The sequence below is a fragment of the Oncorhynchus mykiss genome, chromosome 2 (assembly GCF_013265735.2).
Source record: "Oncorhynchus mykiss isolate Arlee chromosome 2, USDA_OmykA_1.1, whole genome shotgun sequence".
NCBI lineage: Eukaryota > Metazoa > Chordata > Actinopteri > Salmoniformes > Salmonidae > Oncorhynchus > Oncorhynchus mykiss.
In genome coordinates, this window is record NC_048566.1 from 23,205,348 (window position 1) to 23,260,545 (window position 55,198).

Sequence of the window (55,198 nt, forward strand, 5' to 3'; positions counted from 1 at the left end):
CAAAACAAAGCTGATACCAGATGCCATAGCAGTCTCTTTCTGATGTAAAGCAGAGGGTCACTGAGCATGTGGTGCATTTAGCATAGCGCAACAGTCAAATAATATTACTAAAAAATATTAATATTCATGAAATCACAAGTGCAATATTGCAAAACACAGTTTAGCCTTTTGTTAATCCACCTGTCGTCTCAGATTTTGAAATTATGCTTTACAGCGAAAGCAATCCAAGCGTTTGTGTAAGTTTATCGATAGCCTAGCATAGCACTATGTGTACTTAGCATCAGGAAGCTTGGTCACGAAAATCAGAAAAGCAATCAAATTAACCTTTTCCTTTGATCTTCAGATGTTTTCACCCACGAAACTCCCAGTTACACAACAAATGCTCCTTTTGTTCCATAAAGGTTATTTTTATACCCAAAATACCGACGTTTGTTTGTCACGTTATGTTCAGAAATCCACAGGAAAGAGCGGTCACGACAACGCAGACGGAAATTCCAAATAGTCTTCATAATGTCCACAGAAACATGTCAAACGTTTTTTATAATCATTCCTCAGGTAGTTTTTAAAATATATATTCGATAATATATCAACCGAGTGTGTAGGTTTTTCAATAACAGCGGGAGGAACAATGGCGGCTTTACTCTGTAGCGCAAAAACTCACTCTGAGAGCCCCCACTTACGCAATGTGATCTTTCACGCTCATTTTTCAAAAAGGAATCTGGTTGATATTCCTTTAAATGGAGGATAGGCATGCAAAGGAACAGAAAGGTTTCAAAATAAGAGGCACTTCCTGATTGAGGAAGTAAGAGGCACTTCACCTGCAACATCAGTTCTGTTATACTCATAGACAATATTTTGACAGTTTTGGAAACTTTAGAGTGTTTTCTATCCTAATCTGTCAATTATATGCATATTCTAGCATCTGGTCCTGAAGAATAGGCTGTTTACTTTGGGAATGTTATTTTTCCAAACATAAAAATAGTGCCCCCTAGCTTCAAGAGGTTATAAAACATCAATAATGTTCCAACCGGAGAATTCCTTTGTCTTCAGAGAAGCACTGGAACGAGAGGTAACTCTGTCGGGAGCGCGCGTCATGTGACAAGGCTCTCTGCCAGACCACTGACTCAAAGAGGTCTCATGAGCCCCTCCTTTATAGTAGAATCCTCATTCAAGTTTCAAAAGACGGTTGACATCTAGTGGAAGCCCTAGGACGTGAAACCTCATCCATATCTCAATGTGTATTCGGTAGGCCAAGCTTTAAAAAATTACAAACCTCAGATGTCCCACTTCCTGGTTGGATTTTTCTCAGGTTTCCGCCTGCCTTATGAGTTCTGTTACAGTGCCTTGCGAAAGTATTCGGCCCCCTTGAACTTTGCGACCTTTTGCCACATTTCAGGCTTCAAACATAAAGATATAAAACTGTATTTTTTGTGAAGAATCAACAACTAGTGGGACACAATCATGAAGTGGAACGACATTTAATGGATATTTCAAACTTTTTTAACAAATCAAAAACTGAAAAATTGGGCGTGCAAAATTATTCAGCCCCTTTACTTTCAGTGCAGCAAACTCTCTCCAGAAGTTCAGTGAGGATCTCTGAATGATCCAATGTTGACCTAAATGACTAATGATGATAAATACAATCCACCTGTGTGTAATCAAGTCTCCGTATAAATGCACCTGCACTGTGATAGTCTCAGAGGTCCGTTAAAAGCGCAGAGAGCATCATGAAGAACAAGGAACACACCAGGCAGGTCCGAGATACTGTTGTGAAGAAGTTTAAAGCCGGATTTGGATACAAAAATATTTCCCAAGCTTTAAACATCCCATGGAGCACTGTGCAAGCGATAATATTGAAATGGAAGGAGTATCAGACCACTGCAAATCTACCAAGACCTGGCCGTCCCTCTAAACTTTCAGCTCATACAAGGAGAAGACTGATCAGAGATGCATCCAAGAGGCCCATGATCACTCTGGATGAACTGCAGAGATCTACAGCTGAGCTGGGAGACTCTGTCCATAGTACAACAATCAGTCGTATATTGCACAAATCTGGCCTTTATGGAAGAGTGGCAAGAAGAAAGCCATTTCTTAAAGATATCCATAAAAAGTGTCGTTTAAAGTTTGCCACAAGCCATCTGGGAGACACACCAAACATGTGGAAGAAGGTGCTCTGGTCAGATGAAACCAAAATTGAATTTTTTGGCAACAATGCAAAACGTTATGTTTGGCGTAAAAGCAACACAGCTCATCACCCTGAACACACCATCTCCACTGTCAAACATGGTGGTGGCAGCATCATGGTTTGGGCCTGCTTTTCTTCAGCAGGGACAGGGAAGATGGTTAAAATTGATGGGAAGATGGATGGAGCCAAATACAGGACCATTCTGGAAGAAAACCTGATGTAGTCTGCAAAAGACCTGAGACTGGGACGGAGATTTGTCTTCCAACAAGACAATGATCCAAAACATAAAGCAAAATCTACAATGGAATGGTTAAAAAATAAACATATCCAGGTGTTAGAATGGCCAAGTCAAAGTCCAGACCTGAATCCAATCGAGGTCTGTGGAAAGAACTGAAAACTGCTGTTCACAAATGCTCTCCATCCAACCTCACTGAGCTCGAGCTGTTTTGCAAGGAGGAATGGGAAAAAATGTCAGTCTCTCGATGTGCAAAACTGATAGAGACATACCCCAAGCGACTTACAGCTGTAATCGCAGCAAAAGGTGGCGCTACAAAGTATTAACTTAAGGGGTCTGAATAATTTTGCACGCCCAATTTTTCAGTTTTTGATTTGTTAAAAAAGTTTGAAATATCCAATAAATGTCGTTCCACTTCATGATTGTGTCCCACTTGTTGTTGATTCTTCACAAAAAAATACAGTTTTATATCTTTATGTTTGAAGCCTGAAATGTGTCAAAAGGTCGCAAAGTTCAAGGGGGCCGAATACTTTCGCAAGGCACTGTATACTCACAGACATCATTCAAACAGTTTTAGAAACTTCAGAGTGTTTTCTATCCAATACTAATAATAATATGCATATATTAGCATCTGGGACAGAGTAGGAGGCAGTTCACTTTGGGCATGCTATTCATCCAAATGTGAAAATGCTGCCCCTTATCCCAAAAAGGTTAAGGGATTAGAAATCCATGGCTTAAAAACAGAGGTGTCATTGTAATCTGATGATTCATGTTTTCTTTTAAAACCACAATTATAATCCCTCCACAGCCTCAGAGGATCTAGATACTTTTTCTAACCTCTCTGGATTAAAACCAAATTATGATATTACGAATTGGATCACAAAAAAAATGCAACTGTTACATTACCGTGTAGTTTACCAATAAAATGGTATGACGGGGATGTGGACATACTAGGTATGCATATCCTGAAATAAATAAATGATCTCACTCCAATAAATTTGAATAGCAAGTTAGCATATATAGATAAGATCTTTCTACCATGGAAAGGAAAAATCACCCTGATTAACCCTTTAGTCATATCACAGTTTACCTATTTGCTTATGGTTTTGCCTACATCTAGTGACCTGCTTTGTAAATTATATGAACAAAAAATATTTTATTTTATTTGGAATGGCAAGCCGGACAAAATTAAAAGGGCCTATTTATATAACAACTACGAATTCGGAGGGCAGAAATGATTAAACATTAAAGCATTAGACCTCTCACTAAAGGAATCAGTATTATAAAAGTTATAGTTAAATCCGAAATGGTTCTTTAGTAAATTACTAAGAATGTCTCACCGCATGTTCTAGAATAGCCTTTTTCCCTTTATTCAGATTACAACGGCTGACTTTCGGTTATTTTAAAATGAAATCATCTCCAAAATATAGTTTTTTTTTTAAACAAGCCTTAGAAAGTTGGTGGCAATTTCAGTTTAACTTATTATGGCTGGGGGCAGTATTGAGGAGCTTGGATGAATAAGGTGCCCAGAGGTGCCCAGAGTAAACTGCCTGCTCCTCAGTCCCAGTTGCTAATATATGCATATTACTAGTATATTTGGATAGAAAACACTCTGAAGTTTCTAAAACTGTTTGAATGATGTCTGTGAGTATAACAGAACTCATATGGCAGGCAAAAACCTGAGAATAAATCCAACCAGGAAGTGGGAAATCTGAGGTTGGTCGATTTTCAACTCAGCCCCTATTGAAGATACAGTGGGTTATTGGTCATCTTGCACTTCCTAAGGCTTCCACTAGATGTCATCCATCTTTAGAAACTTGTTTGAGGCTTCTACTGTGAAGTGGGGCTGAATGAGAGGGGAATGAGTCAGAGGTCTGCCAGCAGTCAAGAGCTGGTCACGTGCATTCACATGAGAGGTAGCTCCCGTTCCATTTGCTTTTCTTAAGACAAAGGAATTCTCCGGTTGGAATATTATTGAAGTTTTATGTTAAAAACATCCTAAAGATTGATTCTATACATCGTTTGACATGTTTCTATGGACTGTAACAGAACGTTTTGACATTTTGTCTGCAACTTCTGAACACGCTTCGTGAGTTTTGATTGGTTTACCAAACACGCTAACAAAAGTAGCTATTTGGACATAAATGATGGACATTATTGAACAAATCAAACATTTATTGTAGAACTGGGATTCCTGGGAGTGCATTTTGATGAAGATCATCAAAGGTAAGTTAATATTTATAATGTAATTTTTGACTTCTGTTGACTGCACAATATGGCGGATATCTTTTTGGCTTGTTGGTTCTCTGAGCGCCGTACTCAGATTATTGCATTAAAGAGAAGTTTATCTATATTTCCATGTATAACACTTGTATTTTTATCAAGACTTATAATGAGCATTTCTGTAAATTGATGCTCTCTGCAAAATCACTGGATGTTTTTGGAACTAATGAACATAACACGCCAATGTATACTGAGATTTTTTAATAAATATGAACTTTATCGAACAAAACATACATGTATTGTGTAACATGAAGTCCTATGAGTGTCATCTGATGAAGATCATCAAAGGTTAGTGATAAATTCTCTATCAATTTCTGATTTTTGTGTCTCCACTCTTTGGCTGGAAAAATGGTTGTGTGTTTCTGTGAATAGGTAATGACCTAACGTTTGTGGTGCTTTCGCTGTAAAGCCTATTTGGAATCAAACACTGTGGTGGGATTAACAACATGATTACGTTTAAGATGGTATAAGATACTTGTATGTTTGAGGAATTTTAATTATGAGATTTCTGTTGTTTTGAATTTGGCGCCCTGCACTTTCACTGGCTGTTGTCATATCGATCCCGTTAACGGGATCTCAGCACTAAGAAGTTTCCACCTGAAAAGATAGAACAAATTATACAACAAATATTGTGGTTAAACTCAGGTCTTGGCTTGGTCATCATCGACCTGGCCAAGGCTTTCGACTCAGTCAATCATCGTATTCTTATCGGCAGCATCAACAGTCTTGGTTTCTCAAATGACTGCCTCGCCTGGTTCACCAACTACTTCTCAGATTGAGTTCAGTGTGTCAAATCTGCCTGTTGTCCGGACCTCTGGCAGTCTCTATGGGGGTACCACAGGGTTAAATTCTCGGGCCGACTCTTTGCTCTGTATATATCAATGATGTCGCTCTTGCTGCGGGTTATTCCTTGATCCACCTCTACGCAGACGACACCATTCTGTATACTTCTGGCCCTTTTTTGGACACTGTGTTAATAAACCTCCAAACGAGCTTCAATGCCATACAACACTCCTTCCGTGGCCTCCAACTGCTCTTAAACGCTACTAAAACTAAATGCATGCTCTTCAACCAATCGCTGCGTGCCCCCTACCGCCCGACTAGCATCACTACTCTGGACAGTTCTGACTTAGAATATGTGAGATATACAGTGGGGCAAAAAAGTATTTTGTCAGCCACCAATTGTGCAAGTTCTCCCACTTAAAAAGACGAGAGAGGCCTGTAATTTTCATCATAGGTACACTTAAACTATGACAGACAAAATGAGAAAAAAAATCCAGAAAATCACATTGTAGGATTTTTTATGAATTTATTTGCAAATGATGGTGGAAAATAAGTATTTGGTCAATAACAAAAGTTTATCTCAATACTTTGTTATATACCCTTTGTTGGCAATGACAGAGGTCAAATTTTTTCTGTAAGTCTTCACAAGTTTTTCATACACTGTTGCTGGTATTTTGGCCCATTCCTCCATGCAGATATCCTCTAGAGCAGTGATGTTTTGGGGCTGTTGCTGGGCAACACGGACTTTCAACTCCCTCCAAAGATTTTCTATGGGGTTGAGATCTGGAGACTGGCTAGGCCACTCCAGGACCTTGAAATGCTTCTTACGAAGCCACTCCTTCGTTGCCCGGGCGGTGTGTTTGGGATCATTGTCATGCAGAAAGACACAGCCACGTTTAATCTTCAATGCCCTTGCTGATGGAAGGAGGTTTTAACTCAAAATCTCACGATACATGGCCCCATTAATTCTTTCCTTTACACGGATCAGTCGTCCTGGTCCCTTTGCAGAAAAACAGCCCCAAAGCATGATGTTTCCACCCCCATGCTTCACAGTAGGTATGGTGTTCTTTGGATGCAACTCAGCATTCTGTGTCCTCCAAACACGACGAGTTGAGTTTTTACCAAAAAGTCATATTTTGGTTTCATCTGACCATATGACATTCTCCCAATCTTCTTCTGGATCATCCAAATGCTCTCTAGCAAACTTCAGACGGGCCTGGACATGTATTGGCTTAAGCAGGGGGACACGTCTGGCACTGCAGGATTTGAGTCCCTGGCGGCGTAGTGTGTTACTGATGGTAGGCTTTGTTACTTTGGTCCCAGCTCTCTGCAGGTCATTCACTAGGTCCCCCCGTGTGGTTCTGGGATTTTTGCTCACCGTTTTTGTGATCATTTTGACCCCACGGGGTGAGATCTTGCGTGGAGCCCCAGATCGAGGGAGATTATCAGTGGTCTTGTATGTCTTCCATTTCCTAATAATTGCTCCCTCAGTTGATTTCTTCAAACCAAGCTGCTTACCTATTGCAGATTCAGTCTTCCCAGCCTGGTGCAGGTCTACCATTTTGTTTCTGGTGTCCTTTGACAGCTCTTTGGTCTTGGCCATAGTGGAGATTGGAGTGTGACTGTTTGAGGTTGTGGACAGGTGTCTTTTATACTGATAACAAGTTCAAACAGGTGCCATTAATACAGGTAACGAGTGGAAGACAGAGGAGCCTCTTAAAGAAAAAGTTACAGGTCTGTGAGAGTCAGAAATCTTGCTTGTTTGTAGGTGACCAAATACTTATTTTCCACCATAATTTGCAAATAAATTAATAAAAAATCTTACAATGTGATTTTCTGGATTTATTTTCTCATTTTGTCTGTCATAATTGAACTGTACCTATGATGAAAATTACAGGCCTCTCTCATCTTTTTAAGTTGGAGAACTTGCACAATTGGTGGCTGACTAAATACTTTTTTGCCCCACTGTATATGTTAATATATACACTGCTCAAAAAAATAAAGGGAACACTAAAATCACACATCCTAGATCTGAATGAATGAAATATTATTTTTAAGTACTTTTTCCTTTACATAGTTGAATGTGCTGACAACAAAATCACACAAAAATTATCAATGGAAATCAAATTTATCAACCCATGGAGGTCTGGATTTGGAGTCACACTCAAAATTAAAGTGGAAGACCACACTTCAGGCTGATCCAACTTTGATGTAATGTCCAAGTCAAAATGAGGCTCAGTAGTGTGTGTGGTCTCCACGTGCCTGTATGACCTCCCTACAACGCCTGGGCATGCTCCTGATGAGGTGGCGGATGGTCTCCTGAGGGATCTCCTCCCAGACCTGGACTAAAGCATCCGCCAACTCCTGGACAGTCTGTGGTGCAACGTGGCGTTGGTGGATGGAGCGAGACATGATGTCCCAGATGTGCTCAATTGGATTCAGGTCTGGGGAACAGGCGGGCCAGTCCATAGCATCAATGCCTTCCTCTTGCACCCCCACCTGTGGACGTCGGGCCCTCATACCACCCTCATGGAGTCTGTTTCTGACCGTTTGAGCAGACACATGCACATTTGTGGCCTGCTGGAGGTCATTTTGCAGGGCTCTGGCAGTGCTCCTCCTGCTCCTCCTTGCACAAAGGCGGAGGTAGCGGTCCTGCTGCTGGGTTGTTTCCCTCCTAAGGCCTCCTCCACGTCTCCTGATGTACTGGCCTGTCTCCTGGTAGCGCCTCCATGCTCTGGACACTACGCTGACAGACACAGCAAACCTTCTTGCCACAGCTCTCATTGATGTGCCATCCTGGATGAGCTGCACTACTTGAGCCACTTGTGTGGGTTGTAGACTCCGTCTCATGCTACCACTAGAGTGAAAGCACCGCCAGCATTCAAAAGTGACCAAAACATCAGCCAGGAAGCATAGGAACTGAGAAGTGGTCTGTGGTCACCACCTGCAGAACCACTCCTTTATTGGGGGTGTCTTGCTAATTGCCTATAATTTCCACCTGTTGTCTATTCAATTTGCTCAACAGCATGTGAAATTTATTGTCAATCAGTGTTGCTTCCTAAGTGGACAGTTTGATTTCACGGAAGTGTGATTGACTTGGAGTTACATTGTGTTGTTTAAGTGTTCCCTTTATTTTTTTGAGCAGTGTATATACACCACTTGGATCCTGTTTCAGTAATAATGAAATCAGACCTTCTTATTGCGTGTCTGATAATCTACCATTCATATAGGAGTGGTTTAAACATGCTAATAATGGTCCTCTGAGTATATCAAGAAAAGTTTGGTATACTTCCACTGGTATGCCATCTAGCTCTGGAGTTTTCCCAGACTTAAAGGCTTTAATTGCATCAAGCAGTTCCTCCTCTGTAATTTGGCCTTCACATGGGTCTTTCTGTACTGATGTTAATTTTAAATCAGTTACAGAAAAACAATCCATACAATTAGTTTCGGTAAGTGGAGATGGAGGAAACTGTACTTTACTTCCTCTTTCCAAATATAATTCTGTGAATCATGTGTCACTTCATCATTTGTAACAAGTTTCAATAAAACAATATTGGTAGCATTTCTATGTTGAAGATTGAAAAAGAATTTGGTGCATTTTTCCCCATATTTCATCCAGTTCGCTTTATTTTTTATAATACATTACACTGGATCTTTCTTGATAAATTCCCCCATTTATTTATTTTTTCCCTCTAACTTATTCTGTGCCTCTATGGTAGTTTTTTTTATTGCTATCTAACTGTACTGTTAGTCCTTCAATTTCCTTTAGTTAATATGGACTCTTGATCTAAACTGCTTTTGTTTTATAGATGAGTACTGAATTGCATGGCCTCTAATGGCACATTTAAAAGTGTCCCATACAAGAAGGGGATCTGCTGTACCTATGTTATGTCGGGAAAAAGTCAGTTATAAATTCTTCTGTCATAGTTATACACAAGTTATCATCCAGTGAGCTTTGATTAAATTTCCAATATCCTCGCCCACGTGTAAATTCTGTAAGAGTAATATACATGCCAATTATGTGACGATGCGACCGCATTCTGTCCCCTATCAACACTTTTTTTAAAACTTTTGGTGCCAGAGAGAATGACATAAGAAAGTAATCAAGATGACAGCCTTGATTAGGCCTCTGCCATGTATATCTCACTAGGTCAGGGTATTTAAGTCTCCATATATCCACTAATTCCAATATATCCCTGACATTCATGATTTCCTTAAGTGCACAAGGGTGATAGTTTGTAGTGTGATTTCCTTTACAGTCCATAGAGGTATTTAAAACCATATTAAATCCCCCACCATAATAATCTAGTGTTGAGGCTAGTGTTGCTTGTAGAGTTGATAAATTCTTATATATATTTTCAAAGAAGCTTGGATCATCATTATTTGGACCGTATACGTTAATAAGCCATATCTGCTTATGGTCCAATAACATATTTAAAATAATCCATCTACCTTGATGATCTGTTTGGACAATTTGCACATTTGGATCAAAATTACTGTTAATTAATATCACCTCCCCTTTTGAATTTCTGCCAGGCAGGCCCAGAATCTTGAGGGGGCGGTGCTGCTTTAGTAGGTCTCTGACAGCATGAATCTTTCTGATTTGGCTGTGCATAGGCTACTTACAGTAGGCCCATAAAACAGATAGGGACTTCTCCTTAGTATCTGGGTCGTTCAGGTGGGTGTCTAGGGTTGTGGACCCTTCCATCAATATAAGACCATAAATAAATTAGATATATAATTCATTTAAAAAATGTAGTTCCACCATGATAGGACAATAATTCATTATAAAATGTATATCTCTCATCTGCACAACATTGAAAGCTTTGTCACAACCCCTACTCACAGACATACATTGGTTCTGGGATATGCAACCATTTCCTTTCTCACTCAATGCCACTTTCCCAAAAACAAAAAAACACACACTACACCATCCACACATACTGTGCCTTCTGTTTACTGTGTTTTTATCTCCACCACGTTGAATTAGTGCTTTTGTGTTCCAATTAGTTATATTTGAAGATAGAAAATATGTATATCAATATACCGTTTATCGACCACGAGAGCTACGCGTTTCCTTTTCAATCTATTTTTCTTGAAAATTGGATACAGAACTTTGCGCCATTCTGCAATTTCCTTGGGGAACTGGTCATTCATGCATATTTACTTGTCGGAAAGTATTTTACCCAGGCTTTTAACCATTATTTTATCTTTAATGAAAGCAAATTTGTCAACGTTTGGGCGTTCATACCTCTGTCCTCTGTCTGAAGCTTGATTTGGATTTTGTCGATAGCTTCGAAGGGGATCTGAAGCGCTGGAAGGAGGAATTCTCTAACTACACATCCAGGAACTTCTCCTTCTTTCTCTTGGATACCTGTAAGTACCAGATTCTCTCATGGATCTAGTCTGTATGTCAAGTAAGGCTTCTCTCAGAACAATGTTCTCCTTTTTAAGTTCATTAAGTTTGGTTTCTATCTATTGACTGGCCCTTTTGGCTTGCTTGTGTCTTTCTCCAATGTCGCAGCTTTTTCGTCACTCATCTCGAGGTTTGCCTTCAACTCTTTTATATCCTTACTGACTAGTGTTAAGTATGCCCAGTTTGTCATTTATAGATTTTAACAGCTCGGTTTAGAACTTTACCATTCCCGGTGGTGAAAAGATGAAATCGTCTGTGTATGTACAGTGCCTTGCGAAAGTATTCGGCCCCCTTGAACTTTGCGACCTTTTGCCACATTTCAGGCTTCAAACATAAAGATATAAAACTGTATTTTTTTGTGAAGAATCAACAACAAGTGGGACACAATCATGAAGTGGAACGACATTTATTGGATATTTCAAACTTTTTTAACAAATCAAAAACTGAAAAATTGGGCGTGCAAAATTATTCAGCCCCTTTACTGTCAGTGCAGCAAACTCTCTCCAGAAGTTCAGTGAGGATCTCTGAATGATCCAATGTTGACCTAAATGACTAATGATGATAAATACAATCCACCTGTGTGTAATCAAGTCTCCGTATAAATGCACCTGCACTGTGATAGTCTCAGAGGTCCGTTAAAAGCGCAGAGAGCATCATGAAGAACAAGGAACACACCAGGCAGGTCCGAGATACTGTTGTGAAGAAGTTTAAAGCCGGATTTGGATACAAAAAGATTTCCCAAGCTTTAAACATCCCAAGGAGCACTGTGCAAGCGATAATATTGAAATGGAAGGAGTATCAGACCACTGCAAATCTACCAAGTCCCTCTAAACTTTCAGCTCATACAAGGAGAAGACTGATCAGAGATGCAGCCAAGAGGCCCATAATCACTCTGGATGAACTGCAGAGATCTACAGTTGAGGTGGGAGACTCTGTCCATAGGACAACAATCAGTCGTATATTGCACAAATCTGGCCTTTATGGAAGAGTGGCAAGAAGAAAGCCATTTCTTAAAGATATCCATAAAAAGTGTTGTTTAAAGTTTGCCACAAGCCACCTGGGAGACACACCAAACATGTGGAAGAAGGTGCTCTGGTCAGATGAAACCAAAATGGAACTTTTTGGCAACAATGCAAAACGTTATGTTTGGCGTAAAAGCAACACAGCTGAACACACCATCCCCACTGTCAAACATGGTGGTGGCAGCATCATGGTTTGGGCCTGCTTTTCTTCAGCAGGGACAGGGAAGATGGTTCAAATTGATGGGAAGATGGATGGAGCCAAATACAGGACCATTCTGGAAGAAAACCTGATGGAGTCTGCAAAAGACCTGAGACTGGGACGGAGATTTGTCTTCCAACAAGACAATGATCCAAAACATAAAGCAAAATCTACAATGGAATGGTTCAAAAATAAACATATCCAGGTGTTAGAATGGCCAAGTCAAAGTCCAGACCTGAATCCAATCGAGAATCTGTGGAAAGAACTGAAAACTGCTGTTCACAAATGCTCTCCATCCAACCTCACTGAGCTCGAGCTGTTTTGCAAGGAGGAATGGGAAAAAATGTCAGTCTCTCGATGTGCAAAACTGATAGAGACATACCCCAAGCGACTTACAGCTGTAATCGCAGCAAATGGTGGCGCTACAAAGTATTAACTTAAGGGGTCTGAATAATTTTGCACGCCCAATTTTTCAGTTTTTGATTTGTTAAAAAAGTTTGAAATATCCAATAAATGTCGTTCCACTTCATGATTGTGTCCCACTTGTTGTTGATTCTTCACAAAAAAATACAGTTTTATATCTTTATGTTTGAAGCCTGAAATGTGGCAAAAGGTCGCAAAGTTCAAGGGGGCCAAATACTTTCGCAAGGCACTGTAGATATGGTTAAAGTGACTATGCATATATGATAAACAGAGTTGCAGCAGCGTAAAAGGAGGGGTTGGGGTGGGGGGGCACACAATGCAAATAGTTCGGGTAGACATTTGATTACCTGTTCAGGAATCTTATGGCTTTGGGGTAAAAACTGTTGAGAGCCTTTTGGTCCTAGACTTGGCACTCCGGTACTGCTTGCCATGTGGTAGTAGAGAGAACAGTCTATGACTGGGGTGGCTGGGGTCTTGGACAATTTTTGGGCCTTCCTCTGACACCGCCTGGTGTAGAGGTCCTGGATGGCAGGCAGCTTAGCCCCAGTGATGTACTGGGCCGTACGCACTACCCTCTGTAGTGCCTTGCGGTCAGAGGCCGAGCAGTTATCGTACCAGTGATGCAACCAGTCAGGCTGCTCTCGATGTTACAGCTGTAGAACCTTTTGAGGAGCTGAGGACCCATGCCAAATCTTTTCAGTCTCCTGAGGGGGAATAGGTGTTGTCATGCCCTCTTCACAACTGTCTTGGTGTTCTTGGACCCTGTTTGTTTGTTGTTGATATGGACACCAAGGAACTTGAAGCTCTCAACCTGCTCCACTACAGCCCCGTCGATGAGAATGGGGGAGTACAAAATCTAGAGACTTCCTTAGATTTTGTGCACCAGCTGTTGTTTACAAATATGCACAGACTGCCCCCCCCCCCGTCTTGTGCTGTTCTATCTTGCCTGTGCAGCGTGTATCCCACTATCTGAATATCCATGTCGTCATTCAGCCACGATTCCGTGAAACATAGGATATTACAGTTTTTGATGTCCCGTTGGTAGGATATTCATGTCGTACCTTGTCTAGTTTATTGTCCAATGATTGCGCGTTGGCGGGTAGTATTGACAGGAATTGTGAAAAGCTGAGTTTAAATGTACTTGGCTAAGGTGTTTGTAAACTTCCGACTTCAACTATATATATATATACTGTATATATATAACACTGGACAATTTGATGTAAAAAAAATCAGTCTGTTTTGCCTTTTATGAATGTGTTAATCAATGCCTTTATATGGCCTATAGTAACAAAGGCCAAATTAAATATTTTATATATATATATTGATTAACACATTCATAAAAGGCAAAACAGACAGACTTTTGACTATCATATGGACACGGTTTTGAGTTGAACACATCAAATTGTCCAGAGTTAGATCAACACTGAGTGTTGATTTTGACATTGGTCCAGTGACTATACAGTCCACACATTTGAGTGTTAAATGAACACACTGCTAACGTGTAACACCTTATTTCCATATTTCTAAAGTGCCTTGCCTTTCGAGTGAATTGTAGAGTTACCACCCAAGACTGTATTTGTTAGTGACATACACATGGTGTTTGCGTTCATACATTTTCAATCCTGTGGCCTTCACCAAGTGAGTTCCTATGTGAATGTGTTATCATTAAAATGTAATTATTTTACACAAGGGAGAGATGTGCTTTCACGACTTCCGCCGAAGTTGGTGCCTCTCCTTGTTCGGGTGGCGTTCGGTGGTTGACGTCACCGGCTATCTAGCCGCCACCGATCTATGTTTCCTTTTCCATTTGTTTTGTCTTAATTGTACACACCTGGTTTCCATTACGTTACAATTTATTCCCTATTTAACACTCTGGTTCCCACATGGTTTTGTGCGTGTTTGTTCTTTGTTACGTAGTCGCTCTGTTGTGTCGAGCTGGAGTATTTTTCCCTATATGGAATTTGTTTGTGATTTTCCGAGTAAAGTACGTTGTTACTCAGTTCTGTGTCCTGCGCCTGACTCCGTCCTACCTGCTGCACAATGACACTTGACATGTGCAACCCAGAGGGGGTTTACTAATTTACTGCATTTCTATAAAATAAAACAATTCTCTAAAATGCTATGTGGAGAACAGCGAAAACAAATAGAAATGTTCCCAACCATTATCACCTTGATTGCTGTAGGTTCATTCACCTCAGTCAATCTACAAACCCAGCCTATTAGCTATACAATTAGACGCTACACATTAACTCACATTAATTTAGCGCCGGGATTAAAAACAAAAATGTAACATGGACAGAGGGATCTGTTAAGAATATATTTTTGTGTAGTTGTACAGCTAAATTCTTGCAATTCTACACATTTTGCCATTACTTATGATATCTGGGTGAGAGTGACTAACAAAATCAATGTGGGCCCCTGGAGGACTGGGCCCATGCATGCTCGGTTGGAAATTCAGCCACGAGTATTACAAGTTTAGAAAGCTGGCTTGGCTAACTAGACTAATTAACCGATATTTAATAAATTACTGACATGGGCTGATTGATTGACTGTCAGTGAGTGACATATAACAAGAGGAAAATTGCTGATGCACAACCAATTAAAAAAAATTCACATTGTGTATTTTACTATTCTAACTCTCAACAGAAAGTTGAAACCCAACTGAGTTCCTTCACATTCGGAAATATTACAGAGTTCCGGACCTCTGTGTCCTCTTACGTGTATGTAGCTCCTGCCATGGTTACTGTATTTAGAATTGCTAGTGACTAATGATGTTGTGATGGAAAATGTTTTGCTTTTCTAATAACCAATTTCTGTGTTCTATATTTAGGCTTTTCAAATCACTAATTTCTGTGTTCATGCAAGTGACTGATTGAATGAATCCTCATTATCAGTATCTGCAATTTGGCAGTACACCCAGACCCCTTTTTTGAGAATGAAAGATATCTCAGTTTCAAGGTCTCAGCTGAGAGAGAAGAAGCCTTCTGAGGTATTGGTCTGTCACATGCATGAACCAGTATTGGTCAGTCACATTAATGATGCAAACATTAATTATGAATTAGTTATGAATGATGAATAAACTAAATCAAGCAAATATAACTTGTCTGCGGAATATAATAGAACAAATGGGACTGCCCCGAAAGAGCTCCTGACAGTCATTCACTATGGTGCATCAAGTTTTTTGGAACCTCTCCAGGTAACTGTTAATAAATAATAATTCATTTAAGATTGACTTTGAGTGTCCCGTGTGTAGAATTTCCACGACAACCTTTATCAATGCCAAGCGTCAGATTAGTGAAATATGTATTCCAATTACTAATCAGATCATGATATACTACAGGATGTGAAAGACTTGATCACAAATACATTGTTTGAAGGAAATTGTGAATTGCAATGCATATGACAAAAAGTTTGATTTAATCATGTGGATTTAGCGGTACTGAGTGTGAGTAATAGCCCTGACTAAAGTTAACAAAGGAGAAAGGTACAGTCACAGTCTTATAAGATTCTTATAATCTCAGTATGAAAAAGTATGAAAATGTATGCACTCACTACTGTAAGTTGCTCTGGATATGAGAATCTGCTAAATGACAAAAATATAAATGTAGTTTCAAGTGATTTCACCTTCAGCCTCTGAAAACCTTTAAGTTTGACAACGTGAAAAATTATTGTCAAAGACACTACACTTTAGGTTGTTAACCCTCAAGAGAAGAGCTAACTTCAGTCAGAGACAAAATGCAGGAAATCCAAAAATAAAGAAATTACTTTAGTTGTGAAATAGTAGTGTGAGCAGGATGGTAATATTTCCTTTATATGTTAATGTCCTTAGTCTCTGAAGGAGGGTGGTTATCAGACTACCGCAAGAAAGAGCAAAGTAAGTAAGTAATTGGATTTCAGACATTGAAAGTCTCATTTGTAATGTTACATATTCTATGGAGATGAACTTTTTCCTGTCCTGCAGGTCCAGCACTCAGCAGAAGTGATGGGGATGGAAAAATTACCATGGCATTTTCTTACTCACTGCTTTTGAATTGGATGTATGGTACAGTATATACAGTGGGACAAAAAAGTATTTAGTCAGCCACCAATTGTGCAAGTTCTCCCACTTAAAAAGATGAGAGAGGCCTGTAATTTTTATCATAGGTACACTTCAACTATGACAGACAAAATGAGAAAAAAAATCCAGAATTGTAGGATTTTTAATTAATTAATTTGCAAATTATGCTGGAAAATAAGTATTTGGTCAATAACAAAAGTTTATCTCAACACTTTGTTATACACCCTTTGTTGGCAATGACAGAGGTCAAACGTTTTCTGTAAGTCTTCACAAGGTTTTCACACACTGATGCTGGTATTTTGGCCCATTCCTCCATGCAGATATCTTCTAGAGCAGTGATGTTTTGGGGCTGTTGCTGGGCAACACGGACTTTCAACTCCCTCCAAAGATTTTCTATGGGGTTGAGATCTGGAGACTGGCTAGGCCACTCCAGGACCTTGAAAAACTTCAAAGCATGATGTTTCCACCCCCATGCTTCACAGTAGGTATGGTGTTCTTTGGATGCAACTCAGCATTCTTTGTCCTCCAAATACGACAGTTCTATTTTGGTTTCATCTGACAACATGACATTCTCCCAATCTTCTTCTGGGGCGGCAGGGTAGCCTAGTGGTTAGAGCATTGGACTAGTAACCGGAAGGTTGCAAGTTCAAAACCCCGAGCTGTCGTTCTGCCTCTGAACAGGCAGTTAACCCACTGTTCCTAGGCCATCATTGAAAATAAGAATTTGTTCTTAACTGACTTGCCTAGTTAAATAAAGGTAAAATAAAAATGCTCTCTAGCAAACTTCAGATGGGCCTGGACATGTACTGGCACTGCAGGATTTGAGTCCGTGGCGGTGTGTTACTTTGGTCCCAGCTCTCTGCAGGTCATTCACTAGGTCCCCCCGTGTGGTTCTGGGATTTTTGCTCACCGTTCTTGTGATCATTGTGACCCCACGGGGTGAGATCTTGCGTGGAGCCCCAGATCGAGGGAGATTGTGGTGGTCTTTTTCCTAATAATTGCTCCCACAGTTGATTTCTTCAAACCAAGCTGCTTACCTATTGCAGATTCAGTCTTCCCAGCCTGGTGCAGGTCTACAATTTTGTTTCTGGTGTCCTTTGACAGCTCTTTGGTCTTGGCCATAGTGGAGTTTGGAGTGTGACTGTTTGACGTTGTGTCTTTTATACTGATAACAAGTTCAAACAGGTGCCATTAATACAGGTCTGTGAGAGCCAGAAGGTGACCAAATACTTATTACCACCATAATTTGCAAATAAATTCATTAAAAATCCTACAATGTGATTTTCTGGATGTTATTCTTCTAATTTTGTCTGTCATAGTTGAAGTGTACCTATGATGAAAATTACAGGCCTCTCTCATCTTTTTAAGTGGGAGAACTTGCACAATTGGTGGCTGACTAAATACTTTTTTGCCCCACTGTAGTGTCCTTATCCTCAAACTCCCCCTCCACTTAAACTGAAATTATCTAATATTGTAAGAGATTTCATTGTCTGCTTATATGCCCCCTTTACTTACCCTACGGTTCCTGACTTGGCGTACAGAGAGAACACTGTAAGAATGGCCCATGTTGATTTCTGTCACTGTACATTTCAAAAGTGCTGAACAAATAGTTATTTTGACTACGTCCGTCCTAGCTCGCTCATTAATGTCTTAATTGAAATTACTGATTGCCTCTTTTTCGCTTGTCGTCCCCTTATGCCATAGTTTGTACATCTCAATAGTCAGTCAGAAACCACATTTGTTTAAGCAAGTCAGCCATATCAGCTTTGATTTTTTAAAGGCAGTAAATAAGGCTGAATTAACTTTTTTGCTACCAGACAAGGCTACGCTGTTAGCAAGGTGTAGCAGTGGTAAGGTTTTGGGACTCCGCTTTTGGGACAGCTTTATGTAGGCCCTAACAGTTTGTGGGCACAGTTTGTCACAGTTATAGTGCAATTCATCTATTGTTTATTGTTTTTGTGTTGTATACTGTAGTGGCTTTGCTGGCATGCATTCCAATTTTTTTATGTTTTGTTTGCCCCACCAAGATTTACATGTTAAAATCGCCACTGAAAATGCAGATGAGCCACTGACTGGGTCATTCTTTCCCACAATGCAAGAATCATGAGTTTGTTTGTTCAGCCCAACAGCTGCCACACCACTTGGTTTGGAACAACATTGTCAGGAAATATCACCACTCTCATTTATACTATACAGGACTTTGACATAGAGAGTGACATTTGACATTGAGAGTCTCGAGCTGTTCACTGTCCAGAGGTTGGTTTGTTATCAGTGATGGTGCGGGTAAAGGTCATGGATGATGGCCCTTGGTATGCTGCTGTGATTGGATGCTGGGTGTTCCAGAGTGGCTCCAGGTGAGGAGAGGGGGATCAGATGGACAGGAGTGAGACACAGAGCAGGAGGCAGATACCACCTCCCCCTCACAGATATCACCTCCTCCCTCACTGACAAAGAGGGGACTGGACAGCCTGACACGGAAGAAAAGCATCCATTGAACAATTAGTCAAAGACTGATATATGGCCTTTTGAAAGGCACATTTAACAAGCCACGTTTAACAATTCAACAGGATACAGATAGACAAAAAAATCCTCAACCAAATAAACATAGGCCTACCCAGCTTTCACATTGATGCAAACCATGTTACTAACAAAGGAGAACTGGTTGTACTCTGGCATGTCAGTCCTGAAACAGAACGGTCCAACGTCATCGTGCTGAACATTATCGATCCTCAGGATGCAGTTTCCCTTGCTTAGTCTCCCAGGACCTGGGTGCAAACTCTGGGGTCATCTGGTGTTCTCCTGTAGGTTCTAGATATTTGTTGATCTTCCCCCACCAGGAGAGGGTATAACAGGTGCCTCTATAATCTGTGATGTGTGTCTCCATGTGGGAGGGTACCTGAATGTATATGTAAACCTGAAATGTCTGTTGACCCCCTGGGACATCTGCTGACCTGAGACTCGACCCCATGGATCACTGGAGAAGTCATTGGGCTCAAGTCCATCATGAGTTAAACGATATCCTTCCTAGTGTACATAGACAGCTCGCACAAACATGACTGCTGTAATATTATCAGGAAATTAAGGAGGTACCATATAACAGCAAAACATGAAACAGCAGTTTGAGCTCCATCACAGGTGACTGTGGAAGAAAAGAGAGGAAATGTGTTAAAACAGATGCCGTAGAGATGAAATCCTAAAACCAAGGCAATTGGAACAGCTCTCATTCGTCAAACACAGAATACAATGTATGAGTTTGAACTGGAAAAATAAGAATGCAGAAGTGCCTTTTCTGTGTTTCCTTAGTTCATGTCCAGTAATATGCCGGAGATTCACTCACTCTTACCCTGAGACGTTGCATTTGAGTACCAAAATCAAGGCCTATATATCAAAGTTTCTTATCAGATACTGTTTGTTCACATATGCAACATAGAAAACTTAACACTCAACCATTCAAAACTTAAAAAACGTTATTCACTTTGACACGTGAATCTCATGTGTATGACTTCATTCACTCATGACTACCCAGAAAGCCTTTGTCAAAAAACATTGTTTTTTGACATTATGTTTCTGTCCAACTCAGCACAAACATTATGTTTAGTTGCGAATGCTTATCAATATAGGACTGCGAGAGCTGTTTTTGTGTGAATTGTTTTGATATTGAATCAAACAGCCGGTAGCATATCATCTCAGTAAGTATGTTTATTTGAAAGCCAGTCCTTTCAAAAATAGTTACATTCTGAACTATGTATTTTACATTTAACAAACAAGCTGCACATATTATTGTCTAACCAAGTGAAAGTCAAACAGGATGTGAGAAATGAGGGCTGACACTGTAAGCTGCCTTTTGACAAGAAAACAATCAAGATAAAAACACACGCGTGCACACACTCAACAAGTATTATTAAGCAGTGACGAAATCTGAGATGCAGCCTCATCACTGTTTTGTATGATCCACATTTGCATATACACTGTCCATTTGATCCATACTGTCCATCGGATCGTCTGGACCCTGTAAAGAGAAATGGAGAAATCAGGCAGGGAAAGGTCTATCAAGAAGCTATGAGCACAACACTAAATGGCCAACATGCTAAACATATATAGTACCCACTGGCCACAGACACTGGCCACGGCACTCAACATCTATTTCACGTTGCTTCATTGTCATGTCATTTCAATGACGAGGAAACAACATTGGGTCAACCAGTGTGTGCCCAGTGGGTAAAGAACATTAGATCCAAAGCTGATGACTTATCAACAGTCTACATGTACTATCTTTATAAAGAGTACTGTCAGTTTAAAATAGATCTGCTCAGGGTGCTGTAATGTACCTGGACGTTGCCATAGACGGGCTCATCGATGACCCTTGGAGGAGGAACTTGGGTGTCATCTTTCTTTGTAGTTTTGACTCTGTGGAGATAGGGGAAGACAAGTATCTCACTGACACTGTAGGTCAAATCAAAGAACATATTTTAGAGTAACATTCAGAAGTAAAACTGAAATATGTCAAACTAGCAATTTACTGAAGGCTGTTTCATAGTTTTAAGCATACCTTTCAGGTTTGGTCATTGGAGTCATGTTGAAATTAGCATAATATCCAGGCACTTGCATAGTGACACACCTGGACCTAGAAAATCAAATCAGTTGTTATTTTAGCGAATGTGAGTCAAATGTATCTGCAATGACTAATAGAAGGCAGAGGACATCATGTTGCTATAGAAATTGATCAATGTCAATCAAACTTGAGAGCATCCCTCTGGGGACACCCAACAACCAGACCCACCTTTTCCTGTACTTGAAGAACAAAACAATCCCCAATACAGCAACCAGTAGAACTGCAACCACTGGGACCGTGGTGGCAATATATATGGTCGTGGATAGCGCTTCCTCACACACTGTGAAAAACATTCTGATTAGGACTGAGGAATATTTATTCATTCCATTACTCATTTGAATTAATATTTTTTTTACATTTTAGTCAACACTTTTATCCAGAGCAACTACGGTTAAGTGCCTTGCTCAAGGGCACATCAACAGATATTTCCCAGCTCAAGGATTCGAACCACCAACCTTTTGGTTACCGGCCCAACACTCTTAACTGCTAGACAACCTGCGTCCCAATGCAAAATCAAGAGACCCTCTCTCAAAATATTTGATTTGAAATGGATACAGTGCCTTCAGAAAGTATTCCCACCCCTTGACTTTTTCCACATTTTTGTTGTGTTTCAGCCTGAATTTTTTATTGATTAAATTGAGATTTTGTGTCACTGGCCTATACACAATAATGTCAACGTGGAATTATGTTTTTAGAAATGTTTGCAAATTAATAAAGAATGAAAAGCTGAAATGTCTTGAGTCAATAAGTATTTGTTATGGCAAGCCTAAATAAGTTCAGGAGTAAAAATCACATAAGTTGCATGGACTCACTGTGTGCAATAATAGTATTTAACAAGATATTTGAATGACTACCTCATCTCTGTACCCCACACATAAAACTGTCTGCAAGGTCTCTCAGTCAAACAGTACATTTCAAACAGATTCAACCACAAAGACTAGGGAGGTTTTCCAATGCCTTGCAAAGGGCACCTATTGGTAGATGGGTAAAAAAAAAGCAGACATTGAATATCCCTTTGAGAATGGTGAAGTTATTAATTACACTTTGGATGGTGCATCAATACACCCAGTCACTACAAAGATAAAGGGTCCTTCTTAACTCTGTTGCCAGAGAGGAAGTGATTTCAATTACAGAATTTAAAGATTGTGATAGGAGAAAACTGAGGATGGATCAACAACACTGTAGTTACTCCACAATACTAACCTAAATTACAGAGTGAAAAGAAGGAAGCATGTACAGAATAAAAATACTCCAAAGCATGCATCCTGTTAGCAAAAAAACAAACAAGTTCATTATGTCCTGAATACAAAACATTATGTTTGGGGCAAATCTAACACAACACATCACTGAGTACCACTCTTCATACTTTCAAGCATGGTGTTGGCTGCATCATGTTATGGGTATGCTTGTCATCGGAAAGGACTAGGGAGTTTTTTTTGTTGATAAAAATAAACAGAATAGAGATAAGCGCAGGCAAAATCCTAGAGGAAAACCTGGTTCAGTCTGCTTTCCACCAGACATGGGAAGACAAATTCACCTTTCAGCAGGACAATAACCTAAAACACAAGGCAAAATATACTCTGGAGTTGCTTACCACGACGACATTGAATGTTCCTGTGTTGCCTGGTTACAGTTTTGTCGGCTTGAAAATCTATGGCAAGACTTGAAAATGTCTGTCTAGCAATGATCAACAACCAGCTTGACTGAGCTTGAAGAATTAAAAAAAATATTATTTGCAAATATTGTACAATTCAAGCATGCAAAGCTCTTACCCAGGAAGACTCACAGCTGTAATCACTGCCAACGCTGTTTCTAACACTCAGGGGTGTGAATATTTAAAGATATTTCTGTATTTCATTTTCAATAACTTTACATACATTTCTAAAAATATGTTTTCTCTTTCTCAATATGGAGTAATGCATGTAGATCAGTGGAGGCTGCTGAGTGGAGGTCGGTTCATTATAATGACTGGAATGGAGTACAGTGCCTTGCGAAAGTATTCGGCCCCCTTGAACTTTGCGACCTTTTGCCACATTTCAGGCTTCAAACATAAAGATATAAAACTGTATTTTTTTGTGAAGAATCAACAACAAGTGGGACACAATCATGAAGTGGAACGACATTTATTGGATATTTCAAACTTTTTTAACAAATCAAAAACTGAAAAATTGGGCGTGCAAAATTATTCAGCCCCTTTACTTTCAGTGCAGCAAACTCTCTCCAGAAGTTCAGTGAGGATCTCTGAATGATCCAATGTTGACCTAAATGACTAATGATGATAAATACAATCCACCTGTGTGTAATCAAGTCTCCGTATAAATGCACCTGCACTGTGATAGTCTCAGGGGTCCGTTAAAAGCACAGAGCGCATCATGAAGAACAAGGAACACACCAGGCAGGTCCGAGATACTGTTGTGAAGAAGTTTAAAGCCGGATTTGGATACCAAAAAAATTCCCAAGCTTTAAACATCCCAAGGAGCACTGTGCAAGCGATAATATTGAAATGGAAGGAGTGTCAGACCACTGCAAATCTACCAAGACCTGGCCGTCCCTCTAAACTTTCAGCTCATACAAGGAGAAGACTGATCAGAGATGCAGCCAAGAGGCCCATGATCACTCTGGATGAACTGCAAAGATCTACAGCTGAGGTGGGAGACTGTCCATAGGACAACAATCAGTCGTATATTGCACAAATCTGGCCTTTATGGAAGAGTGGCAAGAAGAAAGACATTTCTTAAAGATATCCATAAAAAGTGTTGTTTAAAGTTTGCCACAAGACACCTGGGAGACACACCAAACATGTGGAAGAAGGTGCTCTGGTCAGATGAAACCAAAATTGAACTTTTTGGCAACAATGCAAAACGTTATGTTTGGCGTAAAAGCAACACAGCTCACACCATCCCCACTGTCAAACATGGTGGTGGTGGCAGCATCATGGTTTGGGCCTGCTTTTCTTCAGCAGGGACAGGGAAGATGGTTAAAATTGATGGGAAGATGGATGGAGCCAAATACAGGACCATTCTGGAAGAAAACCTGATGGAGTCTGCAAAAGACCTGAGACTGGGACTGAGATTTGTCTTCCAACAAGACAATGATCCAAAACATAAAGCAAAATCTACAATGGAATGGTTCAAAAATAAACATATCCAGGTGTTAGAATGGCCAAGTCAAAGTCCAGACCTGAATCCAATCGAGAATCTGTGGAAAGAACTGAAAACTGCTGTTCACAAATGCTCTCCATCCAACCTCACTGAGCTCGAGCTGTTTTGCAAGGAGGAATGGGAAAAAATTTCAGTCTCTCGATGTGCAAAACTGATAGAGACATACCCCAAGCGACTTACAGCTGTAATCGCAGCAAAAGGTGGCGCTACAAAGTATTAACTTAAGGGGGCTGAATAATTTTGCACGCCCAATTTTTCAGTTTTTGTTTTGTTAAAAAAAGTTTGAAATATCCAATAAATGTCGTTCCACTTCATGATTGTGTCCCACTTGTTGTTGATTCTTCACAAAAAAATACAGTTTTATATCTTTATGTTTGAAGCCTGAAATGTGGCAAAAGGTCGCAAAGTTCAAGGGGGCCGAATACTTTCGCAAGGCACTGTAAATGGAATGGCATCAAACAAATGGAAACCATGTGTTGGATGTATCCTTCCTGTTTGGCCCTGTCCGGGGGTATCATCGGATGGGGCCACAGTGTCTCCTGACCCCTCCTGTCTTAGCCTCCAGTATTTATGCTGCAGTAGTTTATGTGTCGGGGGGCTAGGGTCAGTTTGTTATATCTGGAGTACTTCTCCTGTCTTATCCGGTGTCCTGTGTGAATTTAAGTATGGTCTCTCTAATTCTCTCTTTCTCTCTCTCGGAGGACCATGCCTCAGTACTACCTGGCATGATGACTCCTTGCTGTCCCCAGTCCACCTGGCCGTACTGCTGCTCCAGTTTCAACTGTTCTGCCTGCGGCTATGGAATCCTGACCTGTTCACCGGACGTGCTACCTGTCCCAGACCTGCTGTTTTCAACTCTCTAGAGACAGCAGGAGTGGTAGAGATACTCTTAATGATCGGCTATGAAAAGCCAACTGACATTTACTCCTGAGGTGCTGACTTGCTGCATCCTCGACAACTACTGTGATTATTATTATTTGACCATGCTGGTTATTTATGAACATTTGAACATCTTGGCCATGTTCTGTTATAATCTCCACCCGGCACAGCCAGAAGAGGGCTGGCCACCCCTCATAGTCTGGTTTCTCTCTAGGTTTCTTCCCAGGTTTTGGCCTTTCTAGGGAGTTTTTCCTAGCCACCGGGCTTCTACACCTGCATTGCTTGCTGTTTGGGGTTTTAGGCTGGGTTTATGTACAGCACTTTGAGAAATCCGCTGAAGTATGAAGGGCTATATAAATACATGTGATTTGATTAAAATGTTATGTATTTGATATCATTCCATTAATTCTGCTTCAGTCATTACCACGAGCCTGTCCTCCCCAATGAAGGTGCCACCAACCTCCTTCGGTGTAGATAGGTGAGAGAGAAAGAAATATTTCATCCATTTTGAATTCAGTCTGTCACACAACAACATGTGTAATAAGTCAAGGGGTATGAATACTTTCTGAAGGCACTGTATATATAGCATACATTTTAGTCCAAGACTAGGCTTAATGCGGGTCTGGGAAACTGGCCCTGAGAGTCTACTTACATTCTGTGGTGGCTAGTGGGACTGTAGTCGTGGAATCAACTGAGAAGGAGACAAAACAACTTCAGCCCATCTTTTAACTTTGACAAATACATTGTTATTGCTGTTATCAACTGTGTCAGGTTCACTGGTAATTTCTAAAGTAAACCAACCAGTTAAAATTCTGTGTGTACGTGAAAATTCTAAGCTGAATAGTTCACCTGTGTTTGACTTGTCCATTGGTATGATTGAAATAGTCCCGGAGGTTCCTGAATGGAAAAAAATACAGTAGGGATTAGTTTCCTCCATATCAAATTAATGACACATTTCACTGAACAAAAGCACTTTACATTGCATCCTCTACTGCTTACCAGATACGTTAATGTAGACAAGATCATTAATAAAACTGAAGTTGTTGGCTCCAGTGGCAATTCTCAAGTAGTAGGAGGGCCCCATGTCGCCTTCTTCAATTCTCTTGATGTTCAGGGAGCAGTTTCCCTTAGTGACATTTCCTGTCATGAATGGTCCTGTTCTGAAAACTCTTGATGACAAATGTGTTGTTGGGGTGATAGAGGAATTCATTCTTGTCATTGTCATTGATGTTAAGTTTAGTATTTCCCAGGCGTTTCCAGTAGGCCTGTATAGGCTCTTTAGATGGGGACGGGGGATAGGTAAAATTGCATGGAATGGTCACATCATCTCCCTTATTGGTAAAAACAACCTTCGGGTAATCAGCTTTCCAATCCACACCTGTGTTTGAATTAACAACAACAAGTATTACAAGTATTAGGATTATTCAGTTCATGTTGTTTAGACATAGCATAAAACACTGAGTGCATATTGACATAAAAATTAATCACATACCACTAGTGCCAGAGGCCTGAGACAAAATGAGCATCATCTCAATCCATATCAATGGGCTCATCTGGTCCAACAGAGAGATTTGAAAGTTAATTCTAACTAATGACGCACCAGATTCTTAATATTGTTTACATGTTGTGTTAAAGATGCCTGGTGTCAGATGGCACTCCCATCAGAATTGTGTCAACCAAATACAACATTACCACTGACCAACAAGCATAGCATAGACTGTAAAGCACTGGGAAATAATGTTGGTTCAGCAACAACAAAATAAAAACCCAAATCTACGGAGGATACTCACTGTGTTGTGAAAAGAGGTGCCAAAACAGGAGGCTACAGGTCCAAGGAAAACACCAGCAGTGGCCATGGCACCGGCACACATTTTAAAAGCCAACTGGTTCCAGTAAAATGAGTGACAAGCAGTTATAACGAGAGTGGTGTCAAAAGTATTGCATGTATATTTCCTGTTACTTAACAATGATGGTGATTGAAAAAAAAAGGAATTAGAGGAAGTTTTGTGTAAATGTGTAAACTGAAGGTGACTGTTGGCTAATTACTTGAGAAACAGCGAGCACATAACATTCTGAGAATCATATGTTTCTTAGAGCTTGGTGAGAGTGTGGTTGTCCTACGGTTATTTAGAATACAACCTTCCCACAACATTCTGGGAACGGTGCAGGATACCCAGATGGCACATTTTGAGAACTGTATGTTTCTTAGGTGGGAATTTAATTTCGGTTTCTACAGGTTTCCTCGCGGTTCTTTAAACTCAAGTTCTCAGAACTTTCAGAGAATGTTAAGAAACAACGTTCTTCTGTGGGAATTTCAGTACTTCAACATAATGTTTTCTGCAGGTATTCCTCATGGTTCTATTTAAAGTCATGTTCTCAGAACATTAAGAAAACTTTACATAAAAACCACAATACATCTTTTAAATTTAAAAACATTCCGTCCTCAACGTCAACAAAACTCTTTCTATCGACACCTAATCTTAATGAGCGCTTGTTCCCTTTGAAATTGGGCCTGTTTGTACATCCTGGTGGCGCAGTGGACTAATTCCATGAATAGAAAACAGAAGATCATAGGTTTGAATCGCAACGATGCCTTGCTATAACAATAAAAATGCCTAAACAAATTAATTTCCATGTGTTCAAAACAGTTAACTAGGCCAACAGTGTTATTGAAACATGTTCTCAGAATGTTATTTAATTACCTTCAAATAGCCTATCATTTTTGTTCTCAAAATGTTAATAAAACCTCCCAGGAAAACTTTCAGGGATCCAAAATGAAACATTCTCAGAACCTCCCTGTACCCTAAAAATTAACATTCCCAGAACAGGCTAAATTTTCGCTTCCGTTAACAGAACGTTTAAAAAACAACGTTTTACCAGTCAGGAAACGTATGGCTTCTTTCCCAGAACCAATGGGTAACTAAAAATGTACATTCCCACAACTTTCAAGGAACCAAATGTGCTGAGGAGTCTTTCTCTCTCTATCAGTAAGGGAGATATGAGAAAGAGAGATATGACACAGGGTATACAATGTTGAACTGTAAACACAATCATCTCTAACCTGTGGTTGCTGAAGAGATTTTGTCATGCTGAAAATGAGTCATGAGGCTTCCATTGCACACAAGGTAGAGCTCTGTTAGCTAGGTACATGGTGTTCTACTAGGGACTACCACGGGGTGGGGATTGTGGGGTAGTGAGTATGAATGTAACTGACGCATGATCAGGAACGCAGAAAAATATTATCTCATATAATCTCTCTGCCTTTCTCTCATCCCTGTCTCGATCTCTCTATCCCTCACACCTCTCTGTCTTTCTCTCAACTCTTTATCGCTCACCCCTCTCTGGAACTTTTAAAGTAGGAAAACAAAACCACTTTTATATTGTTTAGGCCTTTGCAAGGTCAATGATTTAAACATACACATTAAGTATTTCTGATATCCACATCCAATTGACATTTGCTCACACAAACCTACATTGGAAACCACAGTGGGTTTGACTCATATCTATATATTTTTTAAACCTCAGAGTGTAGGTAGAGCATCAGGAAATGAACTTAAGGAAGTAAAGTTGGTTATTGTAATTGTTTTGCAGTACTATTTGGGGGCATAAGGTAAGACTTTAATGACAAATGTAGTATATTTCTTCTCTGAATCTCTTATCTGGATGAAACTTTTAGTATCATACAACATGCTAATTATTTGTCTCTTCTTGTTGACATAAAGAACGACTACATTGTCCTAATTGTGATCATCCTTCTCAAAGGTAATGGTTTTATCTTGTTTGGGTTTTAATTTAGTTTTGTGCAGTTCACAGACACAAACCCCAAATGTTGACTATTGGAGAGATCTAAACAGGTGCATCTATTTTCACTCTTTTGTCTTGATGGCAAAGAAAGTCATCCTCTTGACAGGAATCTAGTTATTTATAAAATGGGTGAGCCCTGAGTGCTGATTGGCTGACAGCTGTGGTATATCAGACCGTATACCACAAGTATGTTAAAACATGTATTTTTACTGCTCTAATTACATTGGTAACCAGTTTATAATAGCAATAACGCACTTCAGGGGTTTGTGATATATAGCCAACATACCACGGCTAAGGGGGCTGTGTCCAGGCACTCTGCATTGCATTGTGCGTAAGAACAGCCCTTAGCCGTGCTATATTGGCCATATACCACACCCTCTTGGTCCTTATTGCTTAATTATACCATAACGAGAATGATCACTGGCTGCAGGGCAGAGTGGTACATCAACACGGCCACACATGGCCAGAGGAAGGTGTGGAGGGAGATGGGTGACTTTCCCCGATTCAAGGGGAGGTTTCAGAAAACCTACGACCTGAACACAACAGATACAAGCATCCTGATGACCTGGTTAGAGCTGAATGACATAGGCTATTACTTCTGCACTCTGTAGTGCTGCGTCAATGGAAAAGGACAAGCAGTACCATGGCAATGGGACAAGACTCCTCCTCAGCGAGGCTACACACACACATTATGGGTTAATATTTACCTCAGCTATCCCAGGTAACACAACAACATTTTTCACATATTAGGACAAAAAATATCACATTTATTCCATTACTATTGTATTGCTCAAAAATGTATCACGTTATCATACAGATGATGTTGTCCTTCCCTTTGTAGTTAATGTTTTTAAAATTATTTTGATTATTTTGGTTTTTTTAAGGTGCAGAAGAGAATACTTCAGAGATGCAACTTTTATTTTTATGCTTTTCTGGCAGTGAAGCTGTTGGTCATCATAGTGCTTGGAAGCCTCACAATCAGTTCTTAAAGATTTCATTTGGAGGATTTAATAAAGGTTAAATTTAAAAAATGTTAAGTACTTATTCAATTCATTAATGGAAAAAGGCCCAACATATTGTATTAGTTTGTACTTTTAGTATTGCACTGAATCTGCATTTCACAGAACACTTCCATTCAGCATACCACCCTGAATACCACTGCTGGCTTGCTTGTGAAGCTAAGCAGGGTTGGTCCTGGTCAGTTCCTGGATGGGAGACCAGATGCTGCTGGAAGTGGTGTTGGAGGGCCAGTAGGAAGCACTCTTTCCTCTGGTCTAAAAAAATATCCCAATGCCCCAGGGCAGTGATTGGGGACACTGCCCTGTGTAGGGTGCTGTCTTTCGGATGGGATGTTAAACGGGTGTCCTGACTCTCTGAGGTCATTAAAGATCGCATGGCACTTATTGTAAGAGTAGGGGTGTTAACCCCGGTGTCCTGGCTAAATTCCCAATCTGGCCCTCAAAACACCACAGTCACCTAATAATCCCCAGTTTACAATTGGCTCATTCATCCCCCTCCTCTCCCCTGTAACTATTCCCCAGGTCGTTTCTGCAAATGAGAACGTGTTCTCAGTCAATTTACCTGGTAAAATAATGGATAAATATATATATATATTTTTAATCATAGTGTGGGAGGAAATGTGAAGAGTTAGGTTTGGGTGTAGCATGACAAAAGAGCAGTTTTGACTAGTTAGCTGTAAGCCTTGTCCATCATAAGAAGCCACGAATATGAATGAAGGCGTTTCACTTTCAAACGCTTATGCCAGACTGACCATGTGTAGCCTAGTATAAATAGTGATCTTGTAAAAACCCCTAGGTGGTGTTAAAATGCTCCTGTAGCCTAAGAATTGCGGCTTTCAACCCGACATAAAAACCCGAATGTAGGCCACACACAAAACAATAAGGTTCAGTCATATGACTGACTCACAGGAAGAACTTTGGTCGTGAGGTTTAAAGTGGGCAGAGCATAGCAGTCTCACACAACATGGATTCCTGCCTGAACTGGGAAATGTTCTAACTCCTGTGTATTGAAGGATATTCCATTGAAAGTCGGAGCGCAGCGCATCATAAACATAACATTGAAAGGAAGGTAAAACGAAACTTTTTAATTTATTTTTACAACAAACAAATTTAGCGGGCACACCGTTTTCACGAGGAGGGATGTTTGTGTTTTACACTTCGTGTCATTAGTGAGTATACATCATGGACACTCTACAGGAGAACGGGCTACAGCACTCACCTGCACTCGATATTCCCGGTCGTGAAAGTACCGCCAAAGAACACGGAGTACATGGGACTCCCCTTAAAACAAAGGGAAAGCATGGGACAACTAAAATAAGTTCACGAGTCAATAATGTCACGGCGGAGTCTGGGAACCAACAGATAGTATCACTGGTAAACGCACCTGCTCTACCCACGACACCACTCGAATTACCTGGCGTTATGGACGCAGAGGGGAGAGTGGACGAGTCCAGGCTGCGGATGCACATTTTCAAGAATGGTAAGGATGGGATACGATATCCTAAAGATAAATTGATGGGCATGAATCACTGCCAATTCATAATTCAACATATGAATTTATTGAAAATGATTTAATATTCAAACATTATGGGCCAGTAAGCTGGAGCCTATCACAGTTTAAATTAAGTAAAGTTAAATTGTTTCCCAGATATTGCTCTATCAATATCTACAAGTCAAGAGGAAGTCAAGTGATGTTTGCCTGAGGAGCTAGCTGACTGCACTACAGTTCAACCATTCTCCAGAAAGCCATGTAATCAAACCTCACTGAGACCCCTCAAGCAAAGACTTTTAGAAACCGACAATGGTTTGGTTTTACAGTTACCAGTCAAGACGTTGGTGTGATCTGACAGATTATTTTCAGAGGGAGGAAAAATCATGATTCACATGAAATCCATCAGTCATGGTTTGTGGGTATGACATCAACAGTCCACACACAGCTGATCCTGAGGGAAAACAAGAGAGGGGGTGTATGAATGGGTGAATAGCTGGGGACTGTATACTTAATTGCTTCTATCTGCATCAATGCTCCATAAGTAATTTGCAGTCACCGGTACACTCAGGGCCTTCACTCACATGTTTTCAAGCTCAAGGTGAAAATGGACCCTAACATCAGATCTAGGATTATCCAACTACCAATCATAATCTTAACCATTTAGGGATGACAAAATAGCTGACCATGTATCAGTGGTTAGGGGGAACAGCTACAGTATATGACCAAGATGTAGGAATCAGAGTGCATAGTGTTGACTGTAAACACTGACCCCCCCCCCCCCCCCCCCCCCCCCCCCCCCAGGGCTTCGTCATGCTGAAAAGCTCAGAGAGAGTCATGAGTCTTCCATTGCACCCAAGGTAGAGTTCTGTGAGCTAGGTACATGGTACACTGCTACAGAGGCGTTACTACTGTGACTGTGTTTATCAAAAAACTTCATCAGGAACATGGACCCCCCCCTCTTTCATTGATGCACATTCCTTCTCTCCTCTGGTGCGATATCATTAGCTGCATTGACTATGGTGCAAAAACATTATATAATGATCCCTGTCAGCGTTCTAAGGGGGCTAAAGGTCTCCATGCTGGGGATCAAGACTTGTTTTGCACACTAACCATTATAAGCCACTCATTCCTTGAGAAGCCTAGTTTGTTTAGGGATGAATTAGCTAGAAGGAAAGGAAAAAATTAGCCACTTTATCTCCCGAATTGTAGTGTCTTAGACCGCTGCACATCTCAGTGCTAGAGGCATCACTACAAACCCTGGTTCGATTACAGGCTGTATCACAACCGGACGTGTTTGGGAGTCCCATAGGGCGGCGCACAATTGGCCCAGCGTCGTTAGGGTTTGGCCAGTGTATGCCGTCATTGTAAATAATAATTCTTTCTTAACTGACTTGCCTAGCTAAATACATATATATATTTTTAAATCTAGTCAAGAGGCCAATTGATCCAATAGCTTATCTTTTAAATTTTAGTTCTAGTCTAGTCTTCACACTCCTGTAAAATTATGCAAAAGTCCTTGTCTCAACATTACATTATAACCTGAGTCAACTCTGCTGAAAAGCTAGAGACCTACCAGTCCAGAACACCAAGTGGACATGTCTTTGCATCTCTCACCTATCCAGTTGTTTCCCATCAGTGAGGTTGAGGAGCGAGGAAATGGAATACACAGGAGGAAAGAAGCCATTGTAAAGTATCTGGACTCAACCTGTGCTGTATGTGTCTAGGTGGTATGTCCCCTTCGGGGCGCGGCCAGGTGTGGCGTTTCCTGTTTGGGATGTACCCCTGCAGCTCCACCTCTCTGGAGCGCCCCCTACTGCAGGAGCAGCTCAACGTCCGCTACCACTCCATGAAGAGGAAGTGGCAGCAGCTTTTTCCTGCCGCCATTCGACTGCGTATAAATGGCACCGATGGTAGGGCCCGGATGTAGATCAACTTATACGCTCTCTTTCTCTCTCTCTTGCTATCTATTGTTGTTCAGCACCTTATTCTAGACTCATCAACTTTATGCTGGAATCTATGAGCTCAACCAATTTTGTAAATTCTCTGGTTTCCTCCTGTAAAGTTACTTCCTTCACTCACACTCTTCACTCCTGTCTCCCATTCTCTTCCCCCCTCCCTGTGTGTGTTTCTAGCTGAGTTGGTGGCAGCGGTGCGGTACTTCGATGTGAGGCAGGACAGGGTCCAGCTGCAGACTCAGAACCAGAGTGACGAGGTCAAGGAGAGGCTGTCCTTTCTGGAGCTACAGGCCCAGGTAAACCACCAGCCTCAAAGTACACACAGAACACCCTGAAAAGTACATGGTTTAACTGCTTCTCCCTCTTCACATTTGAGTGTAAGAGATCAAAATGACCATACACCTTCCCTATTGACCATTTACCCATTCATAGTTAATATGTTCAGCAGAAGTGCTATGCGTTGAAAATGTACTAAGGTAATTTAGCTTGGGGCTGTTTGAAATGTTGTCAGTTTATATTGCACCAGGATATGGGTGTTAGGCTACAAACTGTGTGTTTTAGTCATGGACATGTCAATATAATCCACTCTGTCATTTTATTACTGAATATTATGTATATTTTTTACAATCTCTTAACAGCTGGTCACACTCTGAGGTTGACATGTCTTGTTACAGACCTTTACAGTCTACAGTATGTTATAGACTGAGGTCTGAGATGATGACATAGTCCATCTGACCACTAATATCTTTGTTTCTCTGACCCCTGAACGCAGGTGTTGTTTGAGCGGGTGACCTTTGATCTGGAGGAGCTCCAAGAGGCCATCCGAATCATCGACAAGGATGTGCCTCGGACAGACAGAGACCTACCCTACTACTCGTGAGTGGCTTTAGTTCATTATCAACTTCAGTCTCTGTACAGAGAGAGAGCGCCAATGAAATTCTCACAGATGAATTCTCAATACTTTGTGGTGATCAAATAGTAAGTCGGTAGCCAGAGTCTACGCCCCTTCGTCGGAGATTGGTCACCAGTAGGGATTCTTCAATGAGAGATGACTCGTCCTCATGCACATTTTCTTTCACTTGAGAAATACTGCACCAAACATTCTAGTCAGATACAAAATTGCACGATTAAGATCTCTTCTGGAAATCCTCAAAATTAATGACAGATTTCTTGAGTTACCTTAAATTAATCCTGACTTTTTTGAGGAAGTGTAATCTGGCTACGGCGTCTCAAAATGGACAAACAGTACTCTTGCCACTTTTTAAAAAAAAAAATCTCGTTTTTCAAGCAGAGGTTTTTTATTGGAGTAAGTGATCACATTAGTTTGGTTTCGGTTAGTTGAGCTCGGCTAGCTGCCAGGCAAACTAAAGCATGCTGATGCCTTTACAGGGAACATTGCTCAATACAGAAACAGGAAGCTTTACAGGATTTCTGTTTAAACTCCTCTGGCAGGCTGTCAGCTACAAACAGTTCAACACTTAAATCAACAGGGCATATTGGAGTAGGGCCTTAAGTGTTCGTTCTGTCAACATGTGTAAGCAGTGTCACACTGACTACCAGTTGGTTTTAGAATAAGAAGGCTGTGTCGTTACAACGTTAGTTTTTTTAGCGTGACATTACAACCCATATAAAGCCAGTAGGCTACATGTAGCTGCTCGTTTTAAGGATCAGTCTTTTTGTGTGAGGTATCGGTCTATTTGATCTTATTTGTTTTAACGAGGGTTGCAAAACTACTGGTAATTTACCAAAGTTATTAGATTTTGTCAAATTAACTGTTAATTACCAAAATTACTTTATCTATGGTAACTTAAAAAAAAAAAAAATCATATAAAATAGTGATCTTTTCTTAATCTTTACATCTGTGTGTCCATATTGTCCATTCGTTTCTAGTGCAGTGTTTCCCAAACTAGGGGTTGCGACTGAAAGAAAAAATAATAATAATTGCGCTTGGTTCATAGAACCGGGGTTCTGTCAGTAACCTCCAGTAGCCTCCTAGATACAGTTGTAATAAACAGAGCAGTTTCTTTTTTCTTCCTACAAATGTGTCTCAACATCTTTTACGGTTTAAGCTACAAAATATTATGACCCCTTCACTGAAAGATAAGGAATGTGTCTTCTGTTTCCCTCAAGCTGCGCAGGACTCATTAGAACAGAGTGGACAAGACCAGGCTCTAAATCAGACTGGGGGGGAAAATAATATCAATTATCTTTTCTACACAGAATACCATAAAAAATTATTGCCTGATGATCTTCTGAACTTCCCAATACCTTTCTGATGCATTTGTCACCTCAAACCGTACTTCCTTTAGATTGAAGTACTGTCAAACTGATTTCTAATAGACTGCCATAGACCCAATTTAAAAAAGTAAACATTGGCCTTTGATTACATCACTGTTTTTACATGGTTGGGTTGCAAAAAAAAAGAAAGTTCTGGAAACCCTGTTCTAGTGGATAGACCATATGGTTCAGGAGAAAATGGCCTACATAATGGAAAAAAGCATATTAAATAGAATGACATTGTTTGCAATTACCTCTTCAACTCTTCCAACTATTTACTTTTTTAACAACTGCCACCAGTTCGGCCCCAAAACATTTACAACAAAGACATATTGACATACCCATAGTAAAATAAATAAAAGCATATAAAAAAAGATAAAGGACATTCCATGCTGAAACCCTCATATTAAATACTAACTGTATTCATAAATTAATGGGTTTTATTAAGGATTATGTTTAACAGCTTTGTCACATTTAAACATCTTATTTTATCTGTTACATGTTATGAAAATTACCTAAAATCCTAGAAAGTGTCCAATATTCTAGTAGTGTACTGGTAAAGTACCGGTAACCTTTTCTCCCTTTGCAATCCTAGTGATTTTGGTTTGTTTGCTTTTACAGGGGTGAAGGCTTGGGCAATCTGTTGGTGTTGAGGGATATTCTCATCACATATGCTGCTTTTCACCCAGGTAATCTTTCTTTCTCCTATTGTCTCTTTCTCTTCTGTCTCTTTCTTTCTTTTCTCTCTCTCTGTTTATCTTTGATCCTGCCTATCTCTGTTTTTAGTGCTGCAAATACTGTATACTGGTCATGAGCCGGTTGTCACCCAACCACTGAAAGGACGTTTCGTTAGAGAGCCCTCTAGTGGAGAAATAATATGTTGGCGGAGTAACATGTCACACAATCCTAACTTGACAAATGTGTGTGTACGTTTTCGTCCCTATCTGCCATGGAAGTAAATGCATAACTTATGAGAAATTTACATACATATTCACATGTTCAGATTATCCCCTTATTCTTAGTAGGAAGCTAAAGTAACTGTATTTATTTACTTTCTTCATGCTGATGTGATGGGGGTCAGAGGTGAGCTATGCCCAGGGGATGAATGACCTTTGTAGCCGATTCCTGGAGGTGCTGGACTCTGAGGTGGACACCTACTGGAGCTTCTCCTACTACATGGAGAAGTTCTCCAAGGACTTCCGCGCTGACGGCCTGCACAGGAAGATAGGTTTGTTATTAGTTTTAATTGTTTTTATTTATTTGTCTGTCTTCTCTGTACATGTGTAATAATATGGTAGACTTGATAATAAGGTAATGTTATTAACATTTTGATTGTTGTCACTCAGAGCTGGAGGCAGCACTGCTGAAGGAGTTAGATCCTCAGCTCCACACCCACCTGATAACAGATAGCATGGAGAGTTTCACCTTCTGTCACAGGTACACAACACACACGCATATACTGCATTTGTATGTGTTTGCAGTACATACTTTTTCCACATACCATGTAGTGTATGTGGACACCTGCTAGTCGAACATCTTATTCTAAAATCATGAGCATTAATATGGAGTTGGTCCCCTCTTTGCTGCTATAACAGCCTCACCTTTTCTGGGAAGGCTTTCGACTAGATGTTGGAACATTGCTGCGGGGCCTTGCTTCCATTCAGCCACATGAACATTAGTGAGGTTGAGCACTGATGTTGGGCGATTAGGCCTGGCTCGCAGTTGGCATTCCAAAGGTGTTCGATGGGGTTGAGGTCAGGGCTCTGTGCAGAACAGTCAAGTTCTTCCACACCGATCTCGACAAACCATTTCTGAATGGACCTCGCTTTGTGCACGGGGGCAAAGTCATGCTGAAACAGGAAAGGGCCTTCTCCAAACTGTTGCCACAAAGTTGGAAGCACAAAATCATCTAGGATGTCATTGTATGCTGGAGTGTTAAGATTTCCCTTCATTGGAACTAAGGGGCCTAGACCATTATGGCTCCTCCACCAAACTTTACAGTTGGCGCTGTGCATTGGACAGGTAGCGTTCTCCTGGCATCCGCCAAACCCAGATTCTTTCGTCAGACTGCCAGATGGTGAAGTGTGATTCATCACTCCAGAGAACACGTTTGCACTGCGCCAAAGTCCAATGGCTGCAAGCTTTACACCACTGCATCCGGCGCATGGAATTGCGCATGGTGATCTTAGACTTGTGCAGCTGCTTGGCCATGGAAACCCATTTCATGAAGCTCCCAAATAAAATGTATTGTGGTGACATTGCTTTCAGAGGCAGATTGGAACTCAGAAGTAAGAGTTGCAACCTGAGGACAGACAATTTTTACGCGCTTCAGCACTCGGCGGTCACGTTCTGTGAGCTTGTGTGGCCTACCACTTCGCGGCTGTGCCGTTGTTTCTGTTAGACGTTTCCACTTCACAATACAGCATTTACAGTTGACCGGGGCAGCTCTAGCAGGGCAGAAATTTGATGAACTGACTTGTTGGAAAGGTGGCATCCTATGACTGTGCCACGTTGAAAGTCCAATGAGCTCTTAAGGGCCATTCTACTGCCAATATTTGTCTATGGAGATTACATGACTGTACTTGATTTTATACACCTGTCAGCAACATGTGTGGCTGAAATGGCAGAATCCACTAATTTGAAGGGGGGTATTTGCATGAAATGTGTATACTTACATTTATGTGTGTCCCCTCTCCCAGATGGCTGCTACTGGGTTTCCAAAGGGAGTTTGAGCACTGTGATGCCCTGCGTCTCTTTGAGATCCTGAGCTGTGACCACCTGGAGCTCATCTCCCAGCAGGTGGACCGCGCCCGCTACCAGGAGAGGATCGCCCGCAGGCAGAGTATAGGTGAGACCGTAGTCACAGTATAGGTGAGACTGTGGTCTCCTGTGGCCATCCTTCCAAGTTCCAGGCTAGTGAGTCAGTGACATGTGTGACAGTACATAAACACTGCAAAGCATGGTTCCAATTACACAATATATTGTCAAGTAGAAATGTTTAGGAGCAACAACGGCTCAGCCACGAAGTGGTAGACCACACAAGCTCACAGAACAGGACCACCGAGTGCTGATTTTGGAATGAGATGTTCAACGAGCAGGTGTCCACATACTTTTGGTCATGTAGTGTATATGTCCATACAATTGGTCATATGAATTTACAGAAGCCCGTTTTGGTCCTTCTGTATTTGCTTATAACAATGGTATGTTGTCCTTCTTGTGATTTGTTTGTGTTGTAACGAATGCTCTGGGATTGTTCCAGAGGATAAACCAGTGTCTGAGGCACAGGCCGTCAACACAGAGTTCACCTTTGAACTCTTCATCTGTGCCACCATATTATTGGACAACAGAGATGCCCTGCTGAGGTGTAGGAACGATGTGCAGCTCATCCAGTTCACCAACAGGTGTGTGTGTGTGTGTATCTGCGTCTGTCCATCCTCAAAAATATTTGCCTTGTCATTACAAAGCAATACAACCAGGCTCATCAGTGTTTCTCTCTGTGCAGTTTGCAGGGAACTCTGGACCTGAACCTCACACTGAAGAAAGCAGAGGAGCATTTCTACAACTACTGTAAGCGCTCTGCTTGGGACTATATGAACGGCCGCTGCAGGACAAGTAAAAACAAGGAGGGACACTTCTTGTTCCAGCTCCGCAGCTTCTTCTCCTGAACCCAGATCAGTCCTTAACTTAACCTCTTGAACATTCAGCTACAACCTGTAGTAACTGTGGGGTGGACTCAAAACAAGGGACCTATTTCCTAAGATGAGTGTGTGCTATTTACATGTCTTGTCCACTAACGTTGAAGCATTCATATTTCTGTGGGATCTACCTTGAGTGAGTGATGCTGCTTACTTACCAACAATTCTATCAATTTGGACTGTCTTTGTTGTTGTATCTGATTATGCTAATTTCTATCTATTTAAAACATATATATTTATTATTTAGAAAGGTGTCAATGAACGGGTAGAAAAGTGTGCAACGCTGAATTGGTTACATACGTTCACCTGGAGTTTGGCCTTCTTGATTTCTATGTTTTTCTTGGTGAGTTTAGAAGAAAGCCCTGTTTACAAAATGATATAATAATTAGGACTATGATGTGGCCAAAAGGTGTTCTCACCCTTGATCTGAGATTCAACTATATAATATGTGATACTACTGGAAGAAAACAAGTCTTGGAACTGCATCAAGACCACTGAAAAATTGCATGTAGAAACAGTTTGCATGTGTTGTGACTCCCTGCTATTGGTAAACATAGAAATATAATTACGGGGATGCCTGTTCTAGTCAGTCTATTTCTAAAGGTATAAAATAGGATGCCAGCTGACCTATGTGTCATAGTGGACCTGTGTGACAGGAGTAGCTGTTCATTGGTTCAGTTCTGAGCCAATACTGTCTGGAATACTAAAATAAATATGCATGTCTGTCACAATCTTGCTTAGTGAAAGTTTGATGTTAGTTTGTTGGTGATTTAAATGTTTTATTCTGATCCAGCTAATTGCCATTGAAGGAGATGTCACTTTCAGGTGTCCAGTGCTTTTAGGCAGATAGGAGTGAACATGTAATTCTGAGTATAATTGGGTTAGGAGCAATTCATTAAAAAATGCTTTACAAACGAAGGCCACCAGTGAGGAGGATTATTTCCAGATGTTTCACTGCTTGACATTTCAGTTCCTCGACCTGCGAGTTAGAGTGAAGAATAGGTTTCCACATGTTGGAGGGACAGGCTTGTCATTGTATGTATGGACTGTTATTATATAAGGGTTAAATGTAATAAACTGTAGGACATTAAAGATGTGTGAATCTTTTCTTCATTTAACCTTTTTAGAATAGCCTTAGTGTGACCTACTTGACTTAAGCCCTTGGTGAATGCTTTCATGGTTAGGGTAGTATTTTCATGGAGCATGCTAGGAAAGGTTCAGACAACTATATATATAAAAAAACATGCTTAATTTATTCCAAAATACTTTAAATTCATTACATCGTGTAATTTACAGTACAAACTAGAATGTGCTTTGCTGCTTGCTGTCCATCTTTTCTAATGAATGTGAATCCACAGGCCGGCTGCTGGTAGGAGATATCTGTAGTCTTCTCACAGTGCTTATCTCACTGAACAGCCCCCAGACCATGTGAATCAAATTTAACATGCCCTGAGAAAACCTCCTTACTCTGAACAGGACAAACTTGTTTCACTTTTTTATTTATTTATATAAAACAGGAATTAGGATAAAGTGTAGAGAGAAAATACAGTAGTCTTTTCTCATTTCTATTTTTATTCACTGAAAAAGGGCATACAGCAACTCCTATACCAGAAAGTTAGTTGGCTAGCACTGAATGGGCACATGCAGGCAGCTACGTGGGCCTAGAACTTTCTCTGGCTGAGTCACCTGATTCCCTGATGGAATCTCAGTGAGCCATGTGCTGTCTGTCTGTCTGTGACTATATACTCTGGAGAGACCTGACACTCGTCCTCTTAGTCTTTCTGTCCAGGAAAAGGAGAGGAGTGCTTCAGTGGAATTGAGCAGCCGGTGTTCTGTGGTTTGTGTGGTAATCTTTGAAGCGTTGCACAACTGACTGAGCAAGGTAACTCCTTTTCTAAGAAGCGTTGCATTCAGCTCTGCTTTTTGACTTGCCAGCTCCTGTCCAACTCAAGGGACATGACCCCACTCTCATAATGACGCTAGCATGCTTTATGTCAACTATTGGCTGTTGGAGGAGTGTTAAGAGCTAGCATAAAGCTTATCTCAAATTGTTTAAGTAGTGTTTTTTAAGTAGCATGAAGCCAAAAGTTCTTGTAAAGCCTGTTTGAATGATTTGTCTATTGCATGACTTTCTGTTTCTGGACACACATGTTGTCCAGTGTCCACTGACGTGCTTGACCAGTGGAAGTTTGACCAGTGCCTGTAATCCCTTTGTGGCCTGCCTTGTCTCACTGTATGTCACAAACACTGTCATAGTTTCACACACCACACCCAATGGTTAAGCTCTGTCCACATGCTTGATGCTTCTGTCAGTTTGAACACTAATCATGCACATATGAAATATGCGCAGCTGATCTAAATATGGGTACAGTGGTATGTATGGTATGCTTAGCACCGATAGTTATTAGATACGTTTTTTTTTTATTTTAAATAGATAAAAAAGGATGCTAACAAGGGTTTGTTCAAATTAAATGAAAATACCAGGAGTAACAGAATTAGATCGTAAGTGATAAGGAATTTACAAGTACCAGTTGTTTGTGTGAGGTGGCTTTGTCTATTTAATCCATCCCGAATATGAGAAATGCTAATTTTATCCTTTCACAAGAATACAGTAAGTGGCTGTATAACATAATTAGGTACAGTATTTACATGCCACTTTTTTTTTTTACGATAAAATATTTGGGCCTCACCACATGATCTGGCCCTGTCTAGCATGTTCACCATTTCAACAATCCCCACTTGTGTCCCCACTGACTTAATGTATTAGTTAATTGTGAGGTAACAGCTTTAAAATATATCATAGTTCCTTCTCCAGCAGTGAGGTTTCTAAGGCCTTTACTGTTATTACAGTCCAGGCCCATAATACCTTCCATATTACACAATAGTGAAGTACAGTAGTAAGTATTTCAACAAGGTAACTATGTACTAGGTACATATGATATTGGCAAAGTCCAGTTTTACTTAACTGCTCATTAATAATCACTTAATTTAATCCAACCCGTGTTCCAACAACAGATCTGTGAGCCATATTAATAGAATGTGTTGGTAGTTTGTGTGATTCAGCTGTTGGAAAAAAGCCACTGTGTTAATACATCACATTGACTTAGCCTGGCTGGTAACAGTTGGGTGTTGTATTGCCAGAATGATCTGTGGAGAGGGGAAAACAGGATGAGGGAGGGGAGGGTGAGGGAGGGTGGCCTGTTGGCATGCTACTGGTGGTACTGCTGCTTTAAGGAGTTGTGGTGTTGGTACCACTCCACTGGTTGGCATGTTGCCAAGACAGCACTTTCTAGAACAGCTGAGCCCCGGGGATCACTTCCAATTTGGGGGCTCACGTGGGACTGCATCTGCTCTCTGTGAATGACAGGGAAGGAACACACACACTGTCAAAGACGTGCACGTGGCACGCATACACACGCAAGCACATACATGAACATGATGACCTTTAACCCCAAAGGCTTTCAACACAAGTTGAAACATTTGACTGTTGTCATCTAACTACCTGTTGCTAACTACTAATAACTGATAATATTCAAAAGAGGTTTTATAACAATATCGCCTTCATGAAAAGTATCTTTCAACATTCTTGTATGATACTGTAGGCCTACATAATTCTCAAATATTTCAAGTAATTCTCCTCTCATTAATGAACTCTAATTCTGGTCTTGTTGTTGCAGGATGTCTAAAGGACCAGCAGTAGGCATTGACCTGGGGACCACATACTCCTGTGTGGGCATCTTTCAGCATGGCAAGGTGGAGATCATCGCCAACGACCAGGGCAACAGAACCACACCCAGCTATGTGGCCTTCACCGACACGGAGAGGCTGATCGGTGACGCCGCCAAGAACCAGGTGGCCATGAACCCCACCAACACTGTGTTCGGTAAGCACATCACCTCACCTTGACACACAGGGGGTAGTTAGATGAAGCCTCTAGTGGACAAAGGGAACCAAATCAAGGTTTTACTTTAAGCTCAGCGCTGTAGCCTCTTGCCTGTTGTTATCAGTAGTCCCCACTTGAGGGCCTAAAAGTACTAGATTTAAATCCATCAGCCTCGCGCCACTCCATTAGGGGGAAATGCAAAACTGACCTTAGACCAGTGTCCACAGACAAATTCATCCTACTCTTGAAAATCAACCCTACTCTGCCATCCCTGTGTCCAAAGATGCCAAGCGTCTAATTGGTCGTAAGTTTGATGATGCCGTGGTACAGTCGGACATGAAGCACTGGCCCTTCACAGTGGTGAGCGATGGTGGCAAGCCCAAGATGGAGGTAGAGTACAAGGGAGAGAGGAAGACCTTTTTCCCTGAGGAGGTGTCCTCCATGGTGCTCACCAAGATGAAGGAGATCTCTGAAGCTTACCTGGGCAAGGTAGGGATTCTGACTAACCAAATTAAAAAACACCTCAATTCCAAATCTACTCTTAGCTCCTACCCACTCCATGCACCCCATGGAGGTTTGAAAAGATTGGATGGGTATACATTATATGTTAATGACTGAAACTGACAGTCTAGTTAGGGATGATACACACTAGATCTAACTAATAGTGTTTTCCCTCTTCAGCCAGTGAACAATGCTGTCATCACAGTCCCTGCCTACTTCAACGACTCCCAGCGCCAAGCAACAAAAGATGCTGGAGTGATCTCTGGACTCAACGTCCTGCGCATCATCAACGAGCCCACTGCTGCAGCCATCGCCTATGGCCTGGACAAGAAGGTACAGAAACCCCAAAACAAAAACAAAAAAAAACACTGGGTTGTACAGTTCACACTAGATCTGCTTGATTAGTCCTTTGAAAGTCCTACTGACTTAATTGCTCTCTCTTATCTTATCAGGTCGGCGGTGAGCGCAACGTCCTGATCTTCGACCTGGGCGGCGGCACCTTTGACGTGTCCATCCTGACCATCGAGGATGGCATCTTTGAGGTCAAGTCCACTGCTGGCGACACTCACTTGGGAGGTGAGGACTTCGACAACCGCATGGTCAACCACTTCATCGGTGAGTTCAAGCGTAAATTCAAGAAGGACATCAGCGGCAACAAGCGGGCGGTGCGGCGTCTGCGCACTGCCTGTGAGCGGGCCAAGCGCACCCTCTCCTCCAGCACCCAAGCCAGCATCGAGATTGACTCCCTCTACGAGGGTGCCGACTTCTACACCTCCATTACCAGGGCTCGCTTTGAGGAGCTTAACGCTGACCTGTTCCGCGGTACCCTGGAACCTGTGGAGAAGTCTATGAGAGATGCCAAAATGGACAAGGCCCAGATACATGACATCGTCCTGGTGGGAGGCTCCACACGTATCCCTAAGATCCAGAAGCTTCTGCAGGACCTATTCAATGGCCGAGACCTCAACAAGAGCATCAACCCTGATGAGGCTGTGGCTTATGGTGCCGGTAGGTATCTCACTGTGTGTTGCAGGAACATGTCACTGTGTCAAATGTATGTGATTTAATGTTTCATCCAACATCTCCTCTCTGTCCTCCACAGCTGTGCAGGCTGCCATCTTAGCGGGTGACAAGTCAGAGAACGTGCAGGACCTGCTGCTGCTGGACGTCACACCCCTGTCCCTGGGTATTGAGACAGCCGGAGGGGTCATGACCGTGCTCATCAAGAGGAACACCACCATCCCCACCAAGCAGACCCAGACCTTCACAACATACTCAGAAAACCAACCCGGAGTGCTCATCCAGGTGAGTCTTTTATCAGCTGTACAAGGCCAACGTTTGTGTAAAGTAGCCAGATCACCTATACTATCGGGTATTAATCCATTCCCACAATTTCTTTCTCAGGTGTATGAGGGGGAGAGAGCCATGACCAAGGACAACAATATCCTCGGCAAGTTTGAGCTCACCGGAATCCCTCCTGCCCCCAGGGGCGTCCCCCAGATCGAGGTGACCTTTGACATTGACGCCAACGGCATCCTCAATGTGTCTGCGGTGGACAAGAGCACCGGCAAGGAGAACAAGATCACCATCACCAATGACAAAGGTATGCACCAATGACAAAGGTATGCCTCCTTAACCTTCAACCTCACGACATGATCAAAGGTCTTATTGATTTCCAACCTTTTCCTCAAAGAAAAGAGTCCCAAAAAGAAAGAGAGACAACAGGAGCGAGTCAGAGATAATGAATATGTCACATATGGGAAATTATATAATGATGTCGGTATCTTGTTATCCCCAGGACGTCTGACCAAGGAGGACATTGAGCGCATGGTGCAAGAGGCTGACCAGTACAGGGCTGAGGACGAGGCTCAGAAGGAGAAGGTCACAGCTAAGAACTCACTGGAGTCCCTGGCCTTCAACATGAAGAGCACCGTGGACGATGAGAAGCTCGCGGAAAAAATCAGCCCGGAGGACAAGAAGACCATCATGGACAAGTGCAACGAAGTTATCTCCTGGCTGGACAGGAACCAGGTAAACCACAGGTGGCTGGTCTAGAGTTCCACCTAGATTGAGTGTTCTTAGTGCAACATTAGTTGGTTAGCACTGGTTTCACAGTAAGTAAATCATATAAGATAGAATATTGTGATCACCCCCTGTGTCTCTTACCCTCTCATAATCTCTCTCTTCATCTCTCCCCTTATCTTCATCTAGACAGCAGAGAAGGATGAGTATGAGCACCAGCAGAAGGAGCTGGAGAAGGTGTGTAACCCCATCATTACCAATCTGTATCAGGGTACGGGAGGCCCACCAGGAGGTATGCCAGGCGGTATGCCAGGCGGTATGCCTGGAGGCGCTGGAGCTGGCTCTTCCTCTGGTCCAACCATCGAGGAGGTGGACTAAAATCCCTCACCTCTACAGGAGAGAATCCACATCCTGTCCATATCTCAGCTCCCAGGCTTCACACATCACCTACTGCAGACTTGACTTGTGTCATCACTTCTTTTATTGAGAACATCCTGTGTAATATTTATATCTACGGCAGACTCCTACAGCTTTGTACTGTTGTGCAGTTCACACAACCTTCACTTTTATCAGATTGAATATATCACAACCAATAAAGCTGGATTCTGATAAGCATTTTTTGTGTTTTTCTTTAACCTCCCACCAAATACCCTCCCTTAGGTTTGAGATGACAAATGCATTTTGTACATTAACAGAGATAAGAGTTAATGTACATTAACAGAGTCACAAAGTGCTTAAAGTCGTATAAACTTGTATGAACATCTGCACTATTGCTCATCAGAAAAGTTCCCTCAAAAGTGACATTCATCTTGTAGCAATCTTATTATGAAGAAGTAGAAAAAGCTATGTATGTGATTATGATGTGTGAAGACAGCACCATGTGCAGATTCAGATGTTGTTCCTGACTGGTTGATAAACTTGTCTCTTTCTCAAAATGTAATGGGATAAGATCCTATTTTCTGGAGGTTTTCTCAGTGGCCTCAACCTCATGGTGGTGGGTCCTCTGTTACAACCCTCAAATGTAGTGACATTTTAAATGTGTCAAAGCATGAACTTGAATAGCAATGTGAACACGTCCTTACTGCTACTTTGTGTAGATGAATAAATCCCAATAGCTTCCTTTCTTAATAAAAAAATTTTTTTGTCACAAAGAGCTCCATAAAACATATGATCTGAATCCATAATGTTAATCAAGTGTTTTGTTTTTGATTGTTTTGCGGTCTTGTTCAGCTGCATAGAAACAGAACGGTCTGACCATGGTTTTCCACCCTGCTCGTGGGATTGCAACACACGGTTACAAGATGTTATTGTTCTGACCATCATCAGAACTCCAATTGGACAGCGTGATAAGAAACCAGAAAAAAAGACATTAAGGACATTTCAGAGGACCAAATTTGGGGTCTGGGCATATTTTCCACTCAGCATAAAGATAAAGAATTATGACTTTCCCTGGAATCATTGTGCAAAGCCTTGTTTGCTAAGGCCTATCCCACATAGAGTACAGTGCACTACATGGCAAACACAAGCATGTATCTGACTGTCCCTGAGGTGTGAGATTTTCCCACCTGTTCCCAGCTCTATCAGACCTTGGGGGAACCTGTGGGTGAGTGGGAGACATGACTGATGGGCCTGCCAGGGTATAAGAGGGAGAGGGACAAAGAGACGTCAAGCACAGTCTACTACACTATGGCCATGCTCTGGATCGTCAGCTGTCTCGCTTTGGTGGCCTCAGCCCTGGGTGAGTGGTGTCATCGTCAATGTCTGATAATATGAACTGATTTGATCTTTTTGATTCTTGATTTATTCACATAGGTAAGTCCTGTTGAGATGAATAGCTAAAAGAAGCCCTGGCCAACAAGGAGGTGAAGTGTTGTATTATACTTTGGTAGTTACTGAAGGCATGTCAGTCCATACTCTGAGGCTAATCAAAACTATGTAGGACTTTGGTCAAAAGTGGTGCATTATATATGAGGATAGGGTGTTGTTTGAGACTGTGTGTTCGTGCCCTAGGTTGCGGAGTGCCTAGCATCCCGCCGCAGGTGAGCGGCTTGAAGATTGTGAACGGACAGAACGCCGTATCTGGCTCCTGGCCCTGGCAAGTCTCCCTTCAGGTATCCCCATTTCCACTCTTTCATTCTATACATTGTTTTTTCACACAACAATGCTGTAATCACTGATAATTCTTGTTAGCCACTTAAGAGTAAATGTATGTTGAAAATGTTGGGAAGTGCTGTCTTCACATTATGGTCAGACCCATACTATCTATCTACTGTCTTCACATTATGGTCAGACCCATACTATCTATCTACTGTCTTCACATTATGGTCAGACCCATACTATCTATCTACTGTCTTCACATTATGGTCAGACCCATACTATCTATCTACTGTCTTCACATTATGGTCAGACCGATACTATATACTGTCTTCCACCTCTCCCTTTCTCCTTCAGGATGCCTCTGGATTCCACTTCTGTGGAGGCTCCCTAATCAGCCAGAACTGGGTTGTCACTGCTGCCCATTGCCGTGTCACGTAAGTGCATTTAATTCCATAGTGCTTTATTAGCACCATGTTCATAAGTACATATTACATTCCTCTTAGTTTCACTCAGATGAGCTGGGTTCATTCATACACACTGTAATCGGTTTTCTCTCTCTCCAGTCCTGGCCGTCACCATGTGATCCTGGGAGAGCACGATCGTCAGTCCAATGCTGAGCCGATCCAGGTCAAAAGCATCTCCAGGGTAAGTCCAGGAGCCTGGGGAGAGATCCACTCACTTAACCACAACATGCCTGCCTGCTTCACAGGTTTTACCAGAGTTCTGAGATTCTGTTCACTTTCAAAGATGAATCACTTCACTATGTGTCTACAACTTTCCTTGATCCCTGTAGGCTATCACCCACCCCTACTACAACAGCCAGAACTTTAACAACGACGTGACCCTGCTGAAGCTGTCCTCCCCCGTCCAGATCACCGCCCGCGTGTCCCCTGTGTGCCTGGCCACCTCTAGCACCTCCTTCCCCTCTGGAACCCGCTGTGTCACCACTGGCTGGGGCAAGACTGGCACCACCTGTGAGTGGCCACACAAGCTACTGAACCATTATTGATACATGATAGATTTACAGTTAATACAAGAGTATGTGCAAATGGATGCTAATGTTTCCACCTCAGCTTTCATTAGAGCACTAAGCTCCTTCCTAACCATGTCCCCTGATCCCTGTCCCCAGCAAGCCCCCGTATCCTCCAGCAGGTGGCCCTTCCTCTGCTGAGCCCTGCTCAGTGCAAGCAGTACTGGGGCCAGAACAGGATCACTGACGCCATGATCTGCGCCGGAGCCTCCGGAGTGTCCTCTTGCCAGGTAACTTACTGTACTCCTGGAGCAAGTTGAGGCTACCTTTCTCCAGTCAGTTTCTGAACATTTCTCTCTAATCACTCTGGTATCATTCCGCCCGGCAATAACCTTTCCCCCAACACACGCACCATCTTAAAGCAGCCAGATACATATTTGTTTAACCAAATTCTCTGGCAATGGCATGACAATGCAAGTCAGATAGGCCACCACTCAGCCCCTATTACAATAATCTCCACCAGTGCCAGTGCTCCTAACCTCTCCTCCATCTCCAGGGTGATTCTGGCGGTCCTCTGGTGTGTCAGAGCAGTGGTGTGTGGTTTCAGGTGGGCATCGTGTCCTGGGGCACCAGCAACTGTAACATCAGTACCCCTGCCGTCTACTCCCGTGTCGCCTACCTGCGTGGCTGGATTGACCAGACCGTCGCTTCCAACTAGTCAGAGTGGACCCCAGCTGCAATAGCAGCCATGTCTCCGCACACAAACTCTTCTTCCTGCAAACAGTGGTCCCATAGATGAGTGTTTGATGTCATACAGGCTTTCCCATCAGCAAGTGACATTTCAACCTGTCTCATGCACAGCCGCTCACTGTGTTGCCACCGTCTTATTGTTTTCAATGTAACTGAAAAAGATGCATTCAATTAAAGTTGTATAAAGAAATTGTTTCTGTTTGAAGTCAAAACAGTGCCGAGAGACCACTCAGGAAAAACATAATCATCAACAAAACAAAACACACACATACAACAAAAACGGAGCATTCATTAATAGTAACCCTTGGAGAGTCTTACTAAAACACATTTGGCACGGTTGTTTATTTATTTATTTAAATGTGTGAACTGTCCTGGGGAAAGTAAAGCTTTTTTTCCCCAAAACCTTTCCCCAGACAGCAAATATGGAAAGAATTAAAAAACATATGTCAAGCAACCAAGCCATACCAGGGTTACATATTTTCCTGGTATTTTATGACTTGTCACATGACGAACCCGGTATTTCATGCCATAACCAGAAGTGCCATTCTAAAATATATAAAGAATATAAATGTCTGGATTTGATTTGAAGACATTTTATGATCCCAAGCCCAAAAAAGCCCAACTGATCGTGCCATTATCTAATACATTGTTTATGATATAGGCTACCGCACATGACACAAAAACATAAAAGCCAATAGATGTATACATGCTCTCTTGGGTAAATAAAGGAAACAAGCTCTAGTAGCCTAATCTTTTTGAGTGTGGACTGTAATAGTATACTGTATTGTATTATAAGGACTGGAATTACAGACCTCATTCAAAACATGAAGCTGGGAGAGAATGTGATGCTGGTGCAGGACATGAGGCCTACAAAGTCACAATTATATTTGGAAATATAATAAATGTGTATAATTTGCAGGCTGACATATACAGTGCCTTGCGAAAGTATTCGGCCCCCTTGAACTTTGCGACCTTTTGCCACATTTCAGGCTTCAAACATGAAGATATAAAACTGTATTTTTTTGTGAAGAATCAACAACAAGTGGGACACAATCATGAAGTGGAACGACATTTATTCGATATTTCAAACTTTTTTAACAAATCAAAAACTGAAAAATTGGGCGTGCAAAATTATTCAGCCCCCTTAAGTTAATACTTTGTAGCGCCACCTTTTGCTGCGATTACAGCTGTAAGTCGCTTGGGGTATGTCTCTATCAGTTTTGCACATCGAGAGACTGACATTTTTTCCCATTCCTCCTTGCAAAACAGCTCGAGCTCAGTCAGGTTGGATGGAGAGCATTTGTGAACAGCAGTTTTCAGTTCTTTCCACAGATTCTCGATTGGATTCAGGTCTGGACTTTGACTTGGCCATTCTACCACCTGGATATGTTTATTTTTGAACCATTCCATTGTAGATTTTGCTTTATGTTTTGGATCATTGTCTTGTTGGAAGACAAATCTCCGTCCCAGTCTCAGGTCTTTTGCAGACTCCATCAGGTTTTCTTCCAGAATGGTCCTGTATTTGGCTCCATCCATCTTCCCATCAATTTTAACCATCTTCCCTGTCCCTACTGAAGAAAAGCAGGCCTAAACCATGATGCTGCCACCACCATGTTTGACAGTGGGGATGGTGTGTTCAGGGTGATGAGCTGTGTTGCTTTTACGCCAAACATAACGTTTTGCATTGTTGCCAAAAAGTTCAATTTTGGTTTCATCTGACCAGAGCACCTTCTTCCACATGTTTGGTGTGTCTCCCAGGTGGCTTGTGGCAAACTTTAAACAACACTTTTTATGGATATCTTTAAGAAATGGCTTTCTTCTTGCCACTCTTCCATAAAGGCCAGATTTGTGCAATATACGACTGATTGTTGTCCTATGGACAGAGTCTCCCACCTCAGCTGTAGATCTCTGCAGTTCATCCAGAGTGATCATGGGCCTCTTGGCTGCATCTCTGATCAGTCTTCTCCTTGTATGAGCTGAAAGTTTAGAGGGACGGCCAGGTCTTGGTAGATTTGCAGTGGTCTGATACTCCTTCCATTTCAATATTATCGCTTGCACAGTGCTCCTTGGGATGTTTAAAGCTTGGGAAATCTTTTTGTATCCAAATCCGGCTTTAAACTTCTTCATAACAGTATCTCGGATCTGCCTGGTGTGTTCCTTGTTCTTCATGATGCTCTCTGCGCTTTTAACGGACCTCTGAGACTATCACAGTGCAGGTGCATTTATACGGAGACTTGATTACACACAGGTGGATTGTATTTATCATCATTAGTCATTTAGGTCAACATTGGATCATTCAGAGATCCTCACTGAACTTCTGGAGAGAGTTTGCTGCACTGAAAGTAAAGGGGCTGAATAATTTTGCACACCCAATTTTTCAGTTTTTGATTTGTTAAAAAAGGTTGAAATATCCAATAAATGTCGTTCCACTTCATGATTGTGTCCCACTTGTTGTTGATTCTTCACAAAAAAATACAGTTTTATATATTTATGTTTGAAGCCTGAAATATGGCAAAAGTTCAAGGGGGCTGAATACTTTCGCAAGGCACTGTATACCTTTCATAATATTTCCCCTAATGTTTTACCATGTGTGTATTAGCCTACCTACTCTTTCTCCATTGTTGCGTCATTCCTTCTTTGCTTTCAACAGTTAAATGAAATACGTTTTGTTGTCCTTATCTTCACCATTGTAATGACATCTTTGAATAATACATATAGGACCAGAATAAGATGCAGATGGCTATCTATTCACTCCATGAAGATTGACCAGTTATGGGTCTGAATAAATAACTGCCAGAGCCTACCATCGCGCACTCTCTTCTTTTAAACTCCATGCAAGTTCTATTGGATGCTGTAGGCCTATTTAACATTCAGCAAAGAAGAGACTGCATCCCTCTTCGATTAGTCTACTGATAGTCTAATCATGCTTAAAAAAATATCCAACAAGCTATTATTTTAGTCTAGCTTTTCCTGGGACTCCAAGAGCTAAGGAGCATTTTTTAAGGAGAGAGGCCAGGTGTGGATTATGCAAGTGACGAAGCCTATAGATCTTTGAGCCTACCTGTTTCAGGTAATAAATTAAAATGCAGTATTAGCCTTATTTAGCTAAGGAATGATGGGTTATGCATAGGCTAAGCTTCTAATTTATATTACCTGAAACAGGTAGGCTCAAAGATCTATAGGCTATAGAGTGAATTCGGAAAGTATTCAGACTCCTTCCCTTTGTCTACATTTTGTTACGTTACAGACTTATTCTAAACTGGATTACATAAAAAATCGTCATCTACACACAATACCCCATAGTGACAAAGTAAAAACAGATTTAGAAATGTTTGCTAATTTATTACAAATTAACAGGAATACCTTATTTAGTATTCAGACTCTTTGCTATTAAACTCAAAATTGAGCTCAGGTGCATCCTGCTTCCATTGATCATCCTTGAGATGTTTCTACAAATTGATTGGAGTCCACCTGTGGTAAATTCAATTGATTGGACATGATTTGGAATGGCAAACGCCTGTCTATATAAGGTCCCACAGTTGACAGTGCATCTCGGAGCAAAAACCAAGTCATGCGGTCGAAGGAATTGTCTGTAGAGCTCCGAGATGGGTTTGGGTTGAGGCACAGATCTGGGGAAGGGTACCAAAACATTTCTGCAGCATTGAAGGTTCTCAAGAACACAGTGGCCTCCATCATTCTTAAATGGAAGAAGTTTTGAACCCAAAGACTCTTCCTAGAGCTGGCCGCCCGGCCAAACTCAGATATCAGGCGAGAAGGGCCTTGGTCAGGGAAGTGACCAAGAACCTGATGGTCCCTCTGACAAAGCTCCAGAGTTCCTCTGTGGAGATGGGAGAACCTTCTAGAAGGACAACCATCTCTGCAGCACTCCACCAATAAGGACTCTATGGTAGAGTGGCCAGACAGAATCCACTCCTCAGTAAAAGGCACGACAGCCTGTTTGGAGTTTGCCAAAAGGCACTTAAAGGACTCTCACACCATGAGAAACAAGATTCTCTGGTCTGATTGAACTTTTTGGACTGAATGCCAAGCGTCATGTCTGGAGGAAACCTGGCACCACCCCTATAGTGAAGCATGGTGGTGGCAGGATCATGCTGCATGGATGTTTTTCACCAGCAGGGACTGGGAGACTAGTCAGGATTGAGGGAAAGATTAACGGGGCAAGGTACAGAGATCCTTGATGAAGTCCTGAGCGCTCTGGAGCAGGTTGTCAGACTGGGGACGAAGGTTCACCTTCCAACAGGACAACAACCCTAAACACACAGCCAAGACAACGCAGGAGTGGCTTCGGGACAAGTCTCTGAATGTCATTGAGTTGCCCAGCCAGAGCTCGGACTTGAACCCGATTGAACATCTCTGGAGTGACCAGAAAAAAGCTGGTGCAGCGATACACCCCACCCAACCTGGCAGAGTTTGAGAGGATCTGCAGAGAAGAATGGGAGAAACTCCCCAAATACAGGTGTGCCAAGCTTTTAGTGTCATACCAAAGAAGACTGGAGACTGTAATCACTGCCAAAGGTGCTTCAGCAAAGTACTGAGTAAAGGGTCTGAATATTTGTGAATTTGAGAGAATTTTTTTTGTGCAAACATAAAAAAAAAAAAATATATATATATATTTTTGCTTTGTCATTATGGAGTAGTGTGTGTAGATGAGGGGGGGGAAACAATTTTATCAATTTTATAATAAGGCTGTAAAATAACAACATGTGGAAAAAGTCAAGGGGTCTGAATACATTCCGAGTGCACTGTACAGCATATATCAATCTTGACCAGGATTAGGCATATCTATTTTTGGATGCAATTTGAATGGAATTGATGGAGCAAGAAAGGCAGTGTTTGCAAACGCACTGACTTAAAGTAACGATATTCAAGTGATAGGCTGTTTTAAAACTCTGCAGCTGCAATTTACAAAATGCATCGCCCCCGAAATCCAGATGGAGAAGTGTAAATTGGACTGCATTCAGACCTTATATTGCTGTAGCATAGGCTATGTTGAGGCAAATGTAGTCCTACCTTTCACAAGAAAAAAAAAGTTACCATGAGATGCATGCATTGTGAACTGCGCTCCATACTGAACAGCGTTGATGATTGATAATGCAGATAGCAGAGTAGGACATGGCTGCAGTGGTGTAAAGTACTTAAGTAAAAAATACTTTAAAGTACTACTTAAGTACTTTTTGGGGGTATCAGTACTTTATTTTGACATTTATTATTTTTGGCAACTTTTACTTCACTACATTCCTTAATAAAATAATGTACTTTTTATTCCATACATTTGCCCTGACACCCAGAAGTACTCATTACATTTTGTCCTGACCTTATCAAGAGAATAGGGATAACCAGGGATACTGCATCTGATCTGGCGGACTCACTAAACACGCATACTTTGTTTGTAAATTATGTCTGAGTGTTGGAGAGCTCCCTGCTTTTCCGACAATAATAAAAAACTATTGTGCTGTC

General features: G+C 41.4%; 4 protein-coding genes across 4 annotated transcripts; 3 read left to right on the forward strand and 1 right to left on the reverse strand.

The window, feature by feature from the left end:
- Positions 1 to 19,141: 19,141 nt before the first annotated feature.
- LOC110538290 lies at positions 19,142 to 28,421 on the reverse strand. The gene is made up of 10 exons (XM_021625016.2): positions 28,317 to 28,421; positions 27,046 to 27,138; positions 26,748 to 26,808; positions 26,255 to 26,633; positions 26,105 to 26,152; positions 25,908 to 25,946; positions 21,384 to 21,495; positions 21,153 to 21,227; positions 20,932 to 21,010; positions 19,142 to 20,612 (listed from the first exon to the last, which is right to left on the reverse strand). The coding sequence occupies exons 4-10, from the start codon at positions 26,478 to 26,480 to the stop codon at positions 20,538 to 20,540; spliced, it is 654 nt and encodes a 217-aa protein (XP_021480691.2). The 5' UTR covers positions 26,481 to 26,633; positions 26,748 to 26,808; positions 27,046 to 27,138; positions 28,317 to 28,421; the 3' UTR covers positions 19,142 to 20,537.
- A 2,451-nt stretch (positions 28,422 to 30,872) lies between these two features.
- On the forward strand, positions 30,873 to 40,586 carry si:dkey-238d18.4 (GTPase-activating protein GYP7). Its single transcript, XM_036942760.1, has 11 exons — positions 30,873 to 31,147; positions 31,249 to 31,558; positions 33,295 to 33,480; positions 33,703 to 33,821; positions 34,298 to 34,401; positions 36,424 to 36,491; positions 36,884 to 37,030; positions 37,149 to 37,239; positions 38,502 to 38,650; positions 39,062 to 39,203; positions 39,305 to 40,586. The coding sequence occupies exons 2-11, from the start codon at positions 31,261 to 31,263 to the stop codon at positions 39,465 to 39,467; spliced, it is 1,467 nt and encodes a 488-aa protein (XP_036798655.1). The 5' UTR covers positions 30,873 to 31,147; positions 31,249 to 31,260; the 3' UTR covers positions 39,468 to 40,586.
- Positions 40,587 to 41,204: 618 nt separating this feature from the next.
- On the forward strand, positions 41,205 to 46,518 carry hsc70 (heat shock cognate 70). The gene is made up of 9 exons (XM_021624823.2): positions 41,205 to 41,379; positions 43,175 to 43,380; positions 43,664 to 43,869; positions 44,062 to 44,214; positions 44,334 to 44,889; positions 44,984 to 45,186; positions 45,286 to 45,484; positions 45,680 to 45,912; positions 46,093 to 46,518. Exons 2-9 carry the CDS (start codon positions 43,176 to 43,178, stop codon positions 46,279 to 46,281), a joined length of 1,944 nt encoding a protein of 647 aa, XP_021480498.2. The 5' UTR covers positions 41,205 to 41,379; position 43,175; the 3' UTR covers positions 46,282 to 46,518.
- A 968-nt stretch (positions 46,519 to 47,486) lies between these two features.
- LOC110538364 (chymotrypsin-like protease CTRL-1) lies at positions 47,487 to 49,910 on the forward strand. The gene is made up of 7 exons (XM_036942828.1): positions 47,487 to 47,641; positions 47,914 to 48,014; positions 48,355 to 48,434; positions 48,564 to 48,645; positions 48,794 to 48,974; positions 49,130 to 49,260; positions 49,527 to 49,910. The coding sequence occupies exons 1-7, from the start codon at positions 47,527 to 47,529 to the stop codon at positions 49,686 to 49,688; spliced, it is 852 nt and encodes a 283-aa protein (XP_036798723.1). The 5' UTR covers positions 47,487 to 47,526; the 3' UTR covers positions 49,689 to 49,910.
- The last annotated feature ends 5,288 nt before the right edge of the window (positions 49,911 to 55,198 follow it).

What these genes read in the sequence shown, in the direction of transcription:
- si:dkey-238d18.4 (XM_036942760.1), top strand. Translation starts at nt 31,261, where the DNA reads ATGGACACTCTACAGGAGAACGGGCTACAGCACTCACCTGCACTCGAT. An exon ending in GCGTATAAATGGCACCGATG is followed by an intron (nt 33,481 to 33,702) that starts GTAGGGCCCGGA and finishes GTGTGTTTCTAG; the next exon opens with CTGAGTTGGTGGCAGCGGTG. An exon ending in CTCATCCAGTTCACCAACAG is followed by an intron (nt 39,204 to 39,304) that starts GTGTGTGTGTGT and finishes CTCTCTGTGCAG; the next exon opens with TTTGCAGGGAACTCTGGACC.
- LOC110538364 (XM_036942828.1), top strand. Translation starts at nt 47,527, where the DNA reads ATGGGCCTGCCAGGGTATAAGAGGGAGAGGGACAAAGAGACGTCAAGC. An exon ending in GCTGCCCATTGCCGTGTCAC is followed by an intron (nt 48,435 to 48,563) that starts GTAAGTGCATTT and finishes CTCTCTCTCCAG; the next exon opens with TCCTGGCCGTCACCATGTGA. An exon ending in CCGGAGTGTCCTCTTGCCAG is followed by an intron (nt 49,261 to 49,526) that starts GTAACTTACTGT and finishes CTCCATCTCCAG; the next exon opens with GGTGATTCTGGCGGTCCTCT.
- LOC110538290 (XM_021625016.2), bottom strand. Translation starts at nt 26,480, where the DNA reads ATGACAATGACAAGAATGAATTCCTCTATCACCCCAACAACACATTTG. An exon ending in CCAATGACCAAACCTGAAAG is followed by an intron (nt 21,011 to 21,152) that starts GTATGCTTAAAA and finishes CTATCTCCACAG; the next exon opens with AGTCAAAACTACAAAGAAAG. An exon ending in CCGTCTATGGCAACGTCCAG is followed by an intron (nt 20,613 to 20,931) that starts GTACATTACAGC and finishes TTCTCTTTACAG; the next exon opens with GGTCCAGACGATCCGATGGA.
- hsc70 (XM_021624823.2), top strand. Translation starts at nt 43,176, where the DNA reads ATGTCTAAAGGACCAGCAGTAGGCATTGACCTGGGGACCACATACTCC. An exon ending in CCCCACCAACACTGTGTTCG is followed by an intron (nt 43,381 to 43,663) that starts GTAAGCACATCA and finishes CTGTGTCCAAAG; the next exon opens with ATGCCAAGCGTCTAATTGGT. An exon ending in CCTATGGCCTGGACAAGAAG is followed by an intron (nt 44,215 to 44,333) that starts GTACAGAAACCC and finishes TTATCTTATCAG; the next exon opens with GTCGGCGGTGAGCGCAACGT.